Below are 70592 nucleotides of genomic sequence, written 5' to 3'. Positions count from 1 at the left end.
GGTGTCTTCATTCAAGCAATACAGATATGCAATTCTATTTGTGCTTTCAGCAAGTAGGCGATGCGAATCTATGATTTCTATCAATCTGAAACCATACCAATTGTTTTTCAAAACGTGACCAAGTTCTCGAAGTTTAAAGTTGCAGGCTGTGCTGGGGAAGAGAGGTGTTTTGCAGATCCTGCACTTGAGGCAATTGGAAAGCACTGCAAACATCTCAAAAAGTTGCAAAGATGTATGTACGGATGGGAGGTACTTGACAAGGTCTCTCAAGATGACGAGGCCCTTGCAATAGTAGCCACTAGGGATGGGCATTAGAACCGCAAAATCGCAAAACCGAACCAAACCAAACCGAAAAAATCTTAAAAAAACCGTGTTAACTAAAAAAGTCAAAAACTGAGTCAAATCCGAATCGAACCGGTTCAGACTGATTCCAATTTCGATTTTCTACTACAAGGAACCGGTCCAATCCGAACCGGTCCAATATAATTAATTAATATATATTTTTATATTATATATATTTATATTTTATATTTTATATATATAGTTAACATGTGGCTATTTTGTATTGGCTGTCTAAACTACTACCGTACGCACACACACAGAGGATCATCACAACTAAAACATGATTTGGGGGTTTCTTTCTTCCTTCTTCAATTTTATTTCCTCTCTCTGTCTGATCTGAGAGCCGCGAACCTGAACATCTCTTTTCCTCTGCAGCTTCCAGCACTCTTGCAGCCATCCTTGTTCTTCTTCAGCCGTCGCGCCGTCGTCAGCAGGTTCGATTCTGGCTTTCTTTTTTCTTTGTTTTTTCTTTTTGTTTCTTTTCCCCCTTCGATTCTCTGTCTGACCATCTCTATGTCCTCCATCAGCAGTTCGTGCAGATCATCATCCATATTTCTGGAGCAGGTTGCAGCTTCCAGCAGACGCACTCTTTTTTTTCTCCCATTGACGCAGCCGCGCACTCTTCCTGGTCAGTTTTCCATTGAAGACTCTCTCAGTGCCAAAGGTGAATTTCTCACTCTTCTGTAAATGGTTAATCTTCAATAATCAATATTGTTATTTCCAATCTGTTTGCATTTGTATTTTTATCAAACTTTCATGACTGTAGTCTATATATTTCTGCTCATTATTTGTTTAGGGAATTAGATATGGTGTTTCGGTTTGATTTACTAGTGTGCATTCAAATTGATTAATTGGTTGTGCATTCAAATTGATTAATTGATTAATTGACAGTGCATAACAGATTTTCTGTTCAGTTTTCAGTTTTTCAGTTTTGCAGATTTTCAGTTTTGCAAATTTTGAGATTTTCAGTTTTTCGTTTTGCTTTATTACTGCTGTCATAGGCAATTATTTTGAGAAATTGGCTTGCTTAGGATTCTTTGTTTTTTCGTGCTGAATCCAATGATGCAAAGAATGTCAAAATTGGGCTAGTGGTCTGAAAGTTAAAGGCTAAAAACTGAACAGAGGTCATATTTGTCAAAACTGCAATTTGAAACCCTATATTTTCTTGCTTGGCTTAAGTCTAGTTAATTGGTTTCTGTTTTTTAGTTGCTTTCTAGTTAAGTGTTGTTAGCTTGTAGTTGACTTTTGTTTGGTGTTTCGGTTTGATTTACTAGTGTGCATTCAAATTTATTAATTGGTTGTGCATTCAAAAGGATTAATTGATTAATTGACAGTGCATAACAGATTTGTTGTTCCGTTTTTCAGTTTTTCAGTTAATTGGTTTCTGTTTTTCAGTTAATTGATTTCTGTTTTTCAGTTGCTGATGTAGAACAGATGGCAGATTTTATCGCGGTTGAGCTAGAAAAAGGACGTAGCGGGAATTTGCAGATTTGTCGTCCGAGCTCCGATTAGGACGCAAAATGCCATTTCAGAAAGGGAACGACGCCACGAGTCAAACTCACCGCTTTGCTATGATGTATGATGGATTTTGGCATTCTGAGGTCGTTTGGCCTTCCAAAACTGCTTTCAAAGTTCGTAGTTAATTATCCGAATAAATTCTGTTTTCAGTTTCGGAGTTACGTAGTTAAGTCTCCGAATTAATTCTGTTTTTTCAGTTTTAATGTAATAACTCCCCTGGCAGTTCAAGGGTTGAGAATTGTGTATTTAGACAGGCTTGTCTGTCGTTTTTCATTAGCTCAGATTTTAATACAATTATCCCAAGGGAATTCCTCTTAATTTCTGGTGGAATCCAGATTTCTTGTTACTCAAGGTTTCGCTTGAAACCTTTGTTACTTGTGCTGCGTCAGTTGCTTTCTAGTTAAGTGTTGATATTATCATTTAGTTGGATTGTATATATGAGGTGTTGTTTATGTTGTTAAGCTGTGTTTTTGTTAATATATATCATGTTAAGTTTTTTTCTTTGTTTTTTGTTTTTGTTTCTTAAAGAAATCATGAATGAGTTGAACCCATTTGGAGAGGTGCATGGCCCTACTAATAGTGAAGTTGGTTCGTCATCCGCATCCGTATCCACATCCGCATTCGCATCCGCATTTATATCAACACCTTTACCCAATTTACCCATCCCTCAAACACCAACTCAAAATACACCTCATGCCCAAACACCACCTCAACCTAGTGGTATTCCACCATTACCTCATTCCGGCCCAAGAAAAGAAAAATCGAAAGTATGGGATCACTTTGAGAGATATGAAGAAGTGGTTGAGAGGGTGAAGGAGGATTGGAGCAAATATGCAACCACTAAGAAGAGAGCTAGGTGCAAGTATTGCAGTATGAGTTATGCAGTAGACTCTACTAGAAATGGGACCTTAAATTTGAGGAAGCATATTGAAAACCTATGTAAGAAATATCCGAGGAGGGTTCTTAAAGATAAACGGCAAAAGCTCTTGTCTTTTGACCAAGACCATAGGGTTCTTACATCAACAATGCATGGGAAAGAAGAGTGGTTAAAGGCATGTGTAGAGATGGTAGTAATGGATGAGATGTCGTTTAGTGTGGTTGAAGGAAAAGGGTTTATGCGGTTTTGTAATTCTTTGAACCCCAATTTTCAAGTGTCATCTCGTAGGACACTTGTGAGGCATTTCATGGCAATGTATGATGCCATGAAACAAAAATTGAAAGAAGAATTAGCATCACATAGAGTATGCCTCACAACGGACACTTGGACAAGTGTTCAAAACATCAATTACATGGTCATCATGGCACACTTCATAGATGGTGATTGGAACTTGCACAAAAGAATCTTGAACTTTTGTGTCATTTCCAATCACAAGGGGAACTCAATTGGTAAACTCCTTGAGTCATGTTTGCTTGATTGGAATATGAAGAAGATATTAACCATCACGGCCGATAATGCTTCTTCAAACACAAAGGCTATAGATTATTTGAAGTCGAAAATGGGCCATTGGGGAAACGGTAGTCTTCTACTAGAGGGAAAGTATATGCACATTAGGTGTTGTGCTCATATTGTGAATTTAATAGTTCGTGATGGGTTGAAGAAGTTGAAAAAAAGCATATTATGTATAAGAAATGCGGTGAAGTATGTAAGATCTTCTCCCAAAAGGTTAGAAGACTTTAAGAGTTGCGTTAAGAAAGAGCAAATTAAATGCAAAGGGCTTGTGGTGTTGGATGTGCCAACAAGGTGGAATTCCACATATATGATGTTGGAAGCCTCCTTGAAGTTTGAAAAGGCCTTTTGGAGAATGGGAGAAGATGATGAAGGTCCATATATTTCTTGGTTTGGTGAAGATGAACCGGATGTCTAAGATGGGGTGGTTATGTCTCATTACCCTAGAAAGAGGGAAGGGCCACCAACTAATGAGGATTGGAACAATGCTCGTACCTTTGTGAATTTTTTAAAGGTATTTTATGATGCTACATTGAAGATGAGTGTCACTTTGCATCCCGCTTCCCACACCACATTTCATGACTTGATTGCAATGGAAAAATAAATTGAGGATTTGTTGATGGAAGAGGAGGAAATATTAAGTGAAACCCAAACCTCCAAGGTTTTGAAGGACATGACACTTAATATGAAGATGAAGTTTAAAAAGTATTGGGGTGACCTTGATAAATTGAACTAAATTTTGATGGTTGCTCTTGTTCTTGACCCTCAATACAAATTGGGGAACTTGGAATTTATCTTGAAAAGTCGGTTTGAGAATCCGGAAGATGCGGTTAAAAAGAAGAATGAGATCAAAGAGATTTTAAAGAAGCTTTATGAAGAGTACGCCATGCCACCACCACCACCACCACCATCTACTCAAAGTAGTAGTTATTCTAGTGATACTACTACAATGAATACAAGTAGTAGCCTAAACTGAGGGGGAAAGAAACGAAGGCAAATGACTGAAAATTGGAGAAAAGAGACTCCAGCAAATGATGTTGTGGTATTGGAGCATGAGATTGATAGGTACATCACCAACCCTATTGAAGATGTGGTTGATGAATTTGATGTTTTGAAGTGGTGGAAATTGAATGGGGTTAAGTATCTGGGGTTGGCACTTATTGCAAAGGATGTGCTTGCCATCCTGGTATCAACGGTGGCTTCGGAATCATGCTTTAGCACGGGTGGTCGGGTAATTAATTCATTTCGTGCTTCTTTGACTCCTAAGATTGTGGAGGCCTTAATTTGCTCTCAGAATTGTTTAAGGACCCGCCCCGAATTTTCTCAAAATCCGAGACGAACCTTTTGGAATTCCTGACATCACCCCGATGTCAGGCCCACTCACTAAAAATCGAGACTTCCTGCCGAAATTTCGGCAGAGTCTCCCCTATAATTTGGACATTTCCCAAAATTTATACCTGCATGAAAACACATTTAATATCCACAACTGGCAGCATGCACAATATAATTTCATGCAATTCACACAAATGGCCTTCGGCCTTCCAATAATTCTCCAACAACTACCAAACAATTCAAATACAAAATATGACTAATATTTAGTCTGCGGCTGCGCCTAATAACCTTAGGCTGCCTACGTACCCTCCTTGAGGGATCAAGCCACACGTAGTTCTTCCATCAAACCCAATTCCACCTTTGGGCGATACCTTATTTCATTTCTCTGTATTTCATATAATCTCCCCATACGCCGGTACAACCAACGCCACGTATGGGGCCTGTCAACACGCCGAATAACCTACGCCACGTGCGACCATACCATTCTATCATATCACATAACTCCCCATACGCCGGTACAACCAACGCCACGAATGGGGCCTGTCCCAACGCCGGATAACCTACGCCACGCGGGACCTCAATTTCATATTACAAATCTCTCCATACGCCGGTACAACCAACGCCACGTATGGGGTCTGTCGACACGCCGGATAACCTACGCCACGTGCGATCTCAACACAATATTACGAATCTCCCCATATGCCGGTACAACCAACGCCACGTATGGGGTCTGTCCCAACGCCGGATAACCTACGCCACGTGGGACCTAACTTTCACTTGGTGGTGCATGTAGTAAATCCAACATCCGGGGTTCCGATTCACGATCCGTGAATTCCTACACGATCCTAGAAATACCTAGATTAACATATATTAAATTTGGAACCATCCGACGGTCCCAACCTATCGAACCTGGATAACGCATAATATGCGATTATCCGTTCGATAGTCAAACGACGTCCGAATTGAGATCCGCGAAATCCTACACACTCGTGACAACATAAGGATCTCATCGGAACACATCGCTACTTTTTCTACAGTGCCCACGCGCCGCCGCACGCGCCGGCAGCGCGTGGGTGCCAAAGCGATAACGCTTCGCCGGAAAATCTCAAAATCACGGCTCCAAATTCCTACCCTAGGTATAACACCCTATTTGGAGCCACTTTTGTTCTTGGACCTACCCCAAAAAGTGGCCGGAAATGGCCGATCACGGCGGCCGAAGTTTCGGCCGATTTTCAATTCGAAAATCGAGTGATCTAGAGATCGAATCGATCAAAACCCAACCAACAGGCAGCTAGAACAGCTCGAGAGGTTCAAAATCCATACCTGGGTCGACGGAATTGGTGGCCGGAGGAGGGAGATCGACGGCGTTGAAGTTTCGACGACTTTCCGGCGGTTTTCTGCATTTTCCGGCCAGCACAGGCCGCGTCGCCGGCGGGGAACGGTCGGGGAAGGAAGGGGACGTCGTCCCGGTCATTTTGGTACCGGCCCCGCCCACAGCCGTGGTCGGTGGCCGGAGATACGAGGGGAGGAAGAGAGAGAGCCGACGGGAGAGAGAGAGAGCCGACGGGAGAGAGAGAGAGAAAAATCTGATTTTATAAAAAATCCCATTTCGAAATATTTACGATTATGCCACTGGGCTTCTTTTGACCATATCTCTCTCGTTACAACTCCGATTCGAGCCCACTACGTGTCTATGAACTCGTCTCAGTACGACCTATCCAAAAATATAAGTCGCGGTCCCAAACTCTCTCCGATTAAAAATATGACTAAAATACCCTTAAATAATTAAATATTTAAATAAGGGTTAAATTTGGGGTCGGGGTGTTACAAATTGGTTAAGGTCGGATGACATATCCTCTTTACAATATGAGCCAACAATTCAAGAGATGAAGTTCTATGAATCGATTGAATTAGGTATGTCTTTGTAATTTTATATGTGCTTTATTAATGTATTATATAATATGTATGTTGGACTAATGTTTTAATGGGTTTATATTTTTTTATGTAGATATTATGAGTTCATCCACACCTAGCACCATAGCTCCAACTATTTTTCAATGTTAGGATAAGGAATTTAATTTGGGTTGTAATGTATATTTGGATTGAATTTGGGTTGTATTTGACTAGTAATTTATTTTGGAACTTATTTTGTTGAAGTTTGATTTAATTTGGGTTGTAATTTGTATGTTGAAGTTGGATTGAATTTGGATTGTATTTTTGTTGAAGTTGGATTCATTTTGATGATGTTGAAGTTGGATTGAATTTGGATTGAATTTTTGTTGAAGTTGGATTCATTTTTGACAGGACTCGCCCCGGAATTTTCCCGAAACCGGAGCGGACCCCGTCTTTGTTCCAACATCTTCCCGATGTCGGGCCCACTTACTAAAAACCGAGACTCTCTACCAAAATTTTGGCAGAGTCTCCCCTGTGAATGAACAAACCCAACAAAATTCAACCTGCATAAAATACAGAATAATCCCAACCAGCAGCATGCTCTAAAACGAATAAACAGTTTACAACAAAATGACCTCCGGCCTTACAATTCAAACCCTAACAGGGCCGATAACAGAGCATGTCTAAGGACTTCAATTACAACAAAACAGAGTACAAAGGAAATAATATGAAGAAAGAGTCCTACGATGACTTAAGGCTCGGAAGCGCACGATCCGGTTCTGCTGCGGAGCTCAGTCAACTACTGGCTGGGGGGTGCAAAACAGAAAATTGTGAGTGGACAAAAATAAATTCAGTTCAGTGTAAACCAACATAATATAACCCCACCGTTTAGAAAACCATGCAAGAAATCACATGCATCTCAAAACCGTCATACTCAAGTATATATATATATATAATATATATCAAAACAAATCAATGTCAGATGCCAAGTCCAAAATCCATAAAAAACGCTTTACAAAACCCACCATCCAAAAACTTATAAATCCCACAACCAAACTCTCGAAAGCATACCCATTGGCACGACCGACAAGGAAGTATCCACACCAAGAAACAAGAATGAATGAATAGATATAAATATATAATATAAGAGATATATATAATATAAATATGACCATCACCTAGTTGTACCGGGGAAACAATCCAACCGGGGGATTGTTTGACTAGTCACCTTGGCAGAGTCCTCGTGATGAGTCATCAATCCACCATGTGACTAAGGAACGAGCCGTCCAACTGGGGGACCAACTCTCAGCCAGAACGTACTGTCGATAACCTCAAAACCCGTACGTCTGTGATCAGTCTTACGCGCGCAGACTACCCAATTAAGGGTCTACAGCAACATCCGTCAAGGATGCCCCGGGTTCCGACAATTCCAAGTATCTCAAGTCTCCGTATCCAAGTTCCACATCCGGGGAGGTACATAGGGTAGTGCTTATAGCACTCCAAACTGACATTCTATAATCACCACTTTCCACAATTTCATCTCAACAACCCAAGTACCTCACACATAGCCAAATATATATAGAAATCCTCAAAATCCAAATATTCGTACTCAAGATACTCAAATATATCAAAACCCAAAATATATTTTCAATGCCTCATAAAAATATCACTTTCAACAATTTCATAAATAATATATTCAAAATACCATTTAAAACATCATGCATAATATTTCCCAAAATCCATATAAAATATACTTTCAATACCCAACTATGCCAAAGCACTATACAAATATCAAATTCAACTCATGAATATAATATATTCAATAAATCATTAAAACATTATGCATAAATCTTTCATCAATAAAATCATGCACAAGGTTTGAAAACAAAGTCCACTCACACGTAGTCCCACGCTGCTTGACCCTGAGAGGGTCCCGCCTGCTGCGTATGCGTGGTCAAAGTACCTAATTCAGAATACGTATACGAGATTAATACGAAACGTTTCGAACGAGTACTTTAAATTAAATATTCTAATTTTTCAGGTTTCTAGTAAGTGTACTAGGAATGAGACTTTCGAAGGTCCAACTACTCAATTTGGATGATGGAACAACTTCAGGAGACACTCGGTCAACCGGCGGTCAAACTTTCCAATTTGGGTCAACCGGGCCCATGGGACCCACGACTTCTGTTTTACAATCCGAAAGTTCCTAAAGGTCTCACAAGGTCTAAGATACCCGTCTCGCAAGTTTAGTCCGAAACGGACGGTTAGATCGCTTACAATCGGACAATTGGACGGTTATTATAAAACGCAAACTTTAAGTTATTGAATCGGAACATCTGGGGTTCTGATTCACGATCCGGGAATTCTTATACGATCCTAGGAATACCTAGAATAACATAATTTAATTCGGGAAAGATCTAACGGTCGGAACCTATCGAACCCGGATAACGCACAATATGCGAAAATCCGTTCGATAGTCAAACGATGTCCGAATTGAGATCCGTGAAATCCTACGTGCTCGTGACAACCAGGAGATCGCATCGGGTTAATTTACACCATCACCAGCCTCGCCCACGCGCCGGCAGCGCGTGGGTGTGTAGAGTAATTCCGGGAACGGAAAAAACTCCACACCCGAGCTCACCCTTCCTACCCTAGCTCCTACTCGAGGTCAGGATCACTTCCTTCAACTACGGGAAGGTCCAATTCGGGCGGCAACTAGCCGGAATTTCATTTTGAAATCCAGCCAAAACCTAGATTTTCTAATCGATTTCCTAGACAACGAATCGGTCCAAACCTATACAACAGTCAGCTAGGACTCAAAAAATGAATGAGAAACCATACCTCACTTACCGGGTTTGGGCGGCGGAGGCGGCGGCGCGACGGCGAGAAAACTCCGGTTCAAAACAGTCAAGCGCGCGGCCGAAGTTCGTGGTTTCCGACGTGGAAAACGGGGAGGTCTTGATCGGGACGTCAAGGCTGATCGATCGAGACTGGTCTCGTGTCCTGCCGTGGCCGGAGCTGAGAGAACCGAGGAGAGAGAAAGTCGATGTCGAGGAGAGAGAGAGAGACTGAGGAGAGAGAGTGTTGAGCGTGCGCGAGGAGAGAGAGAGTTGAGGTGAAAAATCTGATTTTTTTACCAAACTTTTTGAAATATTTACAGTTTTGCCACTGATAGTGTTTTGCCCGTAACTTTTTCGTTACAACTCCGATTCAAGCCTACCGCATGTCTACAAATTCGTCTCAATACCGCCTACCCAAAAATACCAGTCACTGCCCCAAACACTTTCTGGGCAAGAAAATAACTAATTTACCCCTACCCTAAGGGTAAATTCGTAAATTCAGTTAAATAATTTAAAATAGGAATTAAATTTGGAGTCGGGGTGTTACATTTTGATGATGTTGAAGTTGGATTGAATTTGGATTGAATTTTTGTTGAAGTTGAATTCATTTGAATTTGGATTGTATTTTTGTTGAAGTTGGATTCATTTTGATGTGTTGAAAGCTTGATGGAACCTCAAATTTGGGGTATGTTAGTATATAAATACATTTGGGGCAGATTTGTTAAAAAAAAATATAAATAAATAAAATAAATAAAAAATAAAAACCGGAACCGCAGGAACCGAACTGGAATCGGATATGTCCGGTTTGGTTCGAATTTCTGTATGGATGTTGAGCAGAACCGGTCCACCCGAAGCGATTTGCACTATCAGATCAGGTTCCATTTTTTCCTCGAAATCGGTCCAAACCGAACCGTGCCCACCCCTAGCAGCCACAATGCCAAAACTCAATCATCTTGAGATACTCTACCTCCGTATTAGTACAGAAGTTGTGTGCCAGATACTCTTGAAGTGCCCTGAGCTCCAGTTATTAGATGTGTGAGGGTGCTATAGTGTAAAGCTTGATGAAAGGTTTGTCAAGAAATTCTCAGGACTAAAGGTGATTGGACCAGGTTCAGACAATAAGGGCTAGGATGAATGTTCAAACTACTCAGTTTCTTCTGGCTACTTAGCTTTGGACTTTGTCGCCAGTGTAATGGATGACAATTTTGACGAAGAGATGTTAGATGAAGCTTGGGTGGTTGTTTTGGTGGCTGGAGTAGTTGGGTTCGATGGGTAGAGAGAGAGAGAGAGAGAGAGAGAGAGAGAGAGAGAGAGAGAGAGAGAGAGATCTTTTAAAATAATTTAAAAATAATTTAAACAGTAAAATAATTTTTTAATTAATTTGTAGTCCACGTGGAAGTCCACGTCATCAAAAAAAGGGGTCCTATTTTTGACACGTCAGCATTTAACAGACTGACTAACAGTTTGGTTAACAGAGAGGGCAAATTATAGGTTTTCCGCGACGTTGAGTATGTACTCATAAATGTCTCCAAAATCGGATATACACTCGTAAATAACTCTATAGATTCGAGAATTTACTGTAATTTACCCAAAATATTATGATTCGAGTTAAAATCGGGCTGCTAAGTCCTCAACCCAAAAAATAAAGCAAGTTAAGGTCGGGTTGGATTCGAGGGAACTTTTACCGAATTTTAACCAGCCAAATCATGTTTGGTTCCAGCGGGTTGGATTGCCCAACCGAGTTGCACCCCCACTGCTCCTTCAATCTCCCACAACCCGCACGTGACTAATGATAGACTAATCACGTGACCCCCTTCTTCTGCTTCCATCACACAAAGACTCTCTCTCTCTCTCTCTCTCTGGCTGTCTCTTTTCACAGATTCAGTTCAGTACTCACTCGGTTACTAGTCACCTTTTCCTCAGCTGTTGCAGCAGCACTCCCCCAAGTCCCGTGTCGTTTCTTGTCCCTCCATTTCAAAGCTTTTCAGAGCTTTCACATTTTCCTTCCATGAACACAAATTACTGTTAATCCACCCACAACACTCAAAATGGGCTGCTTACACTCCAAAACCACCCACCTCCACCTCTCCCCTGACGACCCATCTTCTCTACCCGACACTCACAAACCCGACTCAGGTCTCTCTCTCTCTCTCTCTCTCTCTCTCTCTCTCTCTCTCTCGGGTCTGCATTTTTATTTTTTATGGCATTCATTTTTGATGGGTTTTCTTTGTTTTTGTTTTTTGTTTTTGGGTTTTGCTTTGAAGCTAATGGAGATCAAGCTGAGCTAGAGGCCCAAGCCCCTGTGTTCAAAGAGTACAGTCTAGACGAGCTACGAAAGGCCACCAATGGGTTCAGCTCCGAATGTATTGTTTCCGAGAGTGGTGAAAAAGCCCCCAATGTCGTCTACAGAGGAAAACTTGATAACAATCGCCTTGTCGCTGTTAAACGCTTCTCCAAGCAGTCTTGGCCCGACGCCCAACAGTTTGTGGTGAGTTTTGATTCCTGAGAAAATGATGGAAAAGGAAAATAGCTATTGGGAAATAAATAATAATAAAAAATGCATATTCTGTGTATGTCTTGTTTGGTTGCTAAAGAAGATGATAGAAATGCAAGAAAACCTTTGGGTTTGGAGCATTGACAAACATAATAGATTTTTCTTTCAGCTTCATAGAAGTGAGCATTCTTATACTTAAAAAAAAAATTATTTAAATAAAAAAATAAAAAAATAAAAAAAATAAAAAACTTTCTAACAGAGTATTTATAATGCTTGTTTTTCTTCTGGGGTTTTCATTTGGGGCTGCTAATTTATCTGGTGATGCTGAGAAAAATGGAAGACAAAAAGGAAATGTAAAATGTTGGGTCTTGGATTTTTCAACAATTTAGCAGGACAGTTAATTTTTATATTTGTTTAATAATTTTTCCTTCAATGGAGGAGCGTTTGGCATTATTGAGGAATTGAGTTTGATGTTAATGAATATGATTGAGCAGGTTGAGGCTGTGGGAGTGGGGAAGTTGAGGCACAAGAGATTAGTGAATCTGGTTGGTTGCTGTGCCGAGGGAGATGAACGGCTCTTGGTGGCTGAGTATATGCCCAATGATACTCTTTCCAAGCATCTCTTTCATTGTACTGCCAGTCAATCCCTTCTTGTTTCTTTTATATTTCTTTTGGTGCATACTATTGACTTTGTAATTAACCATCCTTTTCCTGTTTGCTTTTTCCAACACGTTTTGTGCACTAGGATTAACTTTTGCTTTTCTCCAACACTTTTTGTGTACCTTTAAGATAAACTCCTCTCCTACGTCCCTTTTTCTGATGAAATGTATACAATTAAAAGGTTAGGTGGACTACCATCACTTTAAGTCCAAAAGAACAAAGCTTATTAGGACATATACCGTTTCCCTAGTCTAATCTGTTAGGAAAACCCCTTAATTTTAGTTGACTACTGTTTGCTTAGTGCAATTAAAATTGTTGATGCTTCCTGTGTGTATTTATCACTTCATACTTGTCACTTTCTCGTGATATACATGCTCCAAAAACTACGTTGCACAGGCAGGGTTATTTTTCTTTGCTTAACGACTACTTATGGTTTCTTATAGGGGACAAGAAGCCATTGCCATGGGAAATGCGTGTTAGAGTTGCATACTATATTGCACAGGCACTCGATCATTGTAATATCGAGAACCGGAAGATCTATCATGATTTAAATGCATACAGAGTTCTTTTTGATGAGGTATGCATATGATTGTGTGACGAAGAGTACAGTTTTTGTTCGGGGGTTTACAACTGTCATTCCTATGCCTTCAGATTATTCCAGTTGGATACAGTAGACTTTTGGGTTTGCATGTTGAAGGTCATCTTGGTTGTTGTCGTATGCATATGTTGCCACTTGCTGATCTGTCAAATCGTTCAATTTTTGCCATGATTTTCTGCTTTGGTGGCTATTTAGTTTATCACACATCTTGGTAAACTTAATTGCACTGTTTGCTAACTTTGCCAAATATAGCTTTATCCATAAATGGTTGAGGTGTCCACATTCCCAGAACTCAAACCAATACACTAGATTTACCAATTTATCCACATTTTGTTGTGCAATTCATTTATGCCATATTGGAAATCATATTAAAGCATTGTGTTGAATTGTATACCATATAAGGTGGGGTGTTCCTGTATAGTCTTTCTAAACTGCATAAAGAAGTTTGAGAATGGTCCAAAAGTTAGCTTACTTCATTTCTGTATATGTAATAAATTTACTGGGACTTGCCAAGCAAGAAAGAGGAAAAATAACCAGGCATTTTCCAACTATTTGAAATGTACTGCATTAGTTTCTTATTCCATTCCTTGCTGGCTCAATTTGCCCATTTCTATTAAGGTGTGCCAATGTTTCGCTAACATTGATCCAATGTAAAAATTCTTTTCGTTTTCATAGTATGGAAATTCTCTATTCTTGCTCTTTATTATTGCTATATTAAACATCTTATTATTGCATTCAGTAATAGACTGTCTTGAAATGACCGACTGCTAGTCCTTTTCCTTTGTATATAAATACATTTGAGTATCACTTTAGTGGACATGTTTTAGGTTTGGACATATTCTATAAATCATACTACTAGGTTCTGTAGATTTTTGTGATTAGATTATAACTGACTTATGAACTTGTGTCAGGATGGTGACCCTCGTTTGTCTACCTTTGGTCTTATGAAAAATAGTCGAGACGGAAAAAGCTACAGTACAAATTTAGCTTATACTCCACCTGAGTTTCTACGTACAGGTAAATTACTTAACAAGAAGTCCTACGCATTTGTAGATTACCTTTTGCATCATATCGAAATAGCAAAATATTGTAATGAAGGTAGAACAAAAAGGGTTTTCTTTTCTATTTTTGGTAAGTGAACCTTGGCCCATGTTGCGTTTTGGCACCTGAATTATAATTTGTCCCAATTTAGTACCTAAATTAATTTCTTTTCCAATAAGTAAGAAATCAAACTTCCATTAGAATGATTAACAGATCTCAGGGGAAAGTTTGTCACTTCACGGAGGCCCTACCCACACTTAACCCTCCACACACAATTTTGCTTCCATAAAGCAACAAAATTGCCCTTGAGATATGTTTGTCATTCTAACAGAAGTTTGTTTTGGTACTTATTAGATGCAAAACTAACTTGGATACTAAACAGGGACAAATTATACTGTTGATATTGAATTTGGACACAAACAGAAGTTCAGGTAACAAAATTGAAAAACAAAAAACAAAAAACAAACCCTTCATATTATAAAGTGGTAGCAAAAACACTCTAAATTGATTAGATCTTCTCATAGTTAGGCTGCTTGGATATCATGTGATAAATTATGATGCTTAGATTGCAAGATTTCTCACTCATATTACAGAGAATTATGCTGGACTAAGAAACATAATAATTTTTGTGCATCAATGCACACAAACTTTGAGTGTGTTATGTTCTTTTTGAAGTATGGATTAATGGAATAGTACATAACTCTTGGAAGCATTTTTCTTGCTTACAAATCCTGATATATGTGCATCAAGTTAGTGTCTCAGTATCGTCCCATGGTGGTGTTATAGTTTAGCCAGATTTGGTTGATAACTTAATATCATTGGAGATATGAAAACCGGTTTACAGCGTATTTGATTAGTGTCAAACTTTGCAGGCAGGGTCATTCCAGAGAGTGTAATCTACAGTTATGGAACTGTCCTGTTGGACCTTTTGAGTGGCAAGCATATTCCTCCAAGCCATGTACGTGGACTTACATCCCATGAACCTTTACATTGTACTCCTCGTGAGATTTTCAGGAAATTTTTTATTTCTTCTGTAAATCCGTAGACATTTCTACTGCATAGGCTGTAGATTCTGTACTGCCGTTCTGCAAATATTTTTTTGGTGATGATCTCAGGATTCCAAATGTAGCTTCTTACATAATGTTTTAGGATCCTTCTGCTTGTTTCATTAGCATTCTGTAAAACTTTAACGTTTTTTCAATGTTTTGTTTTCACTGTATTCAGTATGTATCTAGGTCGTACACTTGGTTTATAATTTTGATATGTTTGGTATCATTGACGTCTTAAATTCAAAAATAAAGTGAGAATTTGACTTTACACTTTTAGGTTCAGTATTTTGCCGTCGTTTGTGATTCTTCCTCAGCTCAATTTGCATTAATTTCAAGGTCTTTTGGGAATGCAAAGTTGGGAAATGGTTCTATTTAGCTTAATTAATTGATGTGAGATTACATTTAAAGATACAAAAATTGTTTAATTGATTATTGTATCTCCAGGCACTGGACTTGATAAGGGAAAAGAATGTATTGTTGTTGATGGATTCATCATTGGAAGGGCAGTATGTGAATGATGATGCCACTAAATTGGTTGAACTTGCTTCCAAATGTCTTCAGTCTGAGGCTAGGGATAGAGGAGATATTAAGTTTCTTCTTACAGTCGTTGCACCACTTCAAAAGCAGAAAGAGGTGATATATCGTGTTATCCTCAGATCATGAAAGTTAGTATTCTTGTTTCTTATCTTGAATGCAATGTTTGAGAAAATCCTTGATTTTACGAGATTCCAACTGCAAGGGAGAATGAAAGATCTCCTCTAGCTATCACCCACAAACTGCTATTTCTTTGTTTATCCTCAGAAAGAGGTGATAACATATTCTTTTTTCCATCCTGATTTGTTCTGAATGCTCATATGGTTTGTTTTTTAAGGCGGCATCTCATGTTCTAATGGGCCTTCCTAGAAATACTGTTGTGGTTCCAACCATGCTTTCTCCTCTTGGAAAGGCTTGTGCAAGGATGGATCTTACTGCTGTGCATGATATTTTGCTAAAAACAGGCTATAAAGATGAAGAAGGTGCAGAAAATGAGGTACGCTGAATTGCCTATTATATGTGCACTTATGACTTGATGGTTAGAAACAGAGTTCTTAAATAATCTATACACAACATTATTTAGATAAATAGACCTTAAATTGTAATGCATGGTTTTCCCAATTTTGCGAATAGGTTTGTTGTTTAGTATATTAATTTAGTCCTTAGAATTTGAATTTCCTCTAGGTTTTAGTATTTTTCTCTTTTATGTGTCATTGATTCGAAACGAGTAGCTTGAATGCTCCCCAATCTGGAGAGCATGCTAATTGCAGACATGAGAATCCAACCTGCTTTGGCATACGTCAAATGCTGCAGATATGTTTGAAACTTGTCGTATTTTTTCCCATGTGTAAAGTACATAATAGAGGAAAAAAAATTTGTACAAAATGGTTGTATGTCATATAAGAGGAATGAGCTACACTTCTGTTCACTAGAGATTTGTTCTCCCCATTCTATTTTTTCTACTCTGGGAATTTACCCTGTTTTCGTGTTGATGTTGTGCGGGTGCCGTGGTTGTCTCTTGTGACAAGTACATAATTGTATCTGGATGTAATCTCTATTTGGTTGCATTGTACAATAAGGCATATCATCTCTTTTTATTTTTTTATATTTTTTTATGCATATACATATTTGGCAAACTGTGGTTGATGCTTCTTTTCCATGATTGACCTTATCTCATGTTCATGGGCTCATGAATTAGACTTTATTAAAGTTCTCTCACAATGTGATCTGTTTTTTCAGCTCTCATTCCAAGAATGGACACAACAAGTCCAAGATATGTTGAACACGAAGAAATTTGGGGATATTGCATTTAGGGACAAGGATTTCAAGAATGCAATTGAGTATTATTCCAAGGTACATGCACTATTCCTCTCCTTCGACAGAATTTTATCTTAAGAATGGATGATATTGTGTGACAACGTAGTTCAATATTCTTTTCGCTGTGCAAGGGCTTTTAAAATTGTAGTGCCACAATTTAAATGTGCACGTTGCACATTGCACAGGTACCAGGTTGGTTAATTCACACTAAGCAGATAAACATTGTGTTACTCAGCCTAATTATTTGGAACCGACTGTAGACTAAGAAAGAGAAAAATCCTGAATTCCTAAACCACTATAAAAAGAAGAGTGTTGATTGTTTATTTTGGATACGCAATTATTCAAAGATACCTTTTCTATGCAATAAACAGTTAGTCGCTATGATGTCTGGCCCTTCAGCAACTGTCTTTGCGAGAAGAGCCTTCTCCTACTTGATGAACGGCCAAGCAGAACTTGCTTTAAGAGATGCGATGCAGGCACAGGTGTGTATACCAGAGTGGCCAACTGCTTTCTACTTGCAAGCTCTGGCACTCTCAAAGCTTGGAATGGAGACTGATGCTCAGGACATGCTTAATGATGGAGCAGCCTTCGAAGCAAAGCGGCACAACACATGGCGTAGCTAAACTTGTACACTTGAAAATCTGTAGGTCTGTCTGATTTCATTTACTCGGCTGGGGGAAACTGGATAGAATAGGTAGTGAAGTGCTAGGCGAATGTGAAATTTGGTTGATAGAGTTGTTTAGGTATCTTTGCAAATGCTATGTTAACTACAGTTACAAGTGTTTGTTTTCAACTTTATATAAGTTTTTCCGATAGAAATGAGTTATTTATATATATAACAATTAATTTAGTGCATATTGCCTCTTGAGAGAAAACCCCCACATTCTTGTTGATTTGGGAATGTGCAGAACGCATCAATATTGACCAAAACTTTACTGGATTTGGCATTTCATAACAATGTTGCCTTTATTGAGAAGTTTCGACCGCAATCGTGAGTTGAGACATTCTCCAATAAGTATTTAAGTTAAGGATTGGTTAAATGCTTTTAATTTCGGCCGTTGGATTGCATTTAAGAGACTACCAACACATTTAATGAATATAATCAACGGCCAAGATTAGAAGTATGTAACCAATCCTTAACATAAAATACTTATTGGAGAATCTCCCAAGTGAGTTACGTGTGCAAGTTTGGGTGCATATATATTAACACACGTTCTACTTTGTTTGAAAAATAAAAAGTAACAGAAGCAAAATAAATTGAAACCATGAAACAAATCCATGGTAATATGATTGACCAAAAAGCACAAGGGTAATTGAGAAGTTTTTTTATTTATAAAGAAAAAGAAGGAAAAACAAACATGTAGTCAGAATCTTTAACTAACGACTCAATCAAGGAAGAAAATAAAGTTATCGATTTAGTTAGTTTCATCCCTAAAAACTTTGTTCGCTTGGTAGGGGGATTTAAGCTTTAGACCTCTTCCAACATTAAGAAGAGAAGTACTGTCACACTAACAGCTAGTTGGTAAAAACTATATTTTTAAACTAGGAAAAAATATAATAATAAAAACACTTAATTATTCATTTGCCCTATATCATTTTTTTCTTTTTCTTTTTGTTCTTCTTGATACAATACTCGTTATATCCTACTTCATAATGTCATCTCATATTGATTGATAATACATTTATTCATTACAATCAATAGTCTTCTTCAATTTCATAAGTAATAATCTTAAACATCCACATTATTAAAAACTTAGAAGTTTATAATTTATATTCTAACAGAGAAGAAATACAAATAATGTTCATAAATCTCAATATTAAAGTGCCCGACTTAGATTTAAAAAAAAGGGAAGGAAAAAAAACAAAATTCACAAGCTTTAGTTAATTCACTCATTCTCAATAGGGAGTAGACACATTTTATGAATTTAAGTGCTGCTGAATGAACCTTAAAATTAACTGAGTACATCCTATAATTTAAGTTAACTCTAATATTTTAATCAAAATGTAAAATTAACTAAGTACACCCTATTTAACTATCAAAAATAGTCATGGTACAACACTTTAATATCAATCCTAAATCAGGTTTCTCTTTTTACATGAATTTGTACCCTCTTTCCAGATTTTGGGTTTCATCAAAATCTTTAATTTCGTAATACCAATCCTAAACTAAACTAATACTTGCTGCGTTATTCGTGAGAACTAAGTAATACGAAGACTTTTCTACGTATGATAAGGGTTGAATATAGTGAGTAAGGTGTACTTATTAAAATTTTATTTGTTTCACAATTCAATATATACTTTTTGGTCATTTTATATCAGGGTAGATTAGTAATTCAATAAATAGTTTGGTTGTATGGTGTACTCCGTTAATTTTAGGGACAACACTCATGAATTTTTGTTGTCAGAGAACAAAATGAAGGAAACGACAAAAGAGAAAGAGAGTTTAAAAATTTATAAGGTTTTAGTGCAAAAATATCAAAACTAATTTAGAAGATTTGAGGAATAGAACTAGAAGAGAAATTAAGAAGTTACATGGTTAATTTATAGACAAAATGAATTTAATATATTATTTATTTTAGGGTAAAGGCGGGGGGCAAGAGACCACCCTTTGGTCTCTTTAGTGACTTCGCCCCTAAATACAAGTAATATTGCAGGAGGGGTGCAGATTAAGTACCCTTAAGCTACAAACCCCTCACTATACTTTTTTCACTTTATTTTAATTATGTGTCTCACCTTCATTTCGTATCCTCTTAAGTCCCAAAAAAAAAAAAAAAGCTAATTTTTTTTTTCCACTTTACTTTATTTATTTTAATTATGTGTCTCATCTTACTCTGTTTCGTCTATTCTGTATGAATATGTTCCGTGAATTCTGTTAATGAATCCGTTCCGTGAATTCTGTTAATGAATCTGTTCCGTAGGTTACGTAGATTCTGTTAATGAATCTATTTCCAGAAAGAGTTTCGCTGTCATTTCGAGGACATTGAATGTTGTCCGTAAATTTCCTCTCAATAATAGTGGCAAAATCGTATTTTTAGCCAATAAAAAAAATATAAACTAATATAAATTTGCTGAGATAGAGATATAGAGATATAGAAAGATAAGAGTCATATAGACGCACGGCAGCCAGAGGTAAGACTGCGATTATCCAATTAGTTTATTCTAATTTATTTTCTTATGAATTTTCTTTCCTCTTAATTCATTTTTGTTCATCAGACCTTAGCTTTTGTTTGGTTCCCCAGAAAATGAAAATTTATCATTCCCATGTTCGAGCAACCTGATTGCTCTACCTTTTATTTGTTTATGGGGTTTGTAGATCTATGATTTGGGAATAAAACTAGAGAATTAGAGAAGATAATCTGTGTTAGGAAAAAGAAACAGCTAATTGAGGTTTAAATCTTATCATAATTGGTTAAATTTGGTAATTTATTCGTTATTTCATGAAATCTCTGGAACTGCATTTTCATATCTCATAGAAGATCTCGATGTGTTCAATTTTTCCACACGCATCCTTTATTAAATTACCATTAAATATTTATCAAAGGAATTATTATTTTTCTTTAATGTTGGGTGGGGAAGAAATCAAGAAAGTTGAGTTTTCGTGAATGGTGTTTTTGTAATGGCCATGGAGAAATCACTGTAAATGGATCCTCAAACTTGGGTTATGCTTTAGGGTCTGTTTAGGAGTGCTTCTTAGTCACAAAAATCGTCAGGTGCTTTTTCAGGAATCACTTTCGAGTGCTTTTCTAGAAAACATTTGGATTTTTGTAATAAAAATTTTCAGTTCTAATAGAAGCACTTCTAGAAAAGCAATAATGAGGAGAAGCAGTCCTAAACGAGCCCTTATACATAAACTGAATAACATTTGAATTGATTTGGTTGATATTCGGCTCGAAAGAGTTGGCTATATAGAAATTAAAAAGAGAGACAACAATTATGGAGTTGACCAATATCACAATTTGAAATGCAGGAAAGATTCAACATTTTATGGATAGCAGAGGAGCATGCAAGGAGGTTTCTGATGAGCTGGCCAGGGAGTTGCTTATTGCAATTTCTCACCCTGTACCAGACCAGGTTCTTGATCTGAGTTTCGTGCCTCGGGACAGGGTTCTTGTGGCAAATGGGGATGGGGATGAGAAGTTTGTCTCTGAACTTATGACCATTTCTAATGTGCCATCCCCTGATATCAAAAACCTGAAACAAGCAAGCATTTGCAATTAGCAATGCTGCATTCTTCATGGAAAATGGAAATACCCTTACCCTTATAAGATATTGTAATTATTTGTTATTGTTTTTCAACTACTACTGTTATATGAATAAAAGACACACAGAGTCTAATCGCATCAAGAAGCTTCTGGTGATCAGTGTAATAAACCTTCATATTATAAAGATGAGAATGGCAATTGGACCTAATGGTTCTTGGTTTCTTCTTGCTTCTGTACTCAATATTCTGTTAGCATTTTCATATAGTAATTGCTATTCTCATCGTATTGTTCGAAAATCGGATAGCAAGTGCGCCGCATCGATTTAGGTTTGGTTTGTTGAGGTTATGTCATCTGGGTTTGTTCTTCCATGCCTTAAGCCCTCATTACTTGTTTGAAAATTTCGAAATGTAAACGATTCTTATCAATTTTATCTCATGATTAGCTTCTCCAAAATAGTATTTAGGCATCTTAATTTGCAATCATTTATCTAGCTCACATTCCAGATCAGTAGTCTTTTCTCAGGATTAGCTCAGAAGTATTTGTATTTTGTCTTTGCCTTGACTAGCAAGCATGCTTCTACCTGTCTGTTGAAAGTGATTTCTTTCTCCCATGACCAATTTCCTTTACATTGTGATCTGAAAGAGCGGTAACTATTCAGTATTCACATACAAGGTTATAGTTACCGAGTTGTGATTATTCTGGTATTACTTTGCTTTAAAATGCTTCATATTTACTGTTAATAATAATTCTACTTATGTTTTTCCTATCTGACTTCCACTCCCGTAAACCTCATGTTTAATCCAAATAGAAGTGTTCATTTTCACACAGAAAGGGCACATAGTCGTCTTTTTTAAAAAGAAATCAAAGAGAAACTTCATTAGATAAATAAATTCAAGTCCCGAAACACATTTTGGCCATCTCCAAATCCATGCCAAAATCCGAGTTCTAAATTTTATAATTTAAACATTACGTCTAAAATATGACGCAAAAGTACTTCTTCATCACATAAGACCGTTGAAAACCACAGTATAATTGCTTCGAATTGGGGACCGAGCATCTCCATTGAGGGTAATTGTAATTTTAATTGCAAAAATCCTAATCAAACTCACCTAATCTAGGATTTCTTATAAAAATATTTTGAACGGATAACATTGTTGGGCATGTTGAAAAAGACATTGATATGAAGAGCACTTGTTGGGCCTTCCCAGTTTCCTGAATCTGTTCTTTTTTATATGTGACATGGCAGAGCACTTATTGGGCCTGCACCCCACGCAAAGGCAGAACAATGCATAACTAGAGTATAAAACCCAACAAGGTTATCCTCAACCCAAATCAAGGAAGCACACTCAACCGTTGGGTAAAAATAGCCGAGAAAATTTCGTAAAATTGTTTGTGAAATTCGTAGGGTAATAAGACAAATTAAATTTGTAGACAATGTTTAGGAATGATTCGGAGTTTCAGCATTAAGATTAAGTATCGGTACATTTTTATATGTACTTAAGTATCAATTGTTGAACCAATGCAGTCTAGTTCAATGGAAAAGTGTTTTAACTTGCAAACCAAAAATTCCAAGTTCGAATCCCCAAATAATTGTTGTTTGTGTGTGTGAGAAATTCACTTCCTCTCTACTTTAGACTATTAACACCAAAAAGCAAAACACCATAATTCCTAAATCCATAAAAATCACTCTAAATCAAATAGTTAAATTGACATCTCAATTCAAATCTAGGTAGTTGATGATTGGTTATCTAGTAACAAGCACAGCACTATATAACTTGTTGAAATTTATTTTTTATTTTTAAATGAGGAAATCTAGTTGTTAAAAATATTTATCTAATTTCTTGCTGGTTTTTCTTTTAGGTTATAGGGTTTTAAAATTTTTCTTTGCAATCTAAATATGCCACCATCTAGGAGATACGATTTTGGATGTACAAAACGACTATAAAAAAAACATTGAGCAATTGACTTAATCTCAAGATTGGTTATTACAGGTAGTGAGGGGGAGCTTATGGGAGCCTAAGGAGCTTATTTTTGTACCTCACATACTAATATTTACTTTGAAAACATTAAAATTTTTATGAATTTGATTTGTGATTGCATTTGCATGTTAATTGATGATTAGTTTTAGATATAAATTTTTTTTTTATGACATTAAGCTATTGCAAAGGATTTGTTTTAATAGTTTCGTATTAGATAGTCCATCTCCAGTCATTAAGCTATGGCAAAGGATTTATTTTAATATTTTCGTATTAAAATTTATTTTATGACATTAAGCTCAGGCCATCTCCAGTCATAGAGCTAAATGTAGTCCAGGGCTACAAATTTAGCCCTCCAAAATATTAATTTTTTAAAGAATAATTTAGGGCTAAATTTTTCCATCTCTAGCCATGCAGGGCTATATTTTAGGGCCCTCCATATTTTATTATTTTGAAAACACTATAGTACAACACTCATACATTCCACAACTATGTATTGTTCAATTTAATTAACTACTATTTAGAGACAATATTCCATATATGACAGGTGTACATTGATAAGCATTTAACAAGATTTCTAATAAGATTTTGTGTTCACATGGCACGTCTTATCCTAAAGAAATCTTAATAATTTTTCATATATGATTTTCGAGTGACACGTGTGTGTCTAGAAGCAACTATCTAGATTTTCGATTAGATTTCTTTCAACGTGGCACCTCTTATCTTCATCTTGAAATGTCAATAAATGGAGTGTTTTGGATTCAATATCACACAACTTCATCTCCTTCCTTTGTAAACGGAAGGATTGATGATGCCTTCCACAAACTCTGTGTATTTTTGTGAAATGTGTTCCCAAAGCCCAGTACTTTTTTGGTTAGTACCCACAATGTTATCTTCGAAGGCTTTTATGAAAGCCTTGCAAAGATGTTCATCTTCCACTCGTGACCAATTTCGTCCCTTCAAAGTTCGAGACATTTTTCAAACAATGTGAATAACAAAATACGTACAGAAAATAAATTTGTAGGAAATGTTTGGATGAAATGAGTGTGGATATAATTTTTCCCCTCGTGACTAATTTCGTCCCACCAATGGTCATAACCAATATATATACATATATATATATTTTAAAAACCTAACGCCTAGTTGATGTTAGCGCGCCTTTAATATTGGTTGTTGGATCTGCAGTTGCACGAGATATTTCATGCTCTTACCCATGCATGATACTTTCTCTTTTTGGAAAGCATATGCATTGGGCCCACAAAAAAATTTGACATAGGCCAAAGCTGGGCTACAAGTGGCCTGGTTGGAGGGCTAAAGGGTCAAATGTGGCTAAAAATTTTGTAGTCCATGACTGGAGATGAGTTTTGCATTATTTTAGGGCTATATTTGGCCTATGGCCCATGGCTGGAGATGACCTCAGTTTAAGATTTGCATAGCGCTCTCAAAATCTCAGGTCAAGTTGACTCTACCTCTCGACAAGATGTCGTTCAAACTCTTCACTCAATTACTTTCTTTGGTTAACCATATCTTTATTTTCATTACACGTTTATTCTAGGATAAAATTCATTTTTAATGACTTTTTGTTCTCACCCAGACAAATAAATCCTAATATTGGACATTGTTGGTTGGAATGTATTTATGTCAGTTATTTAAATTCATGAAATTTCTCATACGCTATGTTTTTGTTTTAACTATATACTCAGAATCTTTGTAACAAATATTTATTGAAAAAAATTTATTATGCGATAAAAGTATAATTTTAAGAAGGAGAAGCTTAGCTGGTTGGGCCTATTTGGTATTCAACTTGAATCCAACTTTTTAAAATCAAAAACAGAATTTGAGTCCAAAACAAAGAACATCTGTTTGGTAGCCCTATTTTTAAAAACTCAAATTCAAGAACAACTCAAAAACACCACAATTATTAAAGACAAAAAATATATATATTTTCAGTTTTTTCTAATAACCCACCGTGCCTCTCTCCTTTCTCTTCCTCTCTGCCTTTCTATCTCCTCCCTCTCTCCACGCTTTCTCTATCTCTCCTCCTTGTTCTGTATGTCTATCTCTCCTCCCTGTTTCGTATGTCTATCTCTCCTCCTCCTCTCCACACCTCTCTCTCTCTCTCTCTCTCTCTCTCTCTCTCTCTCTCTCTCGCTCATCTCTTCCTCGCTGCCTAAGATTTCCAAACTTACATTTCTAGTAGAATCAACATTGCAATGATAGTCGGGTTGGGTTTAAGGTTTTCTTTATACCTGAGTCAACGGCCAAAAGTGAGTAGAGCTGGCTTTTAAGGTTTATTGACGAGAAAACCCTTGATTTCTCCGACGTCAGTTTGGGTTTTCCCACAAGGTATGGGGCCGGACCTTTAGGGGAAAAGATAGAAGAGAGGTTGGGGAAACTTTTTCATGAAGGGACCCTAGCCAAAGGTGGTTGGAGATGGTCAGACTGAACTGAGAAAGTCCTGCATCGACAGGTAATTTTTGGGATGTTTTTCCAACTGAAAATTTGAGCTATCCTTTGGTTAATCGGATCGGATCTTTTATGGGTTTGTAGAGTAGGATGTGAGGAGTGTTTTTAGTGAAGGTTGCAGTGGCAACAAAGTCACCGAAAAATGGGCTGGATGTGGAGTCGCCACGGTTCACACGTGAGATATATATATATATATATATATATATATAGAGAGAGAGAGAGAGAGAGAGAGAGAGCTAACTGCGAGCATCCACAATCATGCTCTCTATTTTTTATTATATTTTAGCTACAAACATATAAAAGTTATTTTAGGAGCTCTTTATGAAATTTAAACTCCAATCATGCTCTCTAGTTTAGAAAGTCATAAATGCTATAACTCTTTTTTAATTAGTTCATCTCTATTAAAAAATAATATAAAAATAGTTAGCATTAATTAAAAGTTTGAAATATTCATTAAATTATATGGAGCCATTATAAGTCATTTCTCTCTCCTCATATTTAGGAGCTCCTACAGGTCTCCCTGTTTTAGGAGGTGCATAGGGAGTATGGTTAGAGTTGTATTTTTTCAATTACTCCCTAAAATTTATCTACATAGGTGGTTTAGGGAGCCCATTGTGGATGCTCTGAGGTTTTTAGAATTGCACTTTGCAAAAATTATAGTTGTACCATTGCACTTCCGTAGATCATAACTTCTTCGTTTTGAGTCGGAATTGAGCCTGCCGCCTGTCTACGAACTCGCATCGACGAGCACCACGTAACAGTGAAACTCAATTTCCCAAATTCATTTTTGAACAAACAGTGACCAAAATACCCCTACTCCAAAACAAAAATGTAATTTGAAAAAAAAATGTTTTCAAGAATTCAACAAAACAAGTTCTCAAATTTTTAAGATTTGAAAATAGTTTTCAAGTTGCATACCAAACAAGTTTTTGAATCTTAAAAATAGATTTGAGAACTCCTTGTTTTTAAGAAAAATCAAAATTTTTGAGTTCCCTATTTGAATAGGATACCAAACGCCCCTGCACATTCTTAAAAAGGAAAAAAATCGTAATAATGGCTTATGGAAAATTGTAAGATGCAGAGGGGATGAATGGAGAGGAAAGACAGAGCAAAGAGACGTAGAAGGAACAAAGAGGGAAAAGGGTGAAAAAAGAGTCAAATAGGAAAGAGAGAGAATTAAATAAATATTTTTTTTAGAGAAATAATAAAACAATTAATAAGATGGGAGAGATATTAAAATCTTAATTAAAATGTTATCAGGATTCAACGCATAAATATTTAAACAAAGTATATTTATTTTTTTGAGCAACCAAATTGCTTCTCAATACTTGAAAGCTTACAGATATAATGGTCCAAACTTGTACAAAAAATAACTTGTGTTACTTTTTTTTTTTTTTTTTTTTTTGGAGTGAGGGAGAAGAGTTTTTCACACACACACAATTAAAATGTCGTGGGGTTCGAACCAAGGGCTTCTAGTATGCAAGTCAAGACCCTTTTTCACTGGTTAGACCCGTTGACTTTGCGTTACTTATTTAGAGGCATTTGTAATGGTTGTTTACAAAAGCACAAATATTTCTTGTCATTTTAAGTAATAGGAAGGTAGGTAGGGTATAGTAAGCTAATATAAGGGATCAGTTTTTCCTTTTATAATCTTAATCACATAGTATGGTACACATTCTGTGCATGATCCTTTTAGGTTCATTCATCACATTTAATATTTTTTTGTGAATTAAATATTTTCTTTCTATGACATGTCACCAAAATATTCATAAAAACTGGTACTACATAAGCAAGCAAAACCCAAACGTCAGTCACTTGTTGTCTAAAGGCCTGTAAATCCAAGGAAAGAGGAAAATGGTGTTGGGTTTCTGGAGTTTGGTTTTAACAGCTTCAATTGGTGGGTTTGGTGCTGTACTTTTGATCCTAAAGAGAGCAAATGAGTGGTACTTTGTAAGCAGATTGGGAGAAAAGCAGAACACTCTACCTCCAGGTGACATGGGCTGGCCTTTCATTGGCAACACCTTGTCTTTCCTCAAGGCTTTAAAATCTGATGATCCTGATTCTTTCATCTCAAACTGTGTCAAAAGGTCTCTCTCTCTCTCTCTCTCTCTCTCTCTCTCTCTCTCTCTCTCTCTCTCTCTCTCTCTCTCTCTCTCTCTCTCCCATTGTAACTCAAAGTTGAAGCAATTTGATGAGAAATCGAGTATATTCTTAACTTTTCTGTTGGTACCAGGTATGGCAGCACAGGAATTTACAAGGCCTATTTGTTTGGAAAGCCAACCATAATTGCTACAGCACCTGAAACATGTAGGCAGGTCTTGATGGATAGTTTACAATTTAAGACTGGTTGGCCAAAAGCGACTGCTGAGTTAATGGGAAGGAAATCATTTGTGACCCTTCCTGAAGAGGAACACAAGCGCCTTCGCAGGCTGACCGCAGCCCCGATCAGTGGTCACAAGGCATTGTCTATGTATCATGAGTACATTAAGCATGTCACAGTAAGTTCATTGGATGAATTGGCCAAAGCAGACAGGCCCATTGAGTTCTTGTCTGAGATTAGGAAGATAACTTTCAAAATAATCATGTTTATTTTCTTGAGCTGTGAGACTGGTCCAATGATGGAGACCATGGAGAAAGAATATGCTATTCTCAATCATGGACTAAGGGCCATGGCCATAAACCTTCCTGGCTTCGCTTTTCATAAAGCGCTTAAGGTCAGATTATACTAAATAGATTTCTTCATTTGAGTTAATTTATTTTTTTCCTTTCAAACTGGACTTGATAATGACATTCTTGCATGTATCAGGCTCGCAAAAAGATGGCTAAGATTATTCAAGATGTTGTAGATGAAAGAAGGGCAAGAAAAGTGAATAATCTATCACGGGAAAGAACAGATTTGATGGATTTGTTAATGGAAGCTGAAGATGAGAATGGTAAAACATTAGATAATGAGGAGATAATAGACATAATTCTCATGTACTTGAATGCAGGACATGAATCTTCAGCCCATGCCACTTTGTGGGCTATTCTCTTCTTACATGAACATCCAGAATACTACAAAAAAGCCAAGGTGGGGTTCATAACAAAACTGGTTTGATGCATTTTGAACATTTTTACTAGTCTTCATTTTCCAAAACTGATAACTCTCTTTTTTGGGGTTAAATTTGTTGTTCTGTTTTGTTAATTCTTCCAAAGTGTTGTACTTGTAAAGAAATTGTTAGTGTAAAACTCAACTGCATGTTTCCTGCAGTTTCTATCTTATCTTGGTTTCTTTTCAAACTTTTGGAAGCTAATTTCTAGATGCTGTGAGGTTTCAGGCAGAGCAAATGGAGATTCTGAAAAGGGCATCATCACCAGAAGAGGGATTGGACTTTAAAGAAACTAAACAGATGGAATATCTATCCAAGGTCTGTTTTCTGTGGTTATTGAATCCTAGAGAGGGTGATTTATTTTCCTCTGATACCCAAATCATGCCCTCAGATTTGAACTTCAACTAGCTCTACAGCTAATAGAAATGTAAGTAATACATAACATATTTCGACAATATAGGTCATCGACGAAACACTGCGCGTTGTTAACATCTCATTATATAGCTACCGGGAGGCTACAACTGATGCGAACGTCGCTGGTAAATTTCTCTACTTTCCCCCTTTCTTGTTTCAACTATTTCTTGTACAGAAAGAAACTTACTAGAAGATGATCTGCTTTCAAGGTTACACAATACCAAAGGGCTGGAAAGTAATGATGTGGTACAGAAGTGTTCATTTGAACCCAGAATATTATCCGGATCCAAAGGAGTTTAATCCCTCAAGATGGAATGTAAGCAAGAAAATGCACATAATTTAATGTTATTTTTAATAGCAAATGTATGTGATACAAGATGTGGGATTTTTTTTATTGTTTATTTTGTTTTTGTAGGAAAATAAAGGCAAGGCAGGGACTTTCATTCCCTTTGGAATAGGAAGTAGGCTATGTCCTGGAAGTGATTTGACCAAGCTTGAAATTTATGTATTTCTTCACTATTTTCTCCTTTATTACGAGTGAGTTTCCTTGCTTTCCATTTGTTCTTTCTTTCCACTTTTCTTTGAAACAACTAACTTCAAAGTCATGAATATAATCAGTAAGGTTCCACTTGGACATTTGGATTTATCAGTCCCGATCTCTTGGACCACAGGAGTCCAAGAGATTGTGGTCACCCACCGTTGGATATTAATCTAATGGTATAAAAAAGTTTATTAAAATGAGTGCAAGAGTGAGTGAACCGTTGAATTTACATCCAACGGTGAGTGACCACAAATTTCTTGGACCCCTGTGGTCCAAGAGATCAGGACTATTGGATTTATAAGATGTAGGATTTATATCCCTTATTTTAAATTCGTATGTAGTCAAAATGGAATGAAATGTGTGGAAGGTGAGATTTCAAATCCAAGAGTTTTAGTTATATTGTATGTGACTTGTCCAATAAAAATGGTAAATATGGAAGGTGAGATTTTAAATCAAAGAATTTTGCTGTATAGTAAATTCAGTTTAAGGACATGTTAACAATTTTAATTGCAATGGTCCCTGAATATATAAGTAAGTTTCATTTTTTATGTCACTTATGTGGCTGTCAAAATAGGTAGGTCGTTTGAGTGGTGATTAATTTGTACATGAATTGACAGTTTTATAGTTTAAATTGACGTGTTGACATAATTGGAGAATGTCAAAAGTTCAAATTTGGATTGAATGACCAAGATAAAACTCGAGTACAAATTGAGGGACCATAACAATTAAAAATCCATTAACAACATATATGCAATTGTATAGTTTCAAAAGAACTTAAATTTCAACCGTACATTGTTTCTAATAATTTCAAATTATGATGTCCCTTCTTTTTGAAGTCCTTTCAATTGCAATGTCCTAGTCATATACTATTATTTTATCTATGTTCATGTGTCACACAGTGACAGTGCTTCCTTACATTGTCTGAGCTTTGTACTTTCTGAGTGCAGGCTTGAACTAGTCAATCCAGGATGTGGAGTGAAATACTTACCTCACACAACTCCTAGAGACAATTGCCTTGCAAAAATAAAGAAGCTTCCATCTCCATCTACATAACCTGAAAATATAAGGCCAAAACTTGCTTCCTTTGGTATAATAATAAATATTTGCTCGTGGAGCTCGTGGGCTTTTTTATTTATGGGATGTAAACTTGCTTCATTTAAATTCATGGATAATGTATTCTAGGATTGTGTTTGTCAATTGAGGTAAAGAAATGAGTTTGATCTTCTCTCTCTGTTTTTTTTTTTTTTTTTTGGTGAATGCATTCTTTCTTTTGATAAATGCAAATTACTTTAATCTTACTTTTCCAAGTTGGTTTGAGCGGATATGCTCTCCACTCTACACCCGATTTCATATCTCCTTCCTCGTAGTTTGAATTAAATTAAAGTAGAATATCGTATGTATCAAAATAAAAATAAAAATAAAAATAAAATAACTTGTGTTACATTTTAGTGGCATTTGTTCTCTGGTTGTTTACAAAAGCACAAATATTTCATCTCATTTAATTAGAAAGAAGGTAGGGTATAGTAAGCTAAAATAGGGTATCTCACTTTTTCGTTTTATAATCTTAATTACATAGTATGGTCAAATTCTGTGTGTGCATGATCCTTTTAGGTTTATTCATAATTTTTTTGTTGTCATTCAAAGATACTGTTGAGAGATGCTTTGGTATTTCAGAAAGCATAACGTCAAATTCTACATGCAAAACCCAAACTTGACTCCAAAATGTCTATTAAGATAAAAGGTTGGTGTTAGCTCCATCAGTCACTTGTCTAAAAGCCTGTAAATCCAAGTAAAGTGGAAAATGGAATTGGGTTTCTGGAGTTTGGTTTTCACAGCTTCAATTGGTGGGTTTGGTGCTTTGGTTTTGATCCTAAGGAGAGCAAATGAGTGGTATTTTGTGAGCAGATTGGGAGAAAGGCAGAAGACTCTGCCTCCAGGTGACATGGGCTGGCCTTTCCTTGGCAACACCTTGTCTTTCCTCAAGGCTTTAAAATCTGATGATCCTGATTCTTTCATCTCCAACTATGTCAAAAGGTCTCTCTCTCTCTCTCTCTCTCTCTCTCTCTCATTGTAACTCAAAGTTGAAACTATCTGATGAGAAATATATGCTAAACTTTTCTGTTGGTACCAGGTATGGCAGCACAGGAATTTACAAGGCCTATTTGTTTGGAAAGCCAACCATAATTGTTACAGCACCTGAAACATGTAGGCAGGTCTTGATGGATAGTTTACAATTTAAGACTGGTTGGCCAAAATCAACTTCCGATTTAATGGGAAGGAAATCATTTATGAGCCTTTCTGAAGGGGAACACAAACGCCTTCGCAGGCTGACCGCAGCCCCGATCAGCGGTCACAAGGCATTGTCTATGTACCATGAATACATTAAGGATGCCATAGTAAGTTCATTGGATGAATTGGCCAAAGCAGAGAGGCCTATTGAGTTCTTGACTGAGATTAGGAAGATTACTTTTAAAATAATCATGTTTATTTTCCTGAGCTGTGAGACTGGTCCAATGATGGAGACCATGGAGAAAGAATATGCTATTCTCAATCATGGACTAAGAGCCATGGCCATAAACCTTCCTGGCTTCGCTTTTCATAAAGCGCTCAAGGTCAGATTATACTATTTAGATTTCTTCATTTGAGTTCATTTCTTTTTTTCCTTTCAAACTGGACTTGATAATGACATTCTTGCATGTATCAGGCTCGGAAAAAGATGGCTATGATTATTCAAGATGTTGTAGATGGAAGAAGGGCAAGAAAAGGGAATAATCTATCACAGGAAAGAACAGATTTGATGGATTTGTTAATGGAAGTTGAAGATGAGAATGGTAAAACATTAGATGATGAGGAGATAATAGACATAATTCTCATGTACTTGAATGCTGGATATGAATCTACAGCCCATGCTACTTTGTGGGCTACTCTCTTCTTAAATGAACATCCAGAATACTACCAAAAAGCCAAGGTGGGTGCATATCAATACTGGTTTTATGCATTTGAACATTCTTACTAGTCTTCATGCTGCAGAACTAAAAATTGTCTTCCATTTTTTGGGTTAAATTTTCCCCATTTTGTTTCAAATTTTTGGAAGCCAATTTCTAGATGTTATAATGTTTCAGGCAGAGCAAGTGGAGATTCTTAAAAGGGAATCATCACCAGAAGAGGGATTGAACTTTAAAGGAACTAAACAGATGGAATATCTATCTAAGGTATGTTTTCTGTGTCTAATTTTAACACCCTGAGGATATTTTATGTTATAGCAAATGCCTACTCTTTTCTTGGGGGGATTGCAAAATATTGATTTATCATCATAAGTACAAGAAGTTCTATTGAATCCTAGAAATAATTCTAGGTACAATGCAAACTCTTGCTCAAAGTGAGACTACTAATTTCAAATGCTGCACAAAGGGAGGGTGATTTATTTTCCTTTGATACCCAAATCTTGCCCTCAGATTTGAACTTCAACTATCCATACAGCTAATAGACATTGGAGTAACATATTTTGACAACAGGTAATCAACGAAACACTGCGCGTGGTTAACGTCTCATTGTATGGCTATCGGGAGGCTGCAACTGATGCCAACGTCTCTGGTAAATTTCTCTACTTTCTCCCTTTCTTGTTTCATCTGTTTCTTGTACAGAAGAAAACTTACTATAAGATGCTGTGCCTCCAAGGTTACACAATACCAAAGGGCTGGAAAGTAATGATGTGGTACAGAGGTGTTCATTTGAACCCAGAATATTATCCGGATCCAAAGGAGTTTAATCCCTCAAGATGGAATGTAAGCAAGAAAATGCACAAAATTGAATGTAATTTTTAATAGCATATGTATGTGATACAAGATGTGGGATTTTTTACTGTTTATTTTGTTTTTGTAGGAAAATAAAGGCAAGGCAGGGACTTTCATTCCCTTTGGAATAGGAAGTAGGCTATGCCCTGGAAGTGATTTGACCAAGCTTGAAATTTCTATATTTCTTCACTATTTTCTCCTTCATTATGAGTGAGTTTCCTTGCTTTCCATTTGTTCTTACTTTCCATTTTTCTTTGAAACAACTAACTTCAAAGTCATGAATATAATCTGTAAGGTTCCATTTGGACATTTGGATTTAAAAGATGTAGGATTTGAATCCTCATTTTAAATTTGTAGGTCCAAATGGAATGATTTGTATGAAAGGTGAGATTTCAAATCTAAGAGCTTTAGTTGTATGTCCAATAGAAATGCCATATATATAGAAGGTAAGATATCAAATCAAAGAGTTGGATTGTATTGTAAATTTGGTTTAAGCAAATGTTAACAGTAGGGATTTTAATAGCAATAGTCCCTGAATTTGTAACTAATTGTCAATATAGCCGTCAAAGTAAATAGGTCGTTTTAGTGATGATTTGTACATGAATTAACGATTCTACCCTTTACATTGACAATCATATCAATGAAATGGCCAAATTGTCACTTAGGTACAAGTTCCGAGACCGTAACATTTGAAAATCCATTAACAACATGTATGCTTTTGTTTTGTTTCAAAAGAACTTAAATGTCAACAGTGCTTTGTCTCTAGTCATTTCGAATTATGCACATCCCTGCTTTTTATAAAAGGGTCATGCTAAGGAGACTAACTTTAGATACCAACTTGTATACTAACTCTCTAATAGAGGTGGAGCCCACCAATACAATGGGTCCCACACTCTATTAGAGAGTTGGTACACAAGTTGATATCTAAAGTTGGTCTCCCTAGCATTTTCCTTTATAAAAATGACCTTTACATACGGATGGCAAAAAACGAAATGCTTGTTAATCCGTAAATATAATAGATAGTCTTTGACCTTTGATGTTTTCGAGTGCAGGCTTGAACGGCTCAATCCGGCATGTGGAGTGAGATACTTACCTCATGCAAGTCCTAAAGACAATTGCCTTGCAAAAATTAAGAAGCTTCCATCGTCATCACTATAACCTTTCTCCATTTTTTGTCCCTTTGGAATTGTTAAGGACAGGTTTAGACTTTGTGCATATTTGCTTTTCATCATATTTGAACTCGAGACCTACTTCAAAATAATGGATATTCAGTGTCACTAAATCAAATAGTTATTGGTTATATAGTGTGAGAAATGTGAAGACTAATAGCCATCGATGTGAAATGAACCTTAATTCTTTTTTTTTCTTTTTTTTCTTTTTTGTCCAAAAACATTCGTATGAACCTTAATTCACATGAAGTACAGACAAAAGGTGGAGAGATGATACATAGTACAACAGAAAGGGACATAATTAAGCAAAGCAAATTGAACCTAGAGCCCGGAGTACTTTCATAATATATGACAACTTCTTATGAAACATCAAACCTTAAACAGCTGAAAACCAGTTAGTTCAAGATCATTGGGACCGGCATGTTCAAATTCTAGTGGGCGGCATCTTCTTCCTCGCAAAACTTCGTGTATTCTTTAGCACCCAACAAGGATTCTAATTCTGATGGATTGCTGGGCTTAATCTTGATCATCCATCCATCTTCATATGGGCTTGAATTGATCTTCAATATAGAACACACCCAAAGAAAGTTAAATTTATTAAATAAATAAAAACTGTATACTTGTGTACAATTTAAATAATGGCATCGGTTCAAATTAACGGTTCAACAATATAACATGTCAAACTATCAGACAGTACACAACCGGTCAATTATAACATGCATTTGAAAGAAGAGTAGCTTTGTTTTGGTAAAAAGTGTAAAGGTGGAAAGGAAGATTAATTACCAAACCAGGTGATTCAGTAAGCTTTGAGTTAACCTCAACAACATCACCAGAAATTGGGGAATTTATATCACTGGTTGCTTTGACACTCTCCACAGCTCCAAAGCCGACACCTGCAGAGACTGAGCGACCAGCTTCTGGCAGCTCAACAAACACAACTTCTCCAAGATGGTCCTGAAACAAAACTTCACCTACATCACTCACTCTCTGGGCTATTTCAAAATTCAGTTCCAATAGGGAATTTTTTGGACCAAATTAACTTCTTTTTCTCTTCTTTTTTTCACAGACAAGTGGAAATGGAGATGTGTATATTATTTATTATTAACCTGAGCATGATCAGTGATACCAATTGTTGCAACTGAGCCTTCATGCTTCACCCACTCATGTGAAGATGCATACTTCAACCCTTCCAGAACTGCAAATCCAACATCACTCCCAAAGTTACAATTCTTTTCAACTTAGCAGCAATAACCAATAAATAATAAATAATAAATCCAAATCATTTGCATAACTTTAAAAACTTGAATGTTACCCCAACCACTAAAGAAGAACATTGGAACCAAAATACAGCATTAAAAATGAAAAATATGCATGCATTGGTGAAAAGCTAGGCCATTCTATAATCTGTAACTCTACAAACTCCTGAATTTGTCACCAGTTCATACAAGTGTAAAAGAAACTAAGAACCCATTAACTTGAAATAGAGTATTAAGTTGAAGAGAGGAGTGTTTATTACCAGAAGAAAAGCATCTGGAAAAAGAAAATGCAGGGGAGAGGTGGGCTTTGGAGGCACTAGAGATTCTGAGTGCATTGGCAGTAGAAGAAGCCCACATTCTCAGTGCCATGTTTCTCTGCCTGCGTTATCTCTATGTGTATGTCTGGTTATCTCTCAAACTCCAAGGCTAATATCAAAATAAAAAGGGCAGAGTTTGGAGATGTCGTTTTATCTTGGATGGATGGTTGGCAGCAAAAGCCTCATCCTAATACGAGTGAGAATACAGAGACACAGTTTTTTTTTTTTTTTTTTAAATTTAAATATTAATATTTTGTTTTGTGAATATATCAACCTGTTTTAAAAGTGAGACTGTCATCATTCATCACTGTATATCTAAATTGAAATTTGAGAACTTTATTTCTTATCTATTTAAAGAAATTTAGAAAAAAGTTCTATCTCATGTACTATTTCCCAGCATACTGTTCACAGGCTTAAGTGGGCTGTAGCCCAGTGCAAAATCTATAGAAAACTAAAAAGGGGTCCAAATTTTATAAACTATTTCTACTCTCCAAAAATTTTAGCCTACTCCAATTGCCTTTGTTTAATATTAGTCCAACCTTTTTGGGTTGACTCTAATATAATAAGCTAATATAAAAAACTACATATTTTTATTTAATAATATATCTTCACCCCACTTGCATTCTCTTTGCTTACTTACCTTTTTTTTTTATTGTGGAATTTTACCAATTAATCTTAAACCCTATTCTTTGGCTTCCATTTGGGATTCGGATCCTTTGCTATGATTTTCTCTGCCATGATCTGCTTTTCTTTTGTTATCCATAAGACACCTCATTAAAATTTAATCTAATGGATTTACAAATTGACACATCATCTTAAAACAAAAACTCAATTTACTCCTAATTAAAAAAGAAAAAAAAATCCTAACACCCAACTAACGGGACAGTTAACGTCCAAAGTTGTTTTTTTTCTCCTTCTTGCTTCAGTGTCCTATTCTCTTTTTTGGGTTCTTCCTTGCGTTCTGGTTTTTTTTTTCCCTCTTCATGTCTCTGCCCAAAATCAATTTTATGGAGTATAATTGGCCGAATCCAATCATCACCAGACAAAAGCTTTGAGTTTGTTTGATTGTAATTACCGATGGCTCATTGTGAAGGACTGGATGGATTTTTAAACTTACAGGTCTAAAAAGAAAACCCTCGGGAATAATCAATGCCATCTAAAATTTGTAAAGCATTTTGGCTTCCTCCGGCACATAGTCTAAAAAGAATTTAATCATCAACCAACTGGATAGGAATTTAAAGAAATCACCATCAGAAAAAATTACATGTCACCCCGGTGGACACAACTGAGACCGTAAAAAGGAAGAAAACCCAACCAAACATAATTCCATATTTGATTCACTGTGATTAGCATTTCATCATAAGAACCTTGTTGATCCTTTAGTTCCTTAATATTCGCTTCAAGGTCTTGCAAATCATGCTTCTGTTTGTCTATTTGCGGAAGAAGTCTTTGGTTCTGGTACTGGAGAACTGCTGCTTCGACCTGGGCACGTATAGTACGTACACAAAATACAGATGCATTTCAATCTACTTCCTATCAATCAAACAAACTCAAAGCTTTGGTCTAGTGATGATTGGATTCGGCCAATTATACTCCATAAAATTGATTTTGGGGCAGAGACATGAAGAGGGGAAAAAAAAAACCATAACGTAAGGAAGAACCCAAAAAAGAGAAGAGGACACTGAAGAAAGAAGGAGAAAAAAAACAACTTTGGACGTTAACCATACCGTTAGTTGGGTGTTAGGGTTTTTTTTCCTTTTTTAATTAGGAGTAAATTGGGTTTTTTATTTTAGGATGAAGTGTCAACTTGTAAATCCATTAGATTAAATTTTAATGAGGTGGCGTATGGATAACAAAAGTAAAGCAGATCATGGCAGAGAAAATCATAGCAGAGGATCCGTATCCTTTTGTTTGGCCTAACAAAACAACCCTCTGTTTTCTTTTCTCTCAACCATGAAAAAGTATCTCATATCTCTCTGAACTTTGATCAAGAGGCAATCAAGAATCATAGGTGTTTTTACTTTATTTCCTCTTAAGGTAAACTTGATTGTAGTTTTCAATCTATTTGCTTATACTGTGTACTTACTAAAGAATGTTATTCTAAATATTTGGGTTTATATTATATGTATTTCTACTACAGGTATTGACAAATTAAGGTGATTTGAAACTCTATTGGATTGTATTTGCATTGCTTCTAGCTTTATAGTATTTTTTGTTTGGACATAATGTCACATGTTGATGATAATAGACCGACAAAGAGGGGAAAAACAATTGATTCATTCTTCAAAAAAAAGTGGAAATGATACTTCAATTCCAGAAGAACCTATGCATCTCGAACCTCAAATAGTTGGACCTAAAAAATTAGATGCTACTTCTTTAGAACCGGATCCAGGGAAACACATTGCAATTTGTGAATACCCTATTAATCAATATGATGAGATTCGAAGGGCATATATCAAATTGGGGCCTTATCAACCTAAACTTTTTGAGTATCCAAGGACTTTGTTCGAGAAACATAGACGTTGATTTCAATATTCTTGGTTTTCACAGTTTTCATGGTTAGAGTATTCTCCTTCGTCACATAAGGCATATTGTTTACCATGCTTTGTTTTTTGAAAAAAGATGATTTTGTATAAGAACCTTTTTTTGAGATTGTGAGGGTTGAAGATACTAGTTCTTCAACACTTAAAACAAAAGATATCTTGGGTTCTTATTAATTCTGATCTCCAAATTGATAATATGCGAGGTTAAGGATATGATGGGGCTAACAACATGCGAGGCGCATAGAATGGACTCCAAGCATTATTTCTTTGAGATTGCCCCTATACATATTATCACATTGTTTTGCTCACAAACTACAATTAGCATTAGTTGCAGCATCAAAAGATGTTGCTTCTATTTGGTTTCTTTTCAATATTGAATTCAATTATCAATCTCACTACTATTTCTCCCAAGCGCCATGGCCAGTTACAGGCAACTCAAGCAATTGATATTGCGCATTTGTTGGATATTGGTGAATGCGAGATAGATAGAAGGGCTAATCAGATTGGTACCTTACATCGGCCTAGAGCTACTCGTTGGGAATCTCATTATGATTATTGTTCGGACTTGATAAATATGTATGATGCATCTTGTACAGTTGTTGAGACATTGATTAAGGATAGATCCAATAACTCCATACGTGGATGTTTCCTTCTTTTCGGTCGAGGCGGCCGACGGAAGGAACTTTTGGTCGTTCTTCTTTTGGATGCAGGGCGTGCCACCACCAAGCCCCGAATTTGGGTTTGAATGGAATGTGAGTAGATGGATGTGTTACGCTTCTAACTTCTGACCAAACGATTGATCAGCCAAGCAAGGAACCTCCTCTTGGCCTAGATTCTTTCACTTCCTCGGGCTCGAGGATGGTTAGGTTTCATACGGATGTTTTTGTGATTTTTAGGGTTTTATGTAAAAATCATGCAATTAAATCTGGGCTTGAATCGGTGGCTTAAACTTGGGCCTCTGATTTCTCTTACATTGCCACCCATATAATATATATTATTTAACATATATATATAAGCACATAATAGGATAAGGAAAGTCTGAACTTTCCAGTTTGGCCGCCCATGCACCTTCACCTATTTATATATATACTTATATATTATCTCGATTCCATTCTGGTACTTGGTCTCAGTCTCAAATAATTATAGTACTATTAAGAAAGAGATATTATCTATTGTACTATGCATTAATAAATTTCAATCTAATCTATTAAATCAAAATTTTTTAATCCGAGTTGATTGTAAGTTTATTAAGCATGTATTAGAAAAAGATGTTCAAAATATTGCATCCAAACAAATATTTGCATGATGGCAAGCTATTTTGAGTATATTTGATTTTGATATTGAATATTTGAGAGGAAGTGAGAATTATGTCCCTGATTTTCTCACCAGAGAATTTCTGCAGGGAAAACAATGGCAGAAAGACGAAAAGAAAAAGACAAGCAAAAGAGTCAAATTGGTCAATCTAGTCAACCCAGTCATCCCTAGTCACTCAGAGTCCTCCCTTCATCAATGAGTCAAGCCAAACATGAGTCACCTTCTCAGATCGTCCCCTTCCCAGGATGTTCTCCTATTCAAATCAGTAACGGGTTTGCCAACCTAGGAGCCACAGTCGGCCAGGTTCGCCCCAGTTTTCAGTATGCCTTAATATCTAGTCATGATCCCTTCCAGGATATTGCTCCACTTAATCTTCCAGTTGCCTCTTACCATAAGACGTCTTCTCTTTCTACTTCTGATTTTTCAGTTTACCTGTCCTTCTCTCTCTTCGTGTCCGAATCGTAAGACCCGTTCCAAACAATAAGTCCCAAGAAGGCCTAAGCGGTAGAGGCATTAGTAGGGGCGAGAGAACTTTAGGTATCCTGTTATCTCATGGAGTCAGTCTTAGGAGTTTCTGTTCACTTTCTTCTTGAGAAGTCCAACCCCAGAACCTTGAGTAAAAAATGAGTCGCTTATTTAGAGTTAACTCTAGTAATTCTAGCAGCTCTAGAGCCAATAGTTGTCTCCCAGAGATAGTTAATGAAGAACAAGTTGAGTATGATAATAATAATAATAATTTAGATTATAAAGATTGAAATATACCTAGAGTCCCCAGTCAGGACATCTATAAGAAAAAATGGTCATTATCCAGTTTAAAGTCAACTACCCATGTCAAAATAGTCGAACAAGTCTATGCCTTGAGTAAAAATCATGAGACATGTCAGTTGCTTAATCTTGAGTCAATAAGGAAACATAAAAATGATGGAAACAATTTCCTCCATATTGGTCTAGTCCAAGTTGCTGTTAAGCCATTAACCAGATTAGGATTAAAAGCTTCAATCCTTCTCTGTTTGCGTGATTCTAGATTTACTAATTTCAACGACAGTATGTTAGGAATTATTGAGTCCAGTCTCACTAATGGCCCTATTAATTTGATTGTTATCCAGATTTTACAGTCAACCTGAGTGATCCACACATATTGAAAGCCCTCACTTTAAATATTAAAACTGAAGGTTATGAAGTCTTGTCGGGTACCCAACCCTTAGCATTAGTCTATCGAATCTATTATAAAGTCACAGGCACCAATATGAATTTTCAAGCCCTGAACAAGAGTCCAAAGAGTCAAACTTTGTTAATCCAAAGCCATACGCCTGATGCTACTGTTAGAGTTCCCCACTCTATCAAATGGTCAGACGTTACCCTTCTTGCTGATTGGACCCTAACCACTGAGATTCCTCCAATCCCCATCCAGCGTAGTCTAAACGATTTAGACTACATACAACAATATCTAGATGGCACAATTAAAATTAATTTTGGTAATCAAGCCCCACAAAAGTCGACAATCCAGTTACAACAGTTACCTACACCTGGTCAATCCCAGAGACATGTTCCTGCAAGGCATTCCTTTCCAGCTTCTTCCTCTACCCTAGAACAAGACCTAGAGTTAGAAAAATCTTTAATTGATTTAAAATTAGAATCATTAAGAAAAACTTCCCAAGTTACTCATCCTGTTTACGGGAAAACCCCAGCCCAGGAAGATACTAAGTCTGAGTCCCCTGATTCACCCACTAAATTCGATTTCATAGGTAATCAACTGAGAACACTTAATAAAAAATTTGTAATTGATTGGAAAAGATTAGATAATCATTTGCATGCCCCTGAGAATCAAGCTAGAAGAGATTATTACCATTCAGTCATCTCTGATAGAGTCAAAAGACAACATATTTTTAATGATTGGAAAGAATACATGCGCACTGCTAAAGTTGAAATATATTATCTTGACTTTGGAGAAAGCAGACATTTGCCTAATGAGTTAAAAACTTTAACCCGGAAAAAATGGGAAAAGATAGATCACACTGAGATTCTCGCTAGTCATCCACCCGTAGAAACAATAATCATTAAGCATCAGAAATTCAAGATAGTTGCCAATCCTTTTAAGATCCCTGATCCAAAGAATAAAATAATAGTTGAGCAAAATAATTACACCAACCAGAGTCTAGTTGTCAAAGGTAAACAATTAGATAAGATAGAAATAAAAGTTGATAAATTATTGCGAAAGAACTCACACCTAAGCAACATGAGAAACCCTTAGTTACTTCCAGGATTTAAAATCAAGTCCAACTTTTAAGACAAAAAAAACAATGACAAAAATTGAGAAAATGTTAGAAGATTTAACGCCAGTCAAAAAAAAAAGATAAAGAAAAAGTTGAAACAAGCGTCAAAGTCTTAGGGTCCTCTGAGTCACCTTTTGCTTTCCATAACTCCTCTGAGCCTGAATCAATTGTCAGATGGAAATAGAAACTAGTAATATTTCCAAAATTGAAAATGCGTTTAGAAATCTTGAGTTAGAAAATAATCCACAAATCCAAAGATTAACAAACAGAGTCAGCCCCTCTAGTCTCACAAAAAATTGGTATCCTAAGCCAACACCTCCTGATATACAATTTAAAGAACGAAACACCCAGAGTCAGTTTTTAGTCTCTTCAGATAAGTTATATGAATGGAATATTGATGGTCTCTCTGAGCAAGAAATCCTTAATAAGCTTCAACTTATGTTAGAAAATAATCCACAAATCCAAAGATTAACAAACAGAGTCAGCCCCTCTAGTCTCACAAAAAATTGGTATCCTAAGCCAACACCTCCTGATATACAATTTAAAGAACGAAACACCCAGAGTCAGTTTTCAGTCTCTTCAGATAAGTTATATGAATGGAATATTGATGGTCTTTCTGAGCAAGAAATCCTTAATAAGCTTCAACATATGTATATGGTTGCCGATAGTTACATCATTAATCACAGTTTCAGACAGTCTGAAATTGTTCCCTTGTTAGAAACTGGTTTCACCGGAACTCTTTGTTCTTGGTAGGATAAGCATTTAACCCATGAGTCTAAGCAACAAATAATTCATGCAGTCAAACTTAGTGAAGACGGTCTTCCTATTTTTGATGAACAAGTAGGTCAAGGCATTGAAGATGGAGTCAACACCTTGTTGTACACAATAGTTGATCATTTCATTGGAACACCCAGTAACACTACTGCCAGAATACATGATCAACTTAGTAATTTAAGATGCCCTAAGTTATCAGATTTTAGATGGTATAAAGATGTATTCATTTCCCGAGTCATGCTTAGAGATGATAGTAATCAGTCATTTTGGAAAGAGAAATTTGTTACTAGTTTGCCTAATTTATTTGCCCATAAGATCCGAACAACCCTTAGTAATGAACAATGTTATATTGATTGGGATAGTTTAACATACGGAAATATAATTAGGACAATTAATCAAGTCAGTATGAGAATGTGTGTTGATATGAAAATTGGCAAACAAATCCAGTCTGAGAGAAATTCTGCTAAATATGAGTCAGGTAATTTCTGCGAACAATATGGTCTAATGTCTATTCCCCCATCTAGAAAGAATAAGTCTAGTCACCACAATCGACAGTTTAGTAAAAGACGTCATTATTCACGCAGAAGACAGTCATTCCAACATAATAATGATAACAAAGAATTTTATAGTAAAAAGAGGTTCTCCCCTAGGAAAAATTGGAAAAAGAGTCACAGCAAAGATATGAATAATCACTTTAAGAAAAGTACCGACAAGAGAAAAATAAAATGTTATAAATGTCAAAAGTTTGATCACTATGCTAATAATGGCAAAGTTAAAGACACAATCAAACAATTAAAAATCATGGATGAGGATAAAGACAAGCTAATTAAAGTCCTTGAGTTAAGAAATTCTGAGTCTAGTGAAAATGAGACCATGATTAGTAATATTGAGTCTTTAGAATCCGTCTCCTTCGATTCCCAGTTAAGTTCACCCCGAATTTAATTTGGTTGCCAAGATAATTGCTGTAAGTCTAAGTCAATTAATGTCTTTACCAAACAGGAAGAACAAGAAGAGTTATTAATTGATTTAATAAGTAAAGTCGAAAATCTAGAGCTGAAATCTGAGTATTTAAGGAAACCCCAAGATTTCGGCCCTAACAACTGCTCAATACCCGGTAGAGATTTTCAACACACCCGACCGAGATCTCCAGCTTCACTTGAACTACTTGACCACTATTTCTTCACTCCATTCGTGCACAGCCATATTTCTCTGCTCGTTTTTCCTAGCTCCATCCCCAGTCGAGATCTTCCACGATCCCAGCAGCCAAAACACGGCCGAGATTAGTCTCCAGCCGCATTCAATCTGCCCGACAGCATCTGGCTGCCCAGCTCCATACCCAGTCGAGATTTCCAGCTTCACTCGAACTGCCCTGCTGCTATTCCTCTTGTCCCCAACCAATTCTCGTGCCCGGGTTAGATGGATTTCTACCACCCTTAAATAGTGGGGAAGCTACTGGTGCCTTCAAAGCTATGACATCTTACGAGTTCATATTCGTCTTGCATTTGTTGGAAAAAATTATGGGACTTACTGATAGACTTTGTCGAGCATTACAGAATAAATCTCAAGATATCTTGACTGCTATGAATTTAATACATAACACAAAAGATATTCTTAAGAAATTTCGATCAGATGGATGGGATATTTTCCTAGAAAATTTGGAATCATTTTGCCAAAAACATGACTTCGATGTGCCATATATGAATGCTCGTTATAAAGTTGGTTTACGTCGTTCTTGTCAACAATGTGATGATATTACAATGGAGCATCATTACAGGGTTGATTTATTCAATAATATAATAGATTATCAATTGGAAGAGTTAAACAGTAGATTCAGTGAAGGAACAATGGAACTTTTTATTCATAGTTCTGCTTTGGACCCTAGTAATTATTTTAAAGCATTTAAGATTGATGATATTTGCAAGCTTGCAGAGAATTTTTATCTTGCTAATTTCTCTGTTAAAGACTTGCGTATGTTGAGGTGTCAACTATAACTTTTTGAGTTTGAAGTACATCAACAAGATCTTGATATCTTTCAAAATATGTCTACTCTTTCTGAACTATGTCAAGTATTAAATAAAATTTGAGGAATTATTGTAGTATTTATTTAATATGAAAATTTATGATTTGTTGGAAGAAGAAGCCATCAAATCAAAGTCCATATATGTAGACATCGAGAGGGGAAGGAGGCTAAGATATGAAGCACATAATAAGAACCAATTGCATTGATGAATTCTCCAATCAAATCGAGCCCCCAAGTATGAAAGGGCCAAGGAGTGTGCATGACTTACAATAGCATGAAAGCTTGTGGCTTAAGTTGGCATGTGTTGTACTAGGCTGCCATGCTCTGTAGAGATATTTAACAGAGCCACCGTTGCTACTTTACTTGCATGCGGCTCATAACCCAATTAATCTGAGATTGATTTGCAGCTCTTATGAGAGGTTACGGTATCTGTCTCTCGATAATCTTACTGACCAAATGAAGCCCCCAAGTGGCGTTCTTCCAACATGTCCCATGTGACTACTTCGCTGCAGGAACTATCCTCCCCTTCATCAGCAAGTGGTCATGGGGTGCTATAACTTGAAGGTTTTGAATATTTGCCCTAGTAAGTTTTCTTCATGTTTCCACAAGTTTTCCAAATATCCACCAATGGTTTTGCATCATTCTTCCATAGGTGACACAATACGTCATCGTCGAGCAAGTCATCATAGCATGTATTGACAGCAACCATCTCATTTCCCCTTCGTTTTGGCAAAGGGTCTTCATCAAAAGCTTGCTTCCTAGATGGCAGCTCAAGAGTTCCGTCATGTATCTCGGTGTGAAAGATCTTCCTCAAAGTTTGACAAGCAGTGGTTGGATGACCCACAAACTGATGATAACGGCAATACCTATGATCACACTTTTCTTCTCTGGTAAGGACTTTATAAGACTTAGTGAGTTTGATTGCACCGTCAACAAACATTGTATCAAGAATGGCATGAAATTCTTCATCCTTGAATAGCAGTGGCCGGTACATTTCCATGTCTTTTCTTTTGCATGAATTGTAGTTACTAAATGATTCATCCTCATCTAATGTCTGGTGTGCTTCTTCCTCTTCACTCTTCCAAGCTTCTTGCCCAGTTAGCTTGACCGACATGCTTGTTTTTCTTACTGCTTTTAGCAACTGAGAAAATTGGCTAATGCCCATATTCTCCAAATAAACTCTATAATTTGCCACGATGTTGCTGATGCAAATTTCAACAAGCGCTTCTTCATCCTTCTCATCATAGCAGTCCAGTGATAGGTCCCGGAATCTGCGCACGAAGTCCACGGGATCTTCCCCATATTTTTGGCGAGTGTTGTTGAGTTGAGTGGTAGTAACTCTTTCCTCATGCTGGAAGTATTTCTTACAGAACATGCTTGCCAAATCTTTCCAAGAGTAAATAGAGTCTGGTGCCAATGTTGTGTACCATGTATAAGCACGGTCGGTAAGGCTTTTTGAGAACTCCCGAAGACGGAGAATATGATCACCAGCATATGGTCCCAAAGCATCAATAAAGCGGTTGACATGCTCCTTCGGGCTTCCTTTCCTTCCATCAAAAAGAACAAAGCTTGGTGCCTCATAGCCTTTGGGATACGGCTGCTGGAATATGCATGATGGATACGACGGCTGATGGACATACTTCCAATCTTCCTGGCTTCGGCTTAGTTTCTTTTCCAGCATGGCGATGACATCTTCATGGGTGACAAAAGATGGCACCTTTTGTTCAGACCCCTTTCCGGCAACAGCAGATTCCTCTTGGGGAGGTCTTTCGTTTTCTTTGCTTGGCTTGGAGACTGAACTTTTTAGCTCTTTGATTGTGTCCACCATCTCCCTTTCAATTTCTCCCATAGCATGGATGGCTGCAACAAGGTCTGTGAGGGTGAAAACTCCCTCACTTGCATGTTCTTCTTCTCTATGTGAGGCATTTTGCCTTGAACCCGAGTCACCGTGGTCCAACTCATCTTGGGAAGCCATGGTATTGCTTCTGGCCTTCTTTCTTGGAGGCATTGGTGAAGATAACGGCCTAATCCCCAGCGAAGTCGCCAATTTATGTAAGGACTTTTTCGTTCCAGTAGCTATTGCGGGCCTGGGCTACCATAAAGAACCAAATGAGAGAAAATTGCCCTAGGGTCTGAGTTCAAGAATTAGGCCCCAAGAATGCTTCGAAATGGTAGCTGAGCCTTAAAAAGCACCTTGGTTACCTTCACCAGCAAAACTAATAGTCGCTTACAGGTATATTCTTAGCTTGACATGAGAAGTTTGTGGCATGGGAGCAAAACCATCATGAGTTTAGCATAAACAGAGAGAAGGCTGTGAATTCCTACGAGAAACAGGGTTTTTAAGACAAGGGGGAATGGATTCTAAGAGGGTTTGTTGAAGAGGGAGAGAGATGGGGGTATGATGGGTGTGTTGAGTAGTTTCCGACGGCTTGACGAAAAATCTGTCAAGCTCTGGAACTTTTTAACAGAAGAGAAAATGGGAGGAGATGGAGGAATAGGGCACGAAATTGCAAAGGTTTCATATATGAGAGATGAAGCTTGCTCTCTATATGTAGGTTGTAGCTAGTGGTGAAGTAGTGGGTGTGGTTTGAGTGAATTTCCAGTTGCTTGACAAAGCTTGGTCGCACTCTGGATGATGATTTTGCTGAGTAGAAAAAGCGTCCTTTTATAGGCACTTCGACCCCTTAATCTTATCGGATCTCCTCCTTGCTTTTCCTTCACTTTCTTCCATTCACTCCTATTTGGTGAAATTTCCCTAACCAGAGCGCATAGGTAACAAGTCCCTTAGGGTACCAAGATTTTTACACAGCTGGACCTCTCCATGTGGGTGAGGCGCCACCTGCTTTTCTTCTTGGTTTCCCTATTAGAGCTCGCATAGGAAAGGAGAATGGATAGAGCTTTTACCTAATGGGTATTCCTCCTACACGTACGAATTCCCTTTGGTTTTGCGATGGCTTCATGTTGACTCTGCTATAAAGCTTTGGCAAGGGCTGAACACAACACTAGATATTTTATTAGGTACTGGGTTGGGCTTTTCCTAAGGTATTAGGTCATCTCTTCTAAAGTATTGGGCTTTTTTCTCTCCTTTATGCATACCCACATATTTGGGCTCCAGAAATGGGCTTGAGTTTTGGGAGTCCCAAGTAGCCCAAAACTTCCATTTCTCGGCTCATAAGTGGGCCTCATGAAAGCTCGTTACCATCCATATCACAACCCACTCAGCAAGCCCCGGGCATTTGCGTAGCTTGGGCCCACTTAAGCTTGTAGCGTGGTTGGGTGTGAAATAATAATTTCCTGCTTGGCATGCCATGTTAATCAGCTTGCTTTAATCTTATCGTCCTTGAAAAGGGACATGATGCTTGATGGGGTAATTAGCATGGGCTCGTAGAGTCAGTGTATTTTATAAGCTTATCTCAATTCCTAGCATGATAGATTATTTATTTGGCATGGCACATGGCCGTTCGTGTATGACAGACTTTCATGTGCTCCAAATTGGGTCTTTTCTTAATGAGGCATCGTACTGGGCTGGGAATTTATTCGGGCCCAACCGTGGATTTTTTGGGCCTCAACAAAAATTAACGAAGAAATGGAGGAAATCATTCAAAATTTGACGGTAGGCACTTAATTGGCTATTTGAAACAAATTTGTATCCTTGATTTACTCAAGAAAATAATTGAAGGTGCAAATTGACAATTATGATATAGTTTGTGGAGCAAAACCGCATTTAAGCCATTATTATATGTCAAACCAAATAATACATAAAAAGTATGAGTCCAAGAACAAAGCTTTTGTTTTGTTTATTTTGGGTCCTAATCTAATAGTTTCTAACTTTTTTTTTCTCATTCAGAAAATATTTTTTTTTATATATTATTGTAAAGGGGCGGGGGCGAAGAATCTATTCCGCAATGAAGGTGCGGATAGGGAATTTCCTCCCCCGATTTTTAATAGTATGGGTTTGGAGACGGGTATGAAGGCAAGCATGGGAAATTCTTTAATGAAGATAGGGATGAGAACAACACACTCAATCCTGATTCGTCCCGTTGTCATTCCGATTAGCAGTGAGATACGTTGACCGAAAAAGTCTTAACCGAAATTCATAAAGCCTCCTATCTATATATATACATCTCTTTTTTTTAGTACAAACGATGTTGAGGGAAAGGGAAATTGAACTTAAGAAACTTTTTTTTTTTTTTAATTATCTGGATAACTTAAGCCCCTTTTAATCAGTAGTTAAACCGAGAAAAAACAAGGGCCAAACCAAGCTTGACCATTGCATATCAGGGAGAAACTGATTCTATTCCGGCTGGGTCTGGATGTGTGAAACCCGACCCATTGTACGAACCAATTACCCATCAAACCCGGTCCATTGCTTCTCTTCTGACTTCTGAGAGCTTGACAGAAACGCCCAAAACCAAAGCCCGCGAACGGACTCGGCTGCAACTGTACAGACGCCGGTGTCTGTGAATTTGGTTACGGTCGACGGAAACCCAGAAAAGAATTGTGGTGGTGCCGCTGGTGGTTGATATGTTATGGATGAGATTGTGGAGGAGCAGGAGTTGATGCCCATTTCTAGGAAGAACATCGGCAATGGTGAAGAGGAGTTTCAGAAGAAGGTGGAGATCGTTGTGAGGACCATAGGCCCTGCTCCCCCTTCTCGTCTCCATGTCCCTTCTCCCATCAGAGTACGTATTTCTTGCCCGTCTCTCTTTTAACATCTGTGTATGTTTGTATATGGAAGCATGATGAAGCCCCGGAGACTCAGATTGCATGTGGAAAAGTAGTTACGTTTGTTCATTTTCTGTTCATTGTAATGGTTTGTATGCATAATTGATTAAGACCCAGATTAGCAATTCTTGATTGTTTGAGGCTGTTTGTGACTACATGAATTTAACACCCATTGGTAAGAGGAAAATTGAAAAATTGAAACAATGGCCAAGTCAAGCAATTAACCAGTTGTTAGACATGACCAATTGTTTGTGGAATCTTCTTTTCACTGTTGTTGGTCTCCTAGTCTTATGGACTCATATTGGGTTTTCTAGACCAATGTGTCAGGGAGCTAATTGAACCTAGAATTAGGGGTCTTTTTCTTCTGCTAGCATTAAGGGTGTGTATATGTTTCTCTTTGCCGGAGACCTCTACGTGGACCAGAAGCATGTTGGCAAATAAATTAAGAATGCATGCGATAGATTTGGTGAGATCGCATTGCCTCTATTTTATTACAATCCACAACCTTTTCCGCTTTATTACAATCGCATTGCCTCTAAGGATGTGCGTTGTTCCGTACGGTGAGGCTAAATTCCCTTGCTTTGGACAAATGTTCTTATTTTACCATTTAAGGGAGCCTCTTACCTGTGGAGTTCAACTATAGAGCCTGCCCCATAAAGCATTTTCATTTGCCATGTAGATGAGTGATTCCAATATTTCACAACATGGAAGTGTCAATTGGGATAGTATTGGTATGTCATTCTCTTTCGTTAATTAAAACCCTGCATTAGGTGCCAATATTTGTTTAACTCTTAGTTACTGAGAGGGTGAAGCCTTAAAATAAGAAAACGAAATCCTACGTCTAATGATAGTTACTTGAGTATTTTTTGTAATTCACTTGTATTTTAGTTCTTGTAAAACAATAAATTTTGGTTAAACAACCAGGAGCATATGATAGCATGATAACTGCTCTCTCTCTCTCTCTCTCTCTCTCTCTCTCTCTCTCTCTCTCTCTCTCTCATAGGGTCTGTATTTGTTGGGATAACCAATCCTCTAAGCTTTACATGCTTCCGCTTCAATTAATTAAAGCAATCTCACAGAAAATCTAATACTAGTGTTTGCTATTAATTTTTGGGAATGCGTTTTGGTACACAAGGAGTGTGGACATCTGCACCAGCATGATTTCATACACACATATGCAGGGTTAATTTCTTGATCTTTGCACTGATACTTTGATGAGGAGTTACAGCAGACTGAGTGTTGCTTTTGGAGTGATGTGGAAATGTTTTATGATTACTAAAAACTGGCAAGTTGTTGTATTGTAAAGTCTGGAAGTGCAGGGTTTGAAGTCAACATGCTAAATCTCAAGGGTGATTGTGTACTAACCCTATATATATATATATATATATATATATATATATATATATATGTGTGTGTGCAGATTACTTTTGAGCGTGAAGATACTTCTCATGAATTCATTGCTTTACCTTTACGTTGTTATTTTGTCAAACACTACCTAATCTGAGATTTCTGACATAACTAAACCCATGCTTTCTGTAAAATATCTACCAGAACCAAATATATATCAGATGATTCTTAATGTTTTAAAAGATTTATTGTTTCATAGAATTTTATTGTATGTTGTTATACGGAAAAATATGACTGTAATATCACTGATGTGTGAGATTTAAAGTTGAACGTTATCACATATTAATGTGCTTACACTTTCTGTCATAAACAGGTACATGATTTGAGAAAATTGATAGCTGAGAATGGCCATTTACCAATTGAGAAGTTGAGGATTATATTGGGAGGCAATGTATTGCATGATAGCAAAAGTGGGCACGATGCGTACCTACAACTCAGCGACGGTGGTATTGGTCTTGTCTTAATATTTATCACTTGATTTATATTTTTATCTCCTTATATATATAGTTAAGTAAATGTAAGCTTCACATGAGTTTCTTGCTTGCATTCACCTAGAAATTGTTTGGAGTTTTCACAGTATTTTTGTCCAAACTTTTAGGAATTGTGATTTGGTTGTCAGGAGTGGTTTAATTCCATATTATTGGTAGAATTTACTTTTACAAAACTGCTGACTACTTTGACTTAATCAGCTACCTGAATTACAGATTTTGATGGATCAAGGTTAAATAGTTCTTGATTTAACAAGCAATACATCATTTAAATTTTTCATGGACCTTCCCCTTTTTTTTTCTTTTTTTTTTTTGGTCTTTTGAGCGAGGTTTGTTACCTTGGAATGATAGAGAAAAGCAATTTCTTAGTTAAGATTCCTTGTTTTTTGGCTCATTTGGTGACAAGCTATGGATTTCTTATCATATCTTTGTTTATTGTCAAGATTCCCTTATTGTTGCTGTCAAACCAAAGGCACCAGTTAAGCATATTAAGGATGGATTTGATGATGACGATGATGATGAAGATCTGGTATGATTGGATCAGTTCTCCTATTGAAAAGAGTTAATGCAATTTTATGTTACTGTGATTCAACTGATGGTATTCCCTTAATTTTTGTATTTCCAGAAGTTTCAGCTTCCACAATCATCAAGCCAGTGGAAGAGGACATTGTACAGCTTTCTTCATGATAAGTTGAAGCTTCCTGGTAGGCATCAAGCTGAGTTCTTGTTATCTACCAAAAAGACACAATGTACTGACAGAAAGCTCTTTTGTGTTTCATTGATAGATATCCTTTTGATGGCAATTTTCTCTCTAAGTGTGAAGATGTGGATTATTATCATTATGTGGTTTATTTTGGCACCCATTGCCCATAGATGGGACGTTGGCCCTTTGTATGTAAGTTTCCTCGTTTCTCTTAGTTTCTGTTGTTTATGAACGCACACTCTGTATCTTCTATAAAGTACCTCTTTGTTCTGCCATTCTTTAAGTTCTATTCGAAGCACAGATCACTAAACTGAATTTTTATGTCATTTATGTTTGTTATTGCTTTATATTCAGATACTGGGCACAGGGTTTGGTATCATCCTCCTGAATCTTGGAAAACGGCAGCCTGGCGATGTCAGGTATGCAGTCTATGGTGGATATAATCCTTTGCTCTTGATCATGTAAATTATGGTTGTAGTGAAAGCTAAATTATTTGAAAAAACTGCATCATCACTATCAAAAGAAGGAAGTTACACACAGATCTGTTTGGAAGGGGTATTAAAAATTAAAAAATTAAAAAAAAAAGATTTACAACAATTAAATGAACATAGGTTATCTTTCCTTCCATGAGGAACTACCTGAGTACTTCCGAACTTGTGGCATGCTGAGACATGGGAAATTCTTGCAGTGCTTAATGGTATTTGTTGAACATTGCTCAGATATTTGTTGAAGACTCCCTTATCATCCTCTTGTAATTTATTGGTCAGCCAAAAATGTCTCAAATATTTCTGGTAGTTCCTAATTATCACTCCTTCCCTTCCTTCCCTACTGTGCCCTCGCGCATCTGTGTCATGGTAGCTTGTATGTCCTTCCATACGCACAATAGGTCTTTTTGCATTTTATTACCTCTTAATAAATTTCTCAGTGAACAATGTCAATATCTCAATTAATCTTTGAGGATCTTATTTTGTGGTTTGAAAATTGCAGTGCATATTCTATTTTCAATGAAGACTTTAGAGAGCTTCCTGGGACTCTTAATGCCGAACGTCTTGACGGGGACATACGAACAGGTCAGTTGTGAGCCTGGTACTGACCAGTTATGATCATCCATTATATGATGGTCATGTTTTGTGTATCCACAGAATAGCGTTTAAGATTTCATTTTAATCCAACAAATGTGCACAGTTTTTTCTTTCTGGTCTTTTGTTCGGTTGATGAGTATATTGTAAGATTACAAGTTTCTTCTGATAAACCAGCGATAGCATATTCTTATGTGTATAGTATTGTCCAGAAACACTTACAAAGTGACAGATGTTTTATGAATGACTGGTGTAATTGAACCCAAATTTTTTATTTTTGGTCTGAATAATACTTAAAAAGAAAAGGCAAAAGTCCAAGACCCCATAGAAACTGAAAAAACAGACGAGCACACCCCACTCAGGGAAAGGCTAACTGAGAAAGGACGCACCATTCGCTTCACAAAAGGATCATTATTTCTCCTCTATTTTGCAAGCATATTTGTAAATTATTATGTGCACAAATTTGGTGTTTGAATGTACTTACATTGATTAAAACAAACTTAGAAAATTCAAAAAGATCATTATTTTGCAAGGATTTTGTAGCTCAAGTGGTTAAAAGCAGTTATCCATGCACCTGACGTCTTGAGAGAGGTACTCGATTTATGGTAATCTATCACGAATTCGATGCCAGTCGAACCTGATGTGTTGAGCTTTGGATGTAACACACAGCCAACAAACTAGCAAGAGACTAGTGATAAAATGTCTTACGTTATTATACTTGAATGGATTCTAGTGGTATTAGTGGAAATATTGAGCGTCTGGAAACACCAAAACATAAAGAAAATGTCGATACTGGAATATAAAATTTGAGAGAATTCATAGAAAGCAATGGAAGTATTAATGAAACTCCATAAGATGTTTATTTAATCAAGTACCTACGATATTGATTGAAAGAAAAAACTTAATCGGGTAATTGTTACTTTACAAAGAATGTTGCTATTTTCACACACCTGTCTTATTTTCCCACCCACCTTATTTTCAAATTTTAAAGACAAATTTACCCACGTGTCTCTCTCCCAACTTGGCAACTTGAGAAGGAAATGGCGAGCAGACTACCCACGCGACCAATTGTGTATTAGATGATTATATTTCTAACAAATAAGTCAGGCCATTCTTTTACCATTTGATGCACACAAGTTGTGTTCTTCTAGCCTTGTGTGTCTAGTCAGTACATAGGCAGCCATCACACTAGGAGGTTGATTTGTCATTGAGGCTTAGGCAAAATGTTGAACTACTAAAACAGAAACTCAGAGAGAACCCCAGATACAAACCTTTTAATCCTTGTTTATTTATTTGTGGGTTGATTGAAATAAAGAAAGGAGAAAAACGTTAGATTGGGATTTAGGTGGACTTAGTGGGTCATAACAAAGGTTTGACAGAGGGTTTGAAGCAGTTTCGAAGCTTTTGTTTAATACAACTGAGGAGGAGGCGGTGGCGGCTTGGCTGACGGTGAAAGGTACGTGGTTCTTGTTAGGTTTGGTGGACTGTGTGGCGGGTGGCTGCTAAAACTTTTCATTTTCTAATTTTCTGTTTTCATTTATTTTTTAATTATTTGGACTCAACAGTGTTAAGTTAGGGTTAAAAGTGTTAAGTGAATGTCCAGGTGTCAAGGGTATTTTAGGAATAATAATGGGTGGAAAGATAAGATTGTATTTTTAAAAAAAATTTAAATAGTGGGTGTGAAGATAAGATAGGTGGAAAAATAGGACAGTAGGGTGGAAATAGCAGCACTCCTTTACAAATCGTTCAATGCATTAATTAGGGGTTTGAACTAATATTGATCCATGTTGTAGTTTTAAATAGAAAAATGGAACAAAGGACCCACTAGTGTAGTGGTATGAAGTATTTACTCCCTCAGGCAAGGTCCTGGGTTTGAGTCCTAGCATCCGTGTAGTGTGTGTGAGTTTAGTATACTATCGTCTAGGGGTGGGCATCGGGACCGGAAAACCGGAACACCGAACCGAACCGGTGAAAAAAAACCGGAAAAAAAACTAGTTGACCAAAAAAGTCAACAAACCGGACCGAACCGGTTCCAACCGGACCGAACCGGTTCCAACCGGTTCTGGTTCTGGTTTTACATCTCTCCGCACCGCACCGGACCGAACCGGACCGGTCATATATTTTATATTTATATTTTTACAAAATTTTAAAATCTAATGCCATTTTTTAACTTTTATAATCACTAATTTTCCAAGTTCAACTTCAAAAAATTTCTAAATGTATGAATTGGATTATTTGTTCATTTTTAAGCTAAAAAAATAAGTTATTTATTATAATTTTTTTATTAAAAAAATTTAAAAAAAATTTTTTTAAAAAAATAAAAAATAAAAAATTAATAATCCGGTTCAAAACCGGAACCGGTCAGAACCGAACCGGCCGGTTTTTGAAAATTTTTTTGCTTAAACCGGACCGAACCGGACCGGTTAAATAATACCGGTTTCAGTTCCGATTTGAGGTGAGAACCGGACCGAACCGGACCGCGCCCACCCCTACTATCGTCCCTCTCAATAGGAAAGGTCCTCAAAAAAAAAAAAAAAAAAGGTGGCCGAGGTCTTTTCTTCAAGGCCATGGTGCCTTCTCAAAAATATGGTCGAGAACTTCCCTTTGCAAAAGTGCCCGGGCATATCCTTGCAAAAAGTAGCCGGGCATATCCTTACAAAAGTAGCCGAATGCTTCCTTCTCAAATAGTTGGGTTGGGCACTCCTTAAATACCTTGGTCGGCCACTCCTCTTACAAAAAGCTGGGCCGGGGCGAATTTTCTCCTTGCTCACCCTGGCGCCCTCCTCTCAACACTTGGGCAAGCAAAGTCAGGCCAAGGGATTTGAAGTTCGGCGGGAGGTATGTCTGCCGAGTTTCCAATATTCGAATATTTGAGAACTCAAATATAGTCCAACGTAGGGCCAAGCCCAAAATTAACCTTAATGAATGTTTGTGCAATCTAATCTCAACGGCTAATTTTGTCATTTGGAGAAATTTTTGTACATAAAATAATCAATCTTTGGATGAAAATCAACTAAAAGAGGTTTTTGGATTGAAGAGGTTCCCCTCTGGCTGGAATCAATTGTAAAAGATGACATTGTTGTATCCTCTTAATTGTTATCAATGGGTTATTCTTTGGCCCAAAAAAAAAAAAAAACCACTAAGGGACTAGTGATAAAATGCCTTAACAGGGCGGCCAAATTTTTGAGAAACAATAAGAGAAAGTAGAAAATGAATAGAAGAGAGACAAAAGGAGTAAGTTATTTGTGGGCTCTACCAATGTAATTATGGGAGCTTTAGTAATATACCCAAAATAGAGGCTTTAATTATTAAAAAAAAAACCCTACATGGAATGCACTTTAGAAACATACTCAAAAACCATTTATTGCATATGAAATTAGTATTGAAGTTCATATAAATTACATCTCTGCCATTGATTAACTTAAAACAAGCCCAACACAAAATTCCCAAAAAAACCCAAAACAAGCCCAACAAGCCCATCCCAGATTTTATTGAAAAAACACAGACTTCAAAAAAAAAAAAAAATTAACCAAAATCAAGGGCATATCCCCATGACCCTTCATTCTCGATCAAAACTCCGCAAACCATGTCATAGAAGTACATTGTTAATACCATATCATAAAGATACATTGTTAATATTATGTGCCATAAAAGTACATTGTTAATATCATATCATAGAAATACATTGTTAATACCATGTTATAGAAGTACATTGTTAATACCATGCCATAGAAGTACATTGTTAATACAATTTCATAAAATAAAATAAAAAAATATTATTAATACAATAGAAAAACATTGTTAATACCATTTCATACAAAAAAAAACTATAAAAAAAACCCAAAAAAGCCTAGCAAGACGTCCGATATACTTTGCAGCCACCTCCAATTGTCCACAATTTCACCAGATACAATCGCAAAGGCAAAAGGAAATAACTCTACAAGAAGAAGAAAAAAGTACACAGTTAATACTATGTCACAAAAGTACACTGTTAATACTATGTCATAGAACTATCTTCCTAGTAAAAATCACATTTTGCATATCATAAACTTTAAGTGCACACTTATAATAGAGCAAAATATAGAGCATGCTTTGTTACTGAAAATTTGTTATACTATGTCATAGAAGTACACTGTTAATATTATGTCATATAAATCAACTCAGTTGCAATGTATGAACAGTATAACAACTGTTCATACCACTTACTGGAAGTTAACAATTGTTCATACCACTTACATATAACAAATTGTATACTACAAATCAACTTACCAGCTTGTTGCAATTTACAGAAGTCATATATTAGACCCACAACCACCCAAAAAGCCAAAATTGACTTGTTGCAAATGCCACATTAAAGCACAGAGAAATGAATAAATTCAATCACACGACACACTTAGAATGAGTTCAAAATGATAATTTCTCTCTTCACCAAAATAACAGAAGACCAAAATGAAATCAAAGCCTGGCCATTAAATTCAGCTGCAATTCCATTACAAACTTGTAAGGCAAAAAGAGCAAGCTCTCTTTCAGCTACCACTCAGAAGCAAAAACAATTGCACAAAACTAGTCAATAAATAAACCAACTTTCGCATTTTATAACTCTAAAAATGAGGAATTTGTGAATATTGACACATTTTATCCGCAACCCAATTTTCCAAAACATATGTTTTAGCAAAATATATGTAACTCACCTAATTTTTTGGTTAAACTTTTATAAGACTCTTAGCTAGCATCTTGAAATGATGTATAAAGTTTGGTCGCAAGCAGCCTGAAATGATGTATAAAGTTTGGTCTCTTGGTTGGGCAGTGGTTTGTTGGCTAAGTATTGCTGGAGTTAGGGATCAGATAGTGGTCTATTTGTGCATGACTTAACCAATGTGTCCTAAGGAAGACATGCTTCAAGGCAATGAATACAAAACATGATTAATCATTTATTACATTGTAAATGCTGCTTGCTTCGTTGTGTTACCTCTCTGTGTAAAACCTAATCTTGGCCAACAAGTTTGAGTAACCTGAAATCAAGGTAAAATTTGTAAATACAAAGATGAAAGTCTAATTCTTGTTGTAAGTGCGAGGTTATGAGTATCCAAAGACTTAGATCATTGGACTATTATGAAATTAAAAAAATTATGTATCTATCTATGTTCTTTGGATCATTCGACAACACCAAAACTAAATGAATTAAAACATATGCTGTACCTAATAGATAGGCTTTGGTCAATCATAGAGCCAATAATAGGGAAACTGAATTTGGTTAATATTACAGGGAACAATCCTAGGAATGGAGGAAAGGCATACATCCTATCTGTAATGTATTGGCTAATTTGTATTTTTGGTGGCCCTAAAGAATGAAAGGCCATGGCAGTGCTAACTTGACCCTTTAGCACCAATTATATTAATTTTGCTTCTTTTTTTCCAGTTAAGAACTATGTACATGGAAAATGGACAGTATTATTATTTGTGCTATTTTGTTTGTTAATTAGGGAAGTGTATGCATGAACGGTATCAAGTTGAGCTGCTAGACCACAGATTTTTCTCTTTCTTTTTGTTTTCTCATCAACCAAAGCAAAAATGCCTATAACGGCTAAAGAACAAATAAATTAGTTCCCTTCCATACTGAAATGAGAAATCATCATAAGAATAAATAGTGAAAATACGTACATCAGAGGCGTTACTGATGAGCTCATGGAGAAAGATCTCTCTGTTACTGTGGAGGGTGTTGATGATTAAACAGAAGCTGGTTGATCTCATGGATCAGGACCCAAGTCCACCTCCTAAGTTGTAAAACGATGTTCCCGAGGTCGGCGTATCCCACTCTTCAAAGAAGAGCTTCTTCAATGGCGGCCGTAGAGAGGAAGACGAAGCGGTAGCCCCTCCGGCTCTAGAACAATCGTCGTCGTCGGCATCAGCAAATAGGAAATCCCAGTTGAAAATCGAGAACACCTGACATATCTGGCCATTGACACCTCAAATCTGCAGAGTGGCCACATGAACATGAAATCGAGTCGAAATTCACCTAAATTAAGCAAAAATCAAAATGAATATAACAAATTGAAGTAGATAGAACAAACATGCAAAGGAAATTGAGGCATCGGCAGCGAGAACAAGTGTGAGGTCACCGATTTAACGGAGATTATCGTCGGTGTGACGAGGGAGGATTTTTCTACCATAGCTATAGAATAGTTTTTGAGATTGTTTGGTTTACTCTGAAGGCAGAGAGAGGGAAGAAGGGAGAGAACATAGGAGAGATGAGGGTTTGAAGGATGAGAGGGAATTTTTATGTTCTCTGCATTCTAATTCAAGCGAGATCCAAAACTAATTTAATATTAAAAAGGGTAATAAAGGTATTTCATCTTATTAATCAAATTAAAAAATATACAATTATTGATTTTTGGGTTTATTTTGGGTGTGTTTCTATATCTATATATATAAAGCAAAAGGCAGAGAATGGTGAAACATTTAAAATACCAGAAAATGTCCTTGGTTAATGCAAACATTAAGAATTCAAATTATTAATTAAATGAGGATAATATGGTAAATTCACACTTTTTCATATTTAAAAAAATTAAAAGAAAAAGAAAAAGCAGATAATGGATCATATTTTTATGGAACACAACTACCCATTATCTTTTTTAATTCTAAAATAAATTTACTTATTTTTTTAAAAAAACCTCTCGCAAGCGCGGAAGCGCGTGCAGAGAGGCTAGTATTAAATAGTGTATGGTATATTTATAGTTTCATGTATAAGAATGGGTATTTCACTAATTTTGTATATAAGTATTTGAAATTAAAATCATGTTTTCCTCCTTTCAACAGGAATATGTAATAATATTAGGTGTTTTTTTTTTTTTACCATATATACCAATCATTTGCTAAAAGTTCAAAACAAAGTTGGTTGAAGATTATCGTACAATTTTATTTTATTTTTTTGGTCGAATATTTTCGTACAACTTGGTTGATGATTTTTAATTCTCCATAGGTTAGATAAATTTATATATCTATATATATAATGCAAAAGGCAGAGAATGGTGAAACATTCAAAATACCAGAAAATGCCCTTGGTTAATGCAAACATTAAGAATTCAAATTATTAATTAAATGAGGATAATATGGTAAATTCACACTTTTTCATATTTAAAAAAATTAAAAGAAAAAGAAAAAGCAGATAATGTATCCTATTTTTATGGAACACAACTACCCATTATCTTTTTTAATTCTAAAATAAATTTACTTATTTTTTTTAAAAAACCTCTCGCAAGCGCAGAAGCGCGTGCAGAGAGGCTAGTATATATATATGGTGAAACATTCAAAATATCAAAAAATGCATTTTGTTAATCCAAATATTAAGAATTAAAATTATTAATTAAATGAGGATAATATGATAAATTCACACTTTTTTATATTTAAAAATTTTAAAATTAAAAGAAAAATCAGATAATTAATCCTATTTTTATAGAACACAACTACCCATTATCTTTTTTAATTCTAAAATAAATTAAATTTTTTTTTTAAAAGTATCTCGCATGTGCCGAAGCACGTGTAAAGAGACTAGTATATATATATATATATATATATATTTTTTTTTTTTTTTGCCTTTATTAGTTTATTATTTATTCAATATAATTTTATATGCTTATATGAAAGAATTTTTTTGATGCCTAATTGAATAAAGAAATTTTTTTGTGTCTTCTAAAAACCCTGGCTCCGCCCGTCAGTCTCTCTGTGCGCGCTATCGGAGAGAGTAATCAACTTCCGCCATGCCTACCGTCAGCGTGGGACGGGATCGTCTGTTTGCAGCATTAGGAAGAACTTACAGTGAGCTCTCAGTCTTCTCCTCATCGCATATTTAAGGAATTATTCACGTTCGTTTGTGTGTGTGTTTGAATTGAATTGAATAATTTGACAGCTCAGGAAGAGTTTGAAGAAGTATGCTTCAGTTTCGGCATCGAGCTGGACGACGTTGTAAGCAATTTTTCTGCTTCATCTTACTTTGTTTTTGTATTTCTCTGATATATATCTTTCTTTGAGATGTTTCTCAAAACTTGTAATGATTAATTAATAATGCTGTGTTTGTAGACAACTGAGAAAGCAATTATTAGAAAAGAAAAGCATTTGGACGATGATGCAGTTGACGAAGATGAAGAAGTTATTTACAAAATCGAAGTTCCCGCAAATAGGTAGGTACCTTTTGTTATTCGTTTTCTTATTTGCCTGTTTTGATTGAAACTTGATGTTTTATCCTAATCCATTTCATGGGTTGGTTTGAGATTTTGATATCAACATATATAATCCTTGAGTTTAGGCCAAATATTTTCGATAACATGCTGCTCTTATTTGCTTAAGTGGGTAGGCTCTATTTCAGACTATCAAGGAGTAACTGTAGGAATTAATGACAGTAATGACTTGTTGTATGATGTTCACATAACATAATATATAAAGGGTTGAACAAGTTTGTTATTTGATTTATACGCAGATACGATTTACTTTGTCTTGAAGGGCTGGCTCAAGCGCTCCGTGTTTTCAGTAGGGAAGAGGAGGTTCCTACATACAAGTTGGCCAACCTTAGTAAGGGGTCCATGATTAAAATGCATGTAAAACCAGAGGTAGTTATATGATCTATGAAAAGGGTTGGTGTTTTTTATTTTCTGGTAGGTGATACTGTTTAGTTCAAAGAGGCCCTTTTTTCAACTTGCAGACATCTTCCATTCGCCCTCATGTTGTCTGTGCTGTTTTAAGAGGCCTTACCTTCACTGAGGCAAGTTATAACAGCTTCATTGATCTCCAAGACAAGCTTCATCAAAATATCTGCCGGTAATGTTTTCTGACTCATAGGTCTGATTCTGAATTTAGCTTGGCATGCTCTCGATCAGTTGCTTCCGTCTCCTCTGTATTCTGTTGCTCTAAAATCTTTCTTTGATAATTTATTTTTATCGCCTTTTTATGTTGTGTTGGAGTGGCTTAGTCATACTTCTTTGTGAAAAATTTGGAATCTACATGATCATTTACACTAGATAAAAACATAAGAATACAAAAGAAATCAGAATAGTTTGTTTAAGTGCTACAAGGGTAAGAATAGCAAGACCAATCAGAATGAATGCATGAAGTTATGATAAGAGCTACTGCTTGTCTTTCTGCCCAAAGATTTCCTGTGGTTTATCAGTTGAAGTGCTTACATATTCTAATCATTTTACAGGCGAAGAACACTAGTTGCCATTGGGACTCATGACTTGGATGCATTGCAAGCTCCTTTCACATATGAGGTGGGCTTTTGAAATTTGTTCTCTTTGCTATGGTTTCATATTCTGCAATCTTTTTCTTTTTTTTTTGTTTGAGGGCTCACATGGTATTGAATTTTGTATTAATTTATGGTAATAGTTTAGATTCCATGCCGGAATTTTCAATTCTAGGAATGAAAAGTAGAAACTTCTGTCTTAGCCAAAGATCCCCTGATATTAACACGAGTTTCAATGAAAGAACTTTTCATGTTTTCTTTGATTGCTAAATTCTACTTCATGTATCTAAGACGACAATACTACGTACTGTTGACTTACATTTTTCTTTCCACATTCAGGCTTTGCCACCTTCAAGTATCAATTTTGTGCCTCTGAAACAGGTACTTTTATAAGTTTTTTACTTTTCTCAATTTAGTAGTTTATATTACTATGATTTTCTAATCTCTCTCTCTCTCTCTCTCTCTAATAGTTTGAAGATACTTGGTAATGGTCATTGTTAGCACTAATATCATGTTGTTTTGATTTCTATATTAGGTGAAGAACTTCAGAGCTGATGAGCTCATGGAATTTTACAGAGTGAGTTCTTAACTGTATGCTTTTTAATCTGTCTTTGTTTCCATCTTTTTCTTTCTTTTTCCCCTTTCTGGAAGTGTTATAGTTAGCCTAGACCAAACTAGAATAGGCATTTTAGAAACCATTACAATAATAGCTATTTCATGCACATCCTTGTCCAGAATCTCCTGTTTTATATGCGGTAATCGTGACTCATGAATGACATTGGGAAAGTAAAGTATCTTGATCCATATTTTACCACTGTATTCTTGCAGTCGGATTTGAAACTGAAGAAATTTTTGCACATAATAGAGAACTCACCGGTGTTTCCTGTTTTATATGATAACAACAGGTATGATAATTTCTTTCTCATTCATTCATTATTATAGTCATTTCTAATCACCTTTTATCAACCTCCGCTTTTCCTTGTATTGTTAAGAGGTTGAGTTCATAATACTGTTTCGAATGTGTAGTATAGTCCTGTTGACTTTATATAGATATATGGCTTAGCATTCTTTTTAAATCTTGATGAGTGATGTTAAGTTCATTTTGGCAGAACTGTTTTGTCTTTACCCCCCATTATTAATGGTGCACATTCAGCAATCACTTTGAAGACGAAGAATGTTTTCGTAGAATGTACAGCTACTGATCTGACAAAGGCCAAGATTGTTCTGAACACAATAGTAAGAAGCTGAAAGTTTATGATGCATTCATTTGCTAGTTTTTGGTTCTCACTTATTAGTGAATGATGGCATCCATTTATTTTCTTTTAGGTGACAGCGTTTTCAGCATATTGTGAAAGAAAGTTTGAGATTGAACCTGTTGAAGTGATATATTCTGATGGAAAGTCATATATCTATCCTGATTTATCAATCTACAACATGGATGTTTCTCTATCATATGTTAATGGTACAATTGGAGTCTCTTTGGAAGCGGAAGAGGTATGTCAATAACTGCATTTTATCTCTTCCTGCTTTATTTTTTAATGTTGCTTACTGATGTCTGCAATAAGGTTATTATTTGCTTAGTGCTAGTCATGTGATTGACATTTTCTATATGGTATTTGTTCCACTCAGTTTTTATACGAGTTTTACTAAGACTTCTGATCTAAAATAGGAACTATTATGTATGTTACTGACTTTTATTACCATGTAGGTTACTGACTTGTTGAATCGAATGCAATTGCATGCCAAGCAGTCTGTATCAGGCGATATCACTGTATTTGTACCTCCCACTAGAAGTGATATTCTTCATCCTTGTGATGTTATGGAGGTATGTTATGGAGGTTCAACTATAATCATTCATAACTATCTTATTGGATTATAAACCAAACCTTTTGCCATGCTTCTTTAATGAGGCATTTTTCTTTCTTGTTTAGGATGTTGCAATTGCTTATGGATATAATAATATCCCAAAGAGAAAGCCTGCATCTTTGAAGCCACTAGCCTTGAATGAGCTCACTGACCGCATAAAATTGGAGGTGTGAAACAAAAACTTTTCAATTGATAAATAACATTTTTATGCGTACCTTTCCATAGTTTACTTAATGGAAGTGTGATTCATTCTTGTATTATGTTTCCTCAAAATTGTGTTCAGATTGCAATGGATGGGTTCACAGAGGTCTTGACATTTATATTGGGCTCATGGAGAGAAAATTTTGCCATGTTAAATCGTAAAGATGATAAATCTAAGGCAGTGGTTGTTGGAAATCCTCGATCGTCTGATTTTGAACTTGTTCGAACCAGTCTGATGCCTGGTGTATTGAAAACTGTTGGTCACAACAAAGATCATCCAAAGCCCATAAAGGTATATGTTATAGTGTTATGTTGCTTTTGCAAGATTTCTTCTCATGTGGGTTTGTCCCTTTTTTCCTTTGATAAATTGTTAGCTTATTTCTGAACTTCTTCTTACTTTCACTTTGTTGAAGATTTTCGAAGTGGGTGATATAGCACTATTGGATGAGAAGAAAGATGTTGGTGCGACAAATCGACGCCAACTAGCAGCTCTTTTCTGTGGTGCTACCTCTGGATTTGAGGTACGATACTAAACCCTTGGTATACACAGTTTGGTCTCACCTATTTCAAAAACTAGTCACTTTTAATGAAAGTTTTGCTCAAGTGGTGTAAGGATATGTAATGTTGGATTATATACACATACACACTTAACTGGGATGTTGGATTATATACACATACACACTTAACTGGGATGTTGGATAGCTCTATGTTAAACAAACATATGATCTCTTAAATTACTTTTTATTTATAAAAAAAAGTCATGTTATATTCCTAACACGTTAAATTCTTTTGTTTTCTGCAACAAGATAAATGAGGTATAATTGCATATTACTTAACTTGGGTTTCCAATATGCAGTTGATTCATGGCTTGGTGGACAGAGTTATGGAATCAATTGGTGCTGCTTTTGTTCCTATTGGTGACAACAGTGGGTACTTCATAAAACCTTCAGATGTGAGTTGTATATTCTTTCTTTTGCATTTTTCTTTTGCTATACCTTTGTTGGTTTTGTATGAATGAATCATTCACTTACTATTTACATCTACTGAAAGGAACCCGAGTTTCTTCCGCGCAGACAAGCAAGCATCATTTATAAAGGGAAGAATATTGGAACTTTCGGCATTGTACACCCAGAGGTACGTATTATAACTTTAATCAAAGACTGGGATCATGTTCGTACTTTGTTTCTATCATAATTAGCTTAATTTTCCATTATTTTTCATGTCTTTTCAGGTGTTAAACAACTTCGACATTCCTGATCCGTGCTCCTTTGTAGAACTTAACATTGAGAGTTTGTTGTAGTGCCTATTCTCTAACTATTTAATATTTTTGAATTGGGTTTTCCTAGTTGTTTCGAGTTTTTCGCTTTCAACCCAGATCCTCTCATTTCGCATATGTACACACATATTTATGAAATCAGTTCATGTTAAACAAAATTCCCAAACAAAAAAAATACATTTATGTTGAACACAAAAAGAAACGAAAAAAGAATAGCATTCCTGGCAGGGTACATAACAATAGCTGTTATCGTGTCAATTTCATATCAACGATCTCATATTATCCATCCATGTCATTTTCTGACTTGACTTATAAACCCAAATATTTTTTGGTATCTACATTCTACTAACTAGTACGTCAATATTGTTGAATTTCCAGCACATACTCTATGTTTGGTTCATCATTGCAAAAATAAATAAAAAAGCCCAATTCAAAAAAAAAAAGAAAAAAAAAGAGAAGATGATTCATTAACTTGAACTCTAGCTAAATTAATAGGAATAAAAAAGGTGACATTTTTCTTTTGCCTTCTGTGTTGATGTCGACCCAATTACCCCCCCAATTTGTGTAATATTAAGGTGAAAGCCCTACGTAGTTAAACCAAAAGTTAAACAAATTGTAGTCTCTTTAAAAGAGAGTTGAAGAGTATTTATCCCCGAACCCTAGGTCCTAGTTTGAATCCCCCTTTTTCAATATCACTTGTATAAAAATAAAAATAAACTAATAACAAGTGTGAGAGTTGAAGAAATTTATTCATTTGTTTTATGAGTATTTGGGTCTGCCGCTAATTCTCAGCCTTGGCCTTGAGTCGTTCGATGGGCTTGCTCAAATTTCTTCCTCCTTTTAATTAGTCTTTTATTTTTTGTTGAACTTATAATTAGGCTTCTCTTTTGCCTTAAGAGTGTTGTTTGGGCTTATTCAGTCGACCCTAATGGAATTGGGTATCAACAATACGCTCTCTTTTTTGCTGCTCCTTAAAACTAATGGAGTTTTGACACTTGTTAAATTCAAGCAACATTAACAAAGTTTCAACAAAATAATAAAAAATAAATATTTAAAATTTTTGATAAGTATCAAAATCACATTTGTAGTAAGGAACCATTTAGAATTAGCGACAAATTGCATTGGGGAGGAGAGCACTTTTCCTGAGATTCGAAAGGGTGACCCTGAGGGAAGGTTGAGGACCTCACCACTGAGGTAAACCCCTCAGTCAAAATGAGAAATCTTCCATAAGATGTTTATTTAATCTAGTACCTAATATATTTAAAAAAGGAATATGGTGTTTACACCATAATCAATCGAGCATATCCAGCATCAAAATGACTAGTACCAAGTCAGACACGCCTTTTCCTCTGCTAAAGTACCCCAAAGAGACACATTGACAAATCCGTAGAAACTGAGTGACGTCATCACATTCTAACATGCCGAAGGAAGATACACTTCCTAAGCGGCAGCCACCTGCCAAAGCTCTCGACTGCCGAACATAAATTCTGGAGACACGTGTCACCTTTGCAGTAACTTGCACAAAGTCCCACATCGAAAGTTTGTACAAGACTCCCATTTTCACTTCTCTATAAATAAGGAACAATGCCTAAATAAAAAAGGGTAACTATTTTATCATATGTACTGTTACTTTGTCAAAATTACCATATATAGCTGACTTAAGCATCGAAGAGCCTTTGGCAGGTACTACACTAGTGTTCGAAGCTTGACGACTGCTTCTTCCTCCTTATCTTCTGCAGGTTCTTTAAACTCCAAAGGTCCTCACCTTCTTCCCTGTTGAAGATCCAACGCTTCTCTACCTAAATTGACCCTCCCAAAAAGAGCATCAACATAGAGCAAATTTTTAAAGTTATTTATTATTTCATGCTTCTGTTGTAACATCCCTATGTTCATGCATATTTACAAATAATTCTATGCACAAATTTAGTATCTGAACCTATTATATTGATTAAAATGGATTATTAATGAATCATAATTCTTTTAAAGCATCTCTACGTGCAATCATATTTGCAAATTATCTAATCACAAATTTGAAGAGCAAGACTTATTATTGGTCAAAAACTAAAAAAAGAAAAGAAAAGTAAAACTAGTTACTTGGTCTACTTGTCTCATGTAAAACAGATTTAAAAGGGTATTTTAGAGTACTTTATCTACCATAAATCTATTATTAATGTGATGCTAGTTGAACTTTGAATGTAAGACAAAGCAAAGAGCAACAAAAGGACTGAAATTAAAAGGTCTTATCCATTCAACCGCAAAACAGAAAAGAATCTTGTTCTTGATAAAGCATCAAGAATAAGATCAACAACTTGTTACAATTCTCAAACAAACAGTACATCAAGAATAAGATCGACAATAGTTACAAAAATGTGTGCATTGAATTCAAATTGCTTGTAGAACTTTCCTTCAAATAAGTAGGGAAGTGTCACTTTTGAATGGGACCAAGATTTGGTTGGTCCAAGCCTATATAATTCAATTTCAAACCTATAGCAGAGGGAAATGGAAATTGCCAATTCAAGTCACATTAATGTGACTTGATTGAAAGAAAATTGTTGGACCATATCTGCATAAAATTAAGGTTACATCTCACCTTATACTCAGTTTGACCTATATATGTAGAAGATGGTGGCTAATTTTTGCATTGCCATGCTCAGATCGGATGTCATTTGGGTTTTGGGTAGATTATTTTCCTCATGCTATATTGACTTTTTAATGTTTAACATTTTAATTTTTCATGTGTTTTATTTATTTTTCATTTTGTCACAACTGTGCTTGGACGAATCTTGCCTTTATACTCGGACACTTAGGAGGTCCCCACTCCAACAAAGACAAAAGAAAAATTTCGTCAACCCCAAAATCTTCTCGGCTCTCGCTCTCTTCAAATTTAATACACAAAGAATTGGTAATCAAAAAAAACATAAAGAATTAATTGCAAGTTGGACTAAAGTTGGGAGGCATCTTTGGGGTTGAATTTATATTATATATATCGTTTAAACGTTAATTAGTTAATAATTTAATACAACACTAATTATTTATTTAGGCTCATTCGACAATTTATATTGTGATACGAATCGTTTATTACTCAAGTCTTTAATCCCATATCATTTGTACCATTTTAACTATAATCTAAATTATTCATTGTTTAAGATTTTATTCAAAGACCATCTCTACAAAATTCACATAATCTGAAAATCTATAAATAAATAAAAATTTGTTGAGAAAAATCGATAGTAATTATTGATGAAATATATCATAGTACAAAGCCACAAAAGAGCCAAAATGGGTACAACATCTCCAATGACCAAACAAAATAACATGTTGATTTGATCTTGAGAGAATTACGCCTAAACCAACAAATAGTCAACCCCCTGATTCAGCATTTCTAAGGACTCGTACTCAAACTAACAATACATCTCCACTGCGCAATGGCAGAAAAGACATATCTGTATTGCAACCGAAAACTAGAATACAAAACACAGCAAACTCCTAAAGAGTTACTGAGAATTAAAATAAAAAGTACAACAAACTTCTAATGAGTAATACACTTTAAACAAGAAACAAGAACACCGCGCCACATCTTCTTCGGCAACTGAAGAAATCCATAACGCCATACCAGCTAAACTCTTAGTGCCGCACCGGCTAAACTAACTTTCATTATTGTAACTCCAAACATTGAAGTGGAGCAAAAACCCTGTATATGTGTGGCAAAAGCGGCAACTAAATCATAACGACAATGGTGTTTCGCAGTGTGTGCTTCCATATCACATACGAATTAGCACAACAATCGTTACTACCTCTATCGACATCGACGTCGTCACCTCCGCCGGGATAGATAACACCATTGGTACTCTTATTACAATCAAGTAAAAAACACCCAAACCAAAAAAACCTGCAGCCATAAACAACAAAAAGAAAAAACAAAACTAAGATCCACGGAAAATGAAAGGGAAGAAAAGAGGAGAAGAAAAAAAGAGGGATACAGAAAGAGCGAGGGGTGTTGAGAAGAGGAAAGAGAGAGGAGAAAGATAGGGGAAAGATGGGGGGTTAGGGGAGGAGAGGCAGAGGCCACCTCCCCCCTATACTAGCTAGGAATACGAACGCATGCATGTTATGTTATGATGAAAAATTCCCATAAACGCGTACATACTGTTTTCTTTACTTTAAATTCTTGTAATACATAGATTAACGAATAAATAATGAAAATATTCATGATAAGAATGAAGTGTACTTTTTATAAAGATGATCCTTAAATAAGAACTTAAAAATTGAAATATTCAAATTATATAATTACATTGTTGAGTGAGCCCAAAGAAGTTGTTAGCAATTTATTAACTTAGGTAGTATTACAGATAAAGTTAGTAAAGTGCCAAGTCGAAATTAAGATGTATTTTTGCATAATATT

At 36.2% G+C, this 70592-nt stretch overlaps 6 protein-coding genes and 2 long non-coding RNA genes across 11 annotated transcripts; 7 read left to right on the top strand and 1 right to left on the bottom strand.

Moving 5' to 3' along the window:
* Positions 582–2178, top strand: LOC109949129. 2 transcript variants are annotated; one of them, XR_002271616.1, is made up of 3 exons: positions 582–776; positions 870–1006; positions 1760–2178. It is a non-coding gene; the product is annotated as an uncharacterized LOC109949129 (long non-coding RNA). The 2 variants fall into 2 exon arrangements; XR_002271615.1 differs by having other exon boundaries at positions 587–776; positions 873–1006.
* LOC18776619 (probable serine/threonine-protein kinase At5g41260) lies at positions 11118–17920 on the top strand. Of its 3 annotated transcripts, none has more exons than XM_020564191.1 (10): positions 11118–11508; positions 11637–11860; positions 12361–12496; positions 12970–13103; positions 14036–14141; positions 15038–15123; positions 15659–15847; positions 16086–16244; positions 16988–17101; positions 17465–17602. In XM_020564191.1, the coding sequence occupies exons 1-10, from the start codon at positions 11421–11423 to the stop codon at positions 17498–17500; spliced, it is 1272 nt and encodes a 423-aa protein (XP_020419780.1). In that variant the 5' UTR covers positions 11118–11420; the 3' UTR covers positions 17501–17602. The 3 variants fall into 3 exon arrangements, with proteins under 3 accessions (XP_020419780.1, XP_020419781.1, XP_007210970.1); XM_020564192.1 differs by having other exon boundaries at positions 11120–11487; positions 11595–11860; positions 17437–17920; XM_007210908.2 differs by having other exon boundaries at positions 11122–11508; positions 17437–17920.
* On the top strand, positions 20080–21490 carry LOC109949211. Its single transcript, XR_002271745.1, has 2 exons — positions 20080–20194; positions 21033–21490. It is a non-coding gene; the product is annotated as an uncharacterized LOC109949211 (long non-coding RNA).
* On the top strand, positions 27564–30806 carry LOC18776771 (ent-kaurenoic acid oxidase 2). Its single transcript, XM_007209075.2, has 8 exons — positions 27564–27796; positions 27943–28423; positions 28516–28779; positions 29027–29116; positions 29259–29337; positions 29422–29528; positions 29628–29749; positions 30701–30806. Exons 1-8 carry the CDS (start codon positions 27564–27566, stop codon positions 30804–30806), a joined length of 1482 nt encoding a protein of 493 aa, XP_007209137.2.
* On the top strand, positions 31555–34987 carry LOC18776554 (ent-kaurenoic acid oxidase 2). Its single transcript, XM_007209884.2, has 8 exons — positions 31555–31787; positions 31885–32365; positions 32458–32721; positions 32876–32965; positions 33269–33347; positions 33432–33538; positions 33636–33757; positions 34600–34987. The coding sequence occupies exons 1-8, from the start codon at positions 31555–31557 to the stop codon at positions 34703–34705; spliced, it is 1482 nt and encodes a 493-aa protein (XP_007209946.1). The 3' UTR covers positions 34706–34987.
* Positions 34891–36513, bottom strand: LOC18777607 (glycine cleavage system H protein, mitochondrial). Its single transcript, XM_007209654.2, has 4 exons — positions 36233–36513; positions 35823–35911; positions 35500–35670; positions 34891–35276 (listed from the first exon to the last, which is right to left on the bottom strand). Exons 1-4 carry the CDS (start codon positions 36339–36341, stop codon positions 35148–35150), a joined length of 498 nt encoding a protein of 165 aa, XP_007209716.1. The 5' UTR covers positions 36342–36513; the 3' UTR covers positions 34891–35147.
* Positions 49121–53889, top strand: LOC18775956. Its single transcript, XM_007209472.2, has 7 exons — positions 49121–49895; positions 51659–51791; positions 52277–52362; positions 52459–52537; positions 52619–52728; positions 52891–52955; positions 53524–53889. Exons 1-7 carry the CDS (start codon positions 49743–49745, stop codon positions 53615–53617), a joined length of 720 nt encoding a protein of 239 aa, XP_007209534.1. The 5' UTR covers positions 49121–49742; the 3' UTR covers positions 53618–53889.
* Positions 61276–66456, top strand: LOC18778107 (phenylalanine--tRNA ligase beta subunit, cytoplasmic). Its single transcript, XM_007209018.2, has 18 exons — positions 61276–61430; positions 61522–61577; positions 61692–61792; positions 62089–62218; positions 62311–62426; positions 62809–62875; positions 63187–63228; positions 63383–63424; positions 63676–63752; positions 63957–64083; positions 64174–64341; positions 64556–64672; positions 64779–64880; positions 64997–65206; positions 65328–65435; positions 65771–65866; positions 65965–66048; positions 66146–66456. Exons 1-18 carry the CDS (start codon positions 61373–61375, stop codon positions 66212–66214), a joined length of 1770 nt encoding a protein of 589 aa, XP_007209080.1. The 5' UTR covers positions 61276–61372; the 3' UTR covers positions 66215–66456.

This window comes from Prunus persica, chromosome G5, assembly GCF_000346465.2.
Source record: "Prunus persica cultivar Lovell chromosome G5, Prunus_persica_NCBIv2, whole genome shotgun sequence".
NCBI lineage: Eukaryota > Viridiplantae > Streptophyta > Magnoliopsida > Rosales > Rosaceae > Prunus > Prunus persica.
Note: the sequence above shows the minus strand (reverse complement) of the source record. Positions and strands in the feature narration are given on the sequence as shown.

Coding starts and splice junctions, on each gene's coding strand:
- LOC18776771 (XM_007209075.2), top strand. CDS start 27,564: ATGGTGTTGGGTTTCTGGAGTTTGGTTTTAACAGCTTCAATTGGTGGG. Junction 28,424..28,515: donor CTTTTCATAAAGCGCTTAAG/GTCAGATTATAC, acceptor TGCATGTATCAG/GCTCGCAAAAAGATGGCTAA. Junction 29,117..29,258: donor AGATGGAATATCTATCCAAG/GTCTGTTTTCTG, acceptor TCGACAATATAG/GTCATCGACGAAACACTGCG.
- LOC18775956 (XM_007209472.2), top strand. CDS start 49,743: ATGGATGAGATTGTGGAGGAGCAGGAGTTGATGCCCATTTCTAGGAAG. Junction 52,363..52,458: donor ACGATGATGATGAAGATCTG/GTATGATTGGAT, acceptor TTGTATTTCCAG/AAGTTTCAGCTTCCACAATC. Junction 52,956..53,523: donor CGGCAGCCTGGCGATGTCAG/GTATGCAGTCTA, acceptor TGAAAATTGCAG/TGCATATTCTATTTTCAATG.
- LOC18778107 (XM_007209018.2), top strand. CDS start 61,373: ATGCCTACCGTCAGCGTGGGACGGGATCGTCTGTTTGCAGCATTAGGA. Junction 62,427..62,808: donor CTTCATCAAAATATCTGCCG/GTAATGTTTTCT, acceptor ATCATTTTACAG/GCGAAGAACACTAGTTGCCA. Junction 66,049..66,145: donor TCGGCATTGTACACCCAGAG/GTACGTATTATA, acceptor ATGTCTTTTCAG/GTGTTAAACAACTTCGACAT.
- LOC18776554 (XM_007209884.2), top strand. CDS start 31,555: ATGGAATTGGGTTTCTGGAGTTTGGTTTTCACAGCTTCAATTGGTGGG. Junction 32,366..32,457: donor CTTTTCATAAAGCGCTCAAG/GTCAGATTATAC, acceptor TGCATGTATCAG/GCTCGGAAAAAGATGGCTAT. Junction 32,722..32,875: donor AATACTACCAAAAAGCCAAG/GTGGGTGCATAT, acceptor ATAATGTTTCAG/GCAGAGCAAGTGGAGATTCT.
- LOC18777607 (XM_007209654.2), bottom strand. CDS start 36,341: ATGGCACTGAGAATGTGGGCTTCTTCTACTGCCAATGCACTCAGAATC. Junction 35,671..35,822: donor GTATCACTGATCATGCTCAG/GTTAATAATAAA, acceptor GTTTTGTTTCAG/GACCATCTTGGAGAAGTTGT. Junction 35,277..35,499: donor TTACTGAATCACCTGGTTTG/GTAATTAATCTT, acceptor TCTATATTGAAG/ATCAATTCAAGCCCATATGA.
- LOC18776619 (XM_020564192.1), top strand. CDS start 11,421: ATGGGCTGCTTACACTCCAAAACCACCCACCTCCACCTCTCCCCTGAC. Junction 11,861..12,360: donor CCGACGCCCAACAGTTTGTG/GTGAGTTTTGAT, acceptor ATGATTGAGCAG/GTTGAGGCTGTGGGAGTGGG. Junction 16,245..16,987: donor AAGAAGGTGCAGAAAATGAG/GTACGCTGAATT, acceptor CTGTTTTTTCAG/CTCTCATTCCAAGAATGGAC.